Source organism: Hordeum vulgare, chromosome 4H, assembly GCF_904849725.1.
Source record: "Hordeum vulgare subsp. vulgare chromosome 4H, MorexV3_pseudomolecules_assembly, whole genome shotgun sequence".
Lineage (NCBI taxonomy): Eukaryota > Viridiplantae > Streptophyta > Magnoliopsida > Poales > Poaceae > Hordeum > Hordeum vulgare.
Genome location: NC_058521.1, coordinates 36737280 through 36809048, shown reverse-complemented (window position 1 = coordinate 36809048; position 71769 = coordinate 36737280). Strand labels below are relative to the sequence as shown.

At 44.2% G+C, this 71769-nt stretch overlaps 3 protein-coding genes, 2 long non-coding RNA genes and 1 pseudogene across 7 annotated transcripts; 4 read left to right on the top strand and 2 right to left on the bottom strand.

Moving 5' to 3' along the window:
- Window positions 1-19201: 19201 nt before the first annotated feature.
- Window positions 19202-24944, top strand: LOC123447759 (probable inactive leucine-rich repeat receptor-like protein kinase At3g03770). 2 transcript variants are annotated; one of them, XM_045124411.1, is made up of 8 exons: window positions 19202-19531; window positions 20355-21940; window positions 22409-22542; window positions 22769-23009; window positions 23106-23317; window positions 23438-23484; window positions 23618-23723; window positions 24410-24944. In XM_045124411.1, exons 2-8 carry the CDS (start codon window positions 20602-20604, stop codon window positions 24644-24646), a joined length of 2316 nt encoding a protein of 771 aa, XP_044980346.1. In that variant the 5' UTR covers window positions 19202-19531; window positions 20355-20601; the 3' UTR covers window positions 24647-24944. The 2 variants fall into 2 exon arrangements, with proteins under 2 accessions (XP_044980346.1, XP_044980347.1); XM_045124412.1 differs by lacking the exon at window positions 19202-19531 and adding an exon at window positions 19603-20224.
- A 299-nt stretch (window positions 24945-25243) lies between these two features.
- LOC123447758 (protein ANTHESIS POMOTING FACTOR 1) lies at window positions 25244-29915 on the bottom strand. The gene is made up of 12 exons (XM_045124410.1): window positions 29535-29915; window positions 29339-29424; window positions 28075-28178; window positions 27394-27494; window positions 27257-27323; window positions 27070-27169; window positions 26535-26648; window positions 26327-26464; window positions 26158-26242; window positions 26007-26056; window positions 25751-25907; window positions 25244-25663 (listed from the first exon to the last, which is right to left on the bottom strand). Exons 1-11 carry the CDS (start codon window positions 29539-29541, stop codon window positions 25764-25766), a joined length of 996 nt encoding a protein of 331 aa, XP_044980345.1. The 5' UTR covers window positions 29542-29915; the 3' UTR covers window positions 25244-25663; window positions 25751-25763.
- Window positions 29916-31143: 1228 nt separating this feature from the next.
- On the top strand, window positions 31144-33284 carry LOC123450233 (annotated as a pseudogene).
- A 7592-nt stretch (window positions 33285-40876) lies between these two features.
- On the top strand, window positions 40877-50605 carry LOC123451125. Its single transcript, XR_006632101.1, has 2 exons — window positions 40877-41036; window positions 50120-50605. It is a non-coding gene; the product is annotated as an uncharacterized LOC123451125 (long non-coding RNA).
- A 17163-nt stretch (window positions 50606-67768) lies between these two features.
- LOC123447756 lies at window positions 67769-70410 on the top strand. The gene is made up of 3 exons (XM_045124409.1): window positions 67769-68411; window positions 69090-69195; window positions 69866-70410. The coding sequence occupies exons 2-3, from the start codon at window positions 69136-69138 to the stop codon at window positions 70307-70309; spliced, it is 504 nt and encodes a 167-aa protein (XP_044980344.1). The 5' UTR covers window positions 67769-68411; window positions 69090-69135; the 3' UTR covers window positions 70310-70410.
- On the bottom strand, window positions 68418-71157 carry LOC123447757. Of its 2 annotated transcripts, none has more exons than XR_006631532.1 (3): window positions 70801-71157; window positions 70635-70695; window positions 68418-68665 (listed from the first exon to the last, which is right to left on the bottom strand). It is a non-coding gene; the product is annotated as an uncharacterized LOC123447757 (long non-coding RNA). The 2 variants fall into 2 exon arrangements; XR_006631533.1 differs by having other exon boundaries at window positions 70931-71157.
- Between the last annotated feature and the right edge of the window lie 612 nt (window positions 71158-71769).

Genomic DNA, 71769 nt, shown 5'->3' with positions numbered 1-71769 from the left:
CCATGACTCCCTCAGAGCTCTATAGCATTTTTAATATTATATTTGGATGACATATTGCTGATTGGAACCAATATAGAACTTTTGGAAAGCATGAAGATATATTTGAGCAAGAGTTTTTCGATGAGGGACCTTGGTGAAGCTAGTTACATATTAGGCATCAAGATCTATAGAGATAGATCGGGACGCTTAATTGGACTTTCATAAAGCACATACCTTGATAAGGTATTGAAGAAGTTCAAAGTGGATCAGTCCAAGAAGGGGTTCTTGCGTGTCCTACAAGGTGTAAAGTTGAGTAAGACTAAATGCCCAACGACTATAGAGTATAGACAGAAGATGAGTGTCATCCCCTGTGCTTCATCCATAGGCTCTATTATGTATGTGATGTTGTGCACAAGACAAGATGTCAGCCTTGCCATAAGTATGGGCATAAGGTTCCAAAGTGATCCAGGAGTGGAACACTGGACAGTGGTCAAGAATATCCTTAAGTACCTCAAAAGGACTACGGATATGTTTCTCGTTTATGGAGGTGATCAAGAGCTCATCGTAAAGGGTTACGTCGATGCTATATTTGACACAGATCCGGATGACTCTAAGTCTCAAACTAGATACGTATTTATTCTAAATGATGGAGCGGTAAGCTGGTGCAGTTCTAAGAAAAGTGTGGTAGCTGATTCTACATGTGAAGCGGAGTACATAGCTGCTTCAGAAGCAGCAAAGGAAGGTGTCTGGATGAAGCAGTTCAAGACGGATCTTGGAGTTGTTCTCAGTGCACTGGATCCAATGACCCTGTTTTGTGACAACACTAGTGTCATTGCTCTAGCCAAGGAACCAAGGTTTCCCAAAAGGACCAGACACATAAAGTGCCGCTTCAATTCCATCCGTGATTATATCAAGGAGGAGGACATAAACATTTGCAAAGTACATGTCGATCTGAATGATACAGGTCCATTGACTAAACCTCTTCGACGAGCAAAACATGATCAACACCAGAACTCTATGGGTGTTAGATTCATTACCATGAAATACTAGATTATTGACTCTAGTGCAGGTGGGATACTGTTGGAAATATGCCCTAGAGGCAATAATAAAGTAGTTACTATCATATTTCTTTGTTCATGATAATCGTTTATTATCATGCTATGATTGTATTGATTGGAAACTCAAATACATGTGCTGGTACATAGACAACAAACTGCCCCTAGTATGCCTCTACTGGACTATCTCATTGATCAAATATGGCTAAGGTTTTCCAGCTATAGACATGAGTTGTCATTTGATAACGGGATCACATCATTAGGAGAATGATGTGATGGACAAGACCCAAACCGTAAGCATAGTGTTTGATCATATCAAGTTTACTGCTATTGCTTTATCCATGTTAATATATCTGTTCCTATGAGCATGAGATCATGCAACTCACTAACACTGGAGGAATGCATTGTGGGTATCACACATCACAATGGAACTGGATGACTATAAAGATGCTCTACAGGTATCTCCGAGGGTGTCCGTGGAGTTGGCATGGATCAAGACTGGGATTTGTCACTTCGTATGACGAAGAGGTATCTCAGGGCTAACTCGGTAATACAACATCACAATAAGCTTGCGAGATATGTGGTTAAGGAGTTAGTCACGGGATCTTGTATTATGGAATGAGTAAATAGACTTGTCGGTAAATATATTGAACTAGGTATGGAGATACCGACGATCGAATCTTGGGCAAGTAACATACCGATGGACAAAGGGAACGACATACGGGATTACCTGAATCCTTGACATCGTTAGTTTGACCGATAAAGATCTTCGTAGAATATGTAGGAAACAATATGAGCATCCAGGTCCCACTATTAGTTATTGATCGTAGAGGTGTCTCGGTCATGTCTACATAGTTCTCGAACTCGCAGGGTCTGCACACTTAACGTTCGCTGATGATGTAGATGTAGTTGAGTTATTGTGTTGGTGACCGAAGGTTGTTCGGAGTCCCGGGTAAGATCTCGGACATGACTAGGAGCTTCAGAATGGTCCGTAGGTAAAGATTGATATATGGGAAGTTGGTATTCGAGTTCGAGAAAAGTTCCGGATGGTTAGCGTGTAGGATGGAAAGTATGTCTAGAAGGGGGGGTGATTAGACTACTTGACAAGATAAAAACTTAGCCTTTTCCACATTTTAAGTGTAGGTCAGTTTTAGAAATTATGACTAGTCAAGTACACCCTACACATGCACATCTAAGAGTATAGCAGCGGAAAGTAAAACATGCAAGTGTAAATTAGAGGGTAAGATAGGGAGGTTAAATGCAAAGGTTGACACGATGTTTTTTTGAACGGTTCCAATAGGTGGCGTACGTCCATGTTAGTGGAGACTTCAACCCACGAAGGGTAATGGATGTCAGAGTCCACAGAGGGCTCCACCCACAAGGGGTCCACAAAGAAGCAGCCTTGTCTATTTCACCACGGCTTCCGTCTATACATGACTAGCCTCACTCACGATAGATCTTCGCGAAGTAGGCGATCTCCTTGCCTTACAAATATTTTGGTTCAACTCCACAACACGAAGTAGGAGGCTCCCAAGCGACACCTAACCAATCTAGGAGGCACCACCCTCCAAAAGGTAATAGATGTGGTAGAACGATGAACTCCTTGCTATTGTGCTTCTAAAGATAGTCTCCTCAACACTCAATCACTCTCTCTCAGATTTGGCAGGGGTAGGAGAGATTGATCTTGTGAAAGCAACTTGGGGAGGCTAGAAATCAAGGTTCAAATGGTTGGAATGGAATCTCTTGATCTCAACACATGAGTAGGTGGCTCTCTCTCAAAAAACTGGATCTGGCAAGTGTAAGTGTGTTCTGAGTGCATTCTCTACGAATGAGAGGTAGGTGGAGGGGTATATATAGGCACCCCCCAAAATCCAACCGTTACAACATTATTGCCCAACTCGGTGACACCAAAATGAATCTCGGTGGTACCGAGTTGCAATAAATGTGGCGACTTTTGAATTCTCGATGAGACCGATATAGGAATCTTGGTGGTACGATACAATGACCTAGACCAGTTTCCAAATCTCGATGAGACCGATTTCAAACTTAGAAATTCTGATTCTTTAAATCTTCTCAAAAGAAAGTTGGTCACTCAATCTCGATGGCACCGATAGGAATGTTGGTGGTACCGATATGGTAGGGTTTGGCATAGGTTCTATCAAGTGTAAAATCGGTAGGGCCGAATGGAAATAGTTGGTGGCACCGATTTTGTAGGTTTAGCTTTGGACAAATATATTTTGTGGGAGAATGGCTGAGTATTTTTGGTGGCTACCTCTAAGCACTTGAGAAACCAATTCATCATAACACCTCACCCCTTTTAATAGTATTGGCCTTCATATGGACTCAAAGTGATTTCTCACAAGTGTAAAATGTAGAATCTTCTTGCTTGAAGCTTGAGCCAATCATATTCCTTCCTTGCATCAAGGGGCGTATCCTCACAATCCTATAGCCAAAGCATCTTTGAACTTTTCTTAAATGTACTTGAATAAACTCATTAGTCCAATGATGCATATGTTGTGATTAATTACCAAAACAAGCTTAGGGGCAATTGTGCTTTCAATCTCCCCCTTTTTGGTAATTGATGACAACATATAGATCAAAGCTTCGACAAAATATATAATCAATGATTAGCATCGACACTTTGAGAAGTATGTGAATTATTTATCATTTGCATTTGAATGCAAATGCAGAATTGATTAGGATCATGGGTTACTCTTCCATGTCACATACAACTTGGTGATGCACATAAATGATATGAACGAATAGTAATGCACATAACACCAAACAAGAACGTGAATGATCATCAGTAGATAGCTCAAAGGTAATAACGTGGTAGCATCAAACAACCATTGCATATGATCAAACACACCTCTAAACAGGTAAAGTCATCCAAAAGACCAAAAGTATTGAAAACCCAAAAGAGAGGAAATAAAATGCAAAGCTCTCCCTCTCGAAGCCCTATTTGATGTACACACTTATTCCCCTTTGGCAACAAGTTACCAAAAAGTTCAAAGGTCTAGAACTAAGCATCTCTGTGGGCACGATCTCCTCCGTAGCTGAAGATGGAGTGGACAAGATAGCATCAACGAAGGCTTCTACAGATGTCGCTGGAGCTCGAGGTGTAGACATAGGAGGAGCAGGAGCACGAGCTGAAGCTTGAGCTGATGAAGATGGTCTTGCTTCTGGAACTGGCAAAGTCACTGACCTAGTCTGGGTCCTGAACTGGGTGGTAGTAGGAAGAGGTGACTCGTCATCATCATCACTACTAGAGAGTACAATCTTCACTGAGTCAACTTCATGCAGAAGTTGCTGAACAGTGGTGGTCAACTTCATCACCTTAACATCCAGGTCATGGAATTTTGTCTCCACGATCCTCTCAAGGCTCTTCTGGTTCAGCAAAATCTTAGAAACTTTCTTCTCCATCCCTTGGATGGTGCTGACCAAGAAGGACATCTGCTAATCTCTGGTTTTGAGCTGTGGGGGTTGAGCTGGAGCATTGCTAGCAGCCTCTGCAATTGCTTCCTCTACTACCTCTCTAGTAGTAGCTGAGTTGGGATGGGTATCATCCATCACAACTTCATTGTCTTCAAAATCAGGCTGAAGTGGCTGGTGGGGACGATCAAGTAGATATGCATGCTTGCCAATCTTGGCATTGATGAGCTTGTGAATGTATGGAGCATATCCACAAGATCTCTTCTGATCTGCAAAAGTCCTCTTGACAGTCTCAACTATCAAGCCCATCACTCGGAACCGGGTGTGGGTGTTTAGATGATGCAGCATGTTGATGGAATAACCTCTAATCATCTTGTCATCACCTAACTTGGGCATCAGGGTGTGTCTCATGATGGTGTTTGTAGTGGGTATTCTTGCTTGCACAAAGTAGACAGAGCCAAATTTGCGAGACGACAGAAACTCAATGGGCACAACCTTGTACATGTTGGCCATGGAGTTGTGATTCATTTTGAGCTGTGAATACACATCCAAGTCTTCTTCTCGTGCTTTAGGAGCACCAATGATAGTGTCTCATTCGTCAACAGTGGCTTCATACCGGTGACCCACAATCATCCAAATAGTTCTTCCATCAGAATAGAAATGAGCGGTGGAATAGAATTTCATGACATATCATCATTCCATGCAGTCATCTCCTTGCCAACAAAATCTTCAATATCAACCATCCTGAAATTTTCTCTCACATGAGGAAAATAGTCTTCATTGGCTTTGATGTATTCCCAATCGACATATCTCATTTCGCTGACTGCAGGACTCTTGTCAAGGAGGATTGTCTCATAGAAATCTTGTTGTTCCCTTGTGTGAAACCGGGGATCAACAACAGTTCTCCTTCTCACAACATATGGATCAATAGATCTCCACTTCCTGAGACCTGTATCTCTCCTCTTCTTCATGTCCTCAGTAGCTGGGTGAGAAGCATCATGGGTTGGCATATGAGCTCTCAGCTTCATAAGCACTTTGGAATCCTCATCTTTCTCTGCAGCAAAATCCATGGATGCACAGCCTTTGTTTTTCTCACCTGCGGGAATATCCTTCGTAGTCCTCTTAGGAACTACAAGCTTCTTATGAGCAGAAGACTTCTTCGGAGCAGAAAGCTTCTTTGTCATAGCATCAACCATCAACTTTGACTTCTTTGCAGGAGGAACCTCAGCTAGAATTTCTTCCTCGTCATTAGCATCAGCAGTTTCTGTTGGATATTCATACATAGAGGTTTGCCTTCCAATAACATGGATAGTTTTCTTCCAGGCTCTCTTCACACCTGGATTCTTTGCAAGCCTTGCTTCTAGAGCTCTACTGTCAGAATGTTTAGCATACTCCTTCCTCACGATCTTCCTCACTATGGTCTTCTCCTTCTGCTTCTGGGGAGCAGATTCTTCACGGATGAAGTCAGCATCTTCTTCATCAGAATTTAGCTTCCTTCTGGACCTGGCAGCTGCCTTGGGCATGCCATGGGAGTTGGGAGTACCTGGGTCAGAAGGGGTGCTCTCAGGACTAGTTCCTGAATCACTTTCAACATGGGGCTCACTGAAGTTGTTTTGATTATCCTCTGAACCTGACATCTTGCAAGACCAAGTAGACAAGCAGATTGGCAGATGCTACGGCGACAGAGATCTTCTATCGTCTCTTGAGCTTGCGCTGGTTTTTCCCTTGAAGAGGAAAGGGCGATGCAGCACAGGAGCAGTAAGTATTTCCCTCAGTTTGAGAACCAAGGTATCAATCCAGTAGGAGAATCTCCTCAAGTCCAGAGTACCTGCACAAACACAAAAGAGCTTGCACCCAACACTATAAAGGGGTTGTCAATCCCTTCAAGATTGATTGCAAAGTGAGATCTTAAGGCGGAAAATGAAACGAAGTAAAAGAGTAAGGCTGAAAATATAGTGTGGAGTAGAGCCGGGGGCCATAGTGTTCACTAGAGGCTTCTCTCAAAATAGCAAATATCACGGTGGGTGAACAAATTGCTGTCGAGCAATTGATAGAACCGCGCAAAGTCATGACGATATCTAAGGCAATGATCATACATATAGGCATCACGTCCGAGACAAGTAGACCGATACTTTCTGCATCTACTACTATTACTCCACACATTGACCGCTATCCAGCATGCATCTAGTGTATTGAGTTCATGACGAACAGAGTAACGCCTTAAGAAAGATGACATGATGTAGAGGGATAATCTCAAACAAATGATGAAAACCCCATCTTTTTACCCTTGATGGCAACAACATGATGCGTGCCTCGCTACCCCTTCTGTCACTAGGTGAGGTCACCTCACGGTATGAACCCAAAACCAAGCACTTCTCCCATTGCAAGAATCATAGATCTAGTTGGCCAAACAAAACCCACAACTCGAAGAGAATTACAAGGATATGAAATCATTCATAAGAGAGATCAGAAGAAACTCAAATAAGATTCATAGATAATCTGATCATAAATCCACAATTCATCGGATCTCGACAAACACACCACAAAAGAAGATTACATCGGATAGATCTCCATGAAGATCATGGAGAACTTTGTATTCAAGATCCAAGAGAGAGAAGAAGCCATCTAGCTACTAGCTATGGACAAGTAGGTCTATGGTGAACTACTCACGCATCATCGGAGAGGTCATGGTGTTGATGAAGAAGCCCTCCGTATCTGAATCCCCCCCTCCGGCAGGGCACCAGAACGTGCCCCAGATGGGATCTTGCGGAGACAGAAGCTTGCAGCGGCGGAAAAGTACTTTCGATGATCTCCTAATTTTTTCTGGGATTTTAGGGAATTTATAGGCGGAAAACCTAGGGCAGAGGTGGCCCAGGGAGCCCACAAGCCTGGGAGGCGCGGGCCCCCCTGGCCGCGGCTAGGGGGCTTGTGGGGTCCCTGCAGGCCCCCTGCCCTAATTCTCAGGCTTCCCGATCTTTTTCTGTTTCGGAAAAAATCTTTTTGGCAGTTTCGTTCCGTTTGGACTCCATTTAAAATCCTCCTCTGAAAGGGGTCAAAAACATGGAAAAAACAGGAACTGGCACTTGGCACTGAGTTAATAAGTTAGTCCCAAAAAATATATATAAGGCATGCAAAACATCCAAAGTTTGACAAGATAATAGCATGAAACCATCAAAAATTATAGATACGTTGGAGACGTATCAGCAAACTAGCACACAAGCTAACCGTGTGAAAAGATATAGAAGAGTTGGAAAGGATAAGCATCACAAAATTGCAGAAGTTTTGTCAAATTTGAACTCTGAAAAAAATTGTTTTAACTTTCAGCAAAATAGGATCTCGGTTCCATCGAGTCAAAAAAATTGGAGCCACCGAGACACAGGTTCTCTTTAACAGAAACTTGGCACCCTTTTCGGTTTCACCAAAAAAGAGAACTCGGTTCCTCCGGGAACATTCTTACTAACCCTAAAACCAAAATCAGTAAGACCGATTTTTGCAACTCGGTGACACCGAGATTCAATCTCGCGGACTACTAACCCTAAAAAAAATTGTTCTCTACACTAATAGAGTTCTCTGTTTGATTGAACTTGTAGCAATAGTGGACAGATAATGGCAGTGCCTAGCGCACAAAGAATCAGATTGGAGTGCAAAAGGAAATTGAATCCTTACCCTAACTTGGCATGGATTCACTACAGCAGCGACGGCGGTGAAGAATTCATCAGCGACGAGGACGCGTGGCGAAGGCGCACGGGAGAAACAAGCAGATGTCCAAGGGACTAGGGCGCGACAACAAAGGGGTGCGATTGTTCAGCGTTTGAAGGAATTTCTCAACCGTCGGGTACCGCTGGTATATATATCCCTTCGCTATCGGTGACATCTTGATGAGATTTTCGGTGCCACCGAGTTCCACAACTGTCAGCTGACAGTGAAACCCGATGAGGCCGAAAAGTAAAACTCAATTGCACCGAGATAATAAAAGTTGATCAACCCTAGGCTTTGGTGAGACCGAGATTTTTAGGTTGGTCACACCGAGATGCACTTTGGGATGTTTTGGAATTCAACCCTTGTCAAGATGGGTCTCCGAGTGCTCCTCACACAGAGTGTCCCTAAAGTGCTTGATCAAATTTTGTGATGTAGCATGAATATAATTTGAGCTGAGAAATCATACATAGCTAGAGAAAGGTACTTAGGCATTCTTGTATATCCAATTGGCCAATAAAAATAGAAAGCCAAACAACAACAATTGGATATCCTTGAATGAGCAAAATATGCATACCAACATGCTCACGCAATAATATGTCAAATAAAACATGGTGAACATGCACAACCATTCTAGCATGTATCAAGTACTTTGGCGGTGATGAAGTCATCTATATAAGAGTATATTGACTTAGGAGCCAAGTAAGAATACTTGATCATAGGTCATACTCATCGATCAGGCACAAGTGGGGTTATCACTTTTACATAATGCATTAATGTGTTCACATCGTTTAGTAGACACTTATACTCAAGTCTTAGAGTAAAGCTCCCCCTAGATGTGACATCCCCCTAAGAGGGATAAACTAACCTTGGGTTTTGTTGTAGAAGACTTCAAGTAGGTGTAGTAGGGTGGATTCTCATTGTTGATGAAGATCATCTTGAGTTAGGAGCAATCCTTGTTGTTTCTTACTCTTCTCACCTACATGGGTTAGTCCCGAAGCAAAAGGAACAAATGCAAGGATATCTATGGACATGGGGTGAAATACATGGGAAGTGATGTCCAAAGATGCATTAATTACATTGTCCCTTGCTCACCTTTGAGGGGATGTGTGACTCCTTGAACTAATGCATATGGTTGGATTTGATTGCATATAGTTCTTGCCAAAATGAATAAGAGTGAATTTCCTTGGCGAAGTCACCCCTCAAGAACTTTCTAGTTCTTCCTCTTGGGGACCCACATCACCTTGATGGGGATCCTTGGAGTTGTTGTAGCAGTAGATGAGGTAGTACTAGAAGTGTCTTTGGGAACCCACTCGACCTTGGCTTGGGGTTCTTCCTCAAATGAGTCAATCTCCTCTTGAAGCTTTAGCTTGCCCTTGTGGTCTTGTGGTAGAAGGCCATCTTGAGAGCTTGTTCCCTTGCGAGGAGTAGGATCATACTTCTCCTCTTGAGGAACAAACTTGGGAATGGAAATGGACCTTCTTCCCAAACATCTCCGTTGACGTTGAAGTAGCAAACACCTTGATTCTTCCGATGTCCTCCTTGCTTGCGCACAATTTACTTGAATTGCTTACTTCCAGCAAGACTCTTGAAGACACCTCTCTCTACAATCTCTTTCAATAAATCGTTTTCTTGCTCAAGTGTAACTTGGATAAGAGAATCATTAGTGGAATCAAGAGAGCTACTAGCAACAACATCATTTGATCTAGCTTTAGCATTGTTGTTACTAGATGAAGAAACTTTCTTGCCTTTGTTACTAGTATTTTTAGCTTTAACTTATGGAATACAAGTAGACACGAGCAAACGTTTGGGTAGATAAGAAGAAATCTTCTTTCGAAGATCATCATTGATTGCTTTTAGAAACTCATGCTCTTGCTCTAAATTTAGCTTCTCAAAGCGTAGCTTCTCATGAGTTCTCGCAAGCTCTCTATGATCTTCTAGAGTAGTTTCATGAGCTAACTTAAGAGTGTTTAATTCTTTAGTTAGTCGTTCAATCTCTTTCTTATCATCATCATTTGATTTTTCTTAGCTAGCATGAATATTTTCAAGTTCATTTTCAATGTTATCACTAGTCTTATTAGAGAGCAAGTTATGTTCTCCTAAGAAGTCATCCTCATCACTATCAATGTCAAAGTACTCGGGGTGTGATACCTTGGGGCCTTTTGCCATGAAGCAGTTTCCAATCCCTTCATTTGGTGAATCAAAGTCGTAGGAGTTGGAGCAAACGAGTGCAATGCCGGCAACACCTTCATCTTGACTGTAGTCGCGGAGTTGGAGTGATAGCTTCTCTGGGATTGGTTGTCAGACTCGAAGCCAGAAACCCATTCACCAACGTGAGCTTGATGTTTTCTTATTGAACCGCTCTTGGTGTACTTGTCCTTCTTCTCCAATTCTTTTCCTCTTTGGGAGTGTCTTCATTCATAATGATCTTCTCTATTCATTCTCTCTTTGCGAGGTGAATCATCTCTTGAGCTTCCTCTTCTAGGTGACTCTTCTCTTTGTTTGTGGGGAGCCGAGCACTCATTGGAAAAGTGTCCTGGCTTTCCACAGTTGTAGCAGTTTCGGTCATGAGTAGACGAACGCTTCTCATCATATCTTGATCTTGAGTTTCTTTCTTTGCCTCTACTCTTGTAGTACTTGTTGAATTTTTTTACCATGAGGCTTATCTCTTCATTTGTAACAAGGTTGTCACTTGAATTAGCAGGAGCATCGATTGAAGCTTTGTAAGCACCGCTTGACTTGTTGTGTAACTCATCTTTGTCCTCAAGAGACATTTCATGAGAAAAAAATCCTTCCAATGGCTTCAGTTGGCTTGAGATCCTTGTAGTTTGGCATCATTTGGATTAATGTGCACATGGTGTCGTATGTTCCATCCAAGGCTCTAACTATCTTCTTGATGATGAATTTGTCGGACATCTCTTCACTTCCTAAGCCTACAATCTCATTTATGATGAGAGCTAGCGTCGAGTACCTCTCAGCGACTCCTTCACCATCCTTTATCTTGAACTTGTAAAGCTAACTTTGAAGCACATCCAACTTAGATTCCCTGACAAAATCAGTACCTTCATGCATATCAATCAAAGTATCCCAAATTTCCTTTGCATTCTCCAGGCAACTGGTTTTGTTGAATTCTTTTGGACACAAGCACTTGAACAGAATATCACAGGCTTGAGCATTGAATTGCAGCATCTTCAATTCTTCCGTTGCCGCGTCATGATCTAGTTCTTTACATTCTCCAAAGAAATCACCTTGCACACCAACACGAACAACATCCCAAACGGTAGGATTATGACCAAGAATATGCAGTTTCATCTTATGCTTCCAACTAGCGAAATTAGTACCATTGAAATATGGACCTCTATGGTGATAATTTCCCTCACTAGACTCCATAATCTCCTAGGTTGTGAAACCAATGCAATGGAGACCAAAGCTCTCATACCACTTGTAGGATCAAAAGTATGTCTAGAGGGGGTGATTAGACTACTTGATAAGATAAAAACTTAGCCTTTCCCTAATTTTAAGTGTAGGCTAGTTTTAACAATTATGACTAGTCAAATACACCCTACACATGCACATATAAGAGTATAGCTGCAGCAAGTAAAACATGCAAGTGTAAAGTAGAGGGTAAGGTAGGGAGATCAAACGCAAAGGTTGACACAGAGATTTTTGGCATGGTTCCGATAGGTGGCGCTATCGTACATCCATGTTAGTGGAGACTTCAAACCATAGAGGGTAACGACTGTCAGAGTCCATGGAGGGCTCCACCCACAAGGGGTCCACAAAGAAGCGGCCTTGTCTATTCCACCACGGCTTCCATCCACACAAGACTAGTCTCACTCATGGTAGATCTTCACGAAGTAGGCGATATCCTTTCCATTACAAACATCTTGGTTCAACTCCGCAACACGAAGTAGGAGGCTCCCAAGCGACACCTAACCCATCTAGAAGGTACCACCCTCCAAAAGGTAATAGATGTGGTAGAGCGATGAACTCCTTGCTCTTGTGCTTCTAAAGATAGTCTCCTCAACACTCAATCACTCTCTCTCGGATTTGGCAGGGGCACGACAGATTGATCTTGTGGAAAGCAACTTGGGGAGGCTAGAAATCAAGGTTCAAATGGTTGGAATGGAATCTCTTGATCTCAACACATGAGTAGGTGGCTGATACGTCTCGAACGTATCTATAATTTTTGATGGTTTCACGCTGTTATCTTGTCATCCTTGGATGTTTTATGTACCTTTTATATCTTTTTTGGGACTAACTTATTAATTTAGTGCCAAGTGCCAGTTCCTGTTTTTTCTGTGTTTTTGACTCTTTTCAGATTTGATTTTGGAACGGAGTCCAAACGGAATAAAAACCCCGAAATGATTTTTTTCCGAATGGAAGAAGATTAGGGGGCCTCTGGGCCAAGACAGGTGGGATCCAGGGATCCCACAAGCTCCCACTCCGCCACCAGGGGGAGGCGGCGGTGTCAGGGCTTGTGGCCTCCCTGGCCGCCCCCTGACCTAGATCCTTGGCCTATATATTCCCAAATATTCAGCAAAAAATCAGGGGAGCCTCGAAAATACTTTTCCACCGCTGCAAGCTTCCGTTTCCGTGAGCTCTCATCTAGAGACCCTTCCCGGCACCCTGCTGGAGGGGACTTTGGAGTTGGAGGGCTTCTTCATCATCATCATCGCCCCTCCAATGACTCGTGAGTAGTTCACTTCAGACCTACGGGTCCGTAGTTAGTATCTAGATGGCTTCTTCTCTCTCTTGGATCTTCAATACAAAGTTCTCCATGATCTTCATGGAGATCTATCCGATGTAATCTTCTTTGGCGGTGTGTTTGTCGAGATCCGATGAATTGTGGATTTGTGATCAGATTATCTATGATATATATTTGAGTCTTTGCTGATTTCTTATATGCATGATTTGATATCCTTGTAAGTCTCTCCGAGTCTTGGGTTTTGTTTGGCCAACTAGATCTATGATTCTTGCAATGGGAGAAGTGCTTGGTTTTGGGTTCTACCATGTGGTGACTTTTCCCAGTGACGGTAGGGGCAGCAAGGCACACATCAAGTAGTTGCCATCAAGGGTAAAAAGATGGGGTTTTTATCATTGGTTTGAGATTATCCCTCTACATCATGTCATCTTGCTTAAGGCGTTACTCTGTTCTTATGGACTTAATACACTAGATGCATGCTGGATAGCGGTCGACGTGTGGAGTAATAGTAGTAGATGCAGAAAGTGTCGGTCTACTTGTTTTGGACATGATGCCTATAGATATAAACATTGCATAGATATCGTCACGACTTTGCGCGGTTCTATCAATTGCTCGACAGTAATTTTTTCACCCACCGTCTACTTGCTTTCATGAGAGAAGCCACTAGTAAACACTACGGCCCCCGGGTCTATTCACATCCATCGTTTACACCTCCGCTTTTACTTTGCTTTGTTACTTTGTTGCTTTCAGTTCTCACTTGGCAAACAATCTATAAGGGATTGACAACCCCTTCATAGCGTTGGGAGCAAGCTTTTGTGTTTGTGCAGGATCTTGAGATACTCCTCCACTGGATTGATACCTTGGTTCTCAAACTGAGGGAAATACTTACCACCGCTACGCTACATCACCCTTTCCGCTTCGAGGGAGCACCAACGCAAGGCTCCAAGGCCACGGAGGAAATCCTTTGCATACTTGCCCAGGAAGTCCCTTAAGGCGTAGCCGCAGCTGAAGGATCAAGCCAAGTATTCTCCCGTCGACGTGCCTATTTCTAGCGCCATTGGAAGGTCTTTTGTTGCAGTAGCAGTGGCCCTCTCTCAGAAAATGGACCTCGCAAGTCTAAGTGTGTTCTGAGTGCTTCCTGTACGAATGAGAGGTAAATGAAACTCGATAGTGACGAGTTGCACCAAATGTGACAACTTTTGAATTCTTGGCGAGACCGATGTAGGAATCTCGGTGGTACTGATACGATGACCTAGACCAGTTTCCAAATCTCGGTGAGACTGGTTTCAAACTCGAAAATTCTAATTCTTGAAATCTTCTCAACAGAAAGTTGGTTGGTCACTGAATCTCAGTGGCACCGAGAGGAATGTTGGTGGTACCGAGATGGTAGGGTTTGGCATAGGTTCTGTCAAGTGTAAAATTGGTAGGGCCGAACGGAAATAGTTGGTGGCACCGATTTTGCAGGTTTAGCTTTGGACAGAGATATTTTGTGGGAGAATGGCTGAATATTTTTGGTGGCTACCTCTAAGCACTTCAGCAACCAATTCATCATAATACCTCACCCTCTTGTGATAGTATTGGCTTTCCTATGGACTCAAAGTGATTTCTCACAAATGTAAAATGTAGAGTCTTCTTGCGTGAAGCTTGAGCCAATCCTATTCCTTCCTGGGCATCTCCTCATAATCCTATATCCAAAGCATCTTTGAACTTTTCTGAAATATACATGAATAAACTCATTAGTCCAATGATGCATATGTTGGGATTAATTACCAAAACCACCTTAGGGAGCAATTGTGCTTTCATACCGGTTTTGGGACAGAGGTTCCGAAAGAGTTCCGCGGGTCCATTGGGAGGGTCCACTTGTCCCGTAGGGCCCCATGGGTTGTGAGAGATGGTCCACGAGCCCCTGGTGGGCTGGCCGCACCTCCCACATAAGGCCCATGCATCCAAGGAGGTGGGTTGGCCGAGAGGTGTCCGTCGCCCCTCCTTCCTTGAGGGCCAAGGCAGCCCCTTGGTGATCGTCGCCCCACCCTAGCAGAAACCCTAGGGCGTCGGCCTCCCCTACTCTCCCTCCTATATATACTGGAGGAGAGGGAGGGTACCTGCACCTGAAAAGGCCATGGCGCAGCCCTCCTCTGTGTCTCGTAGTTCTTCTCCACCGTCGTGATCGCGATAGTGCTTGGCGAATCCCTACATAAATCACACCACCACCGCCACCACCACGTTGTCATGCTGCCGGAGAACTTAGCTGCTACTTCACCCACGCTCGCTGGATCGAGGTGGTGAAGGCGTCATCGAGCTGCACATGTGCTGAACACAGAGGTGTCGTCCATTCGGCACTTGATCCGGACTTTCGTGATTGGATCACGGGACGGATCGTGACTGGATCGCGAATACATTCGGCTACATCAACCACGTTTCTCAATGTTTCCGCTTAGCGATATACAAGGGTATGTAGATGCACTCCCCCTCTTGTAGTTGTTGATCTCCATAGATTGTTCTTGGTGAGGATAGGAATTTTTTTTGTTTCCCATGCAACGTTCCTCAACAATCGCACCCTCCGCTCCTCGACGACCAGATGAACCAGGTGGTCCAATTGTTGCGTCGGGCGAGGCCAGCCATGGAGGACCTCTACATCACCCTCTGGCCCGTCGAACCATTACCAAGAAGTCTCTTCAGCTTGGTTCACCAACTCCAAGGTGCCAGCCCCCAAGTCCACGACTGGAAGCATGCCGCTTGCCTGGAGGGTACTCGCCTGGCGTATGAGGTGAGGGAACTGGTCCACCATAGGCAGGAGGAGATGCAACCATGCCTTAAGTGCCCTACCCATTCTTTCCTTGAGAGTAACTTGGCTTTAGGCTATTATCCATCTCCTTGACAGATTTGACATCCGCTTCCAAGGAAGTAGGATCAATTACTTCCTTGGGAGCGATGGTAGGTTTTATACCCTCAAGGAATTTAGTTAGCATGTCCTTGACCTCGTCCACCATAGTTGATTTAAGTGAGCCATTGCCTCATCTAAATCACCCTAGGTGACCACAGTTAGGTCCACGGTCGTGAGGATATCCTCCTCCCTCATCCTGTAGTCAACCATATTCTTTAGGCGGTAAACCCCTTGATAAAGAGATGTATCTTTGATACCAACTGAAAGGATCGATATGGTCGACTAGAGGGGGGTGTAAATAGGCGACTTACAACTTTTAACTTATTTTAACAAATTAGGCTTAACAACAAAATAGGTTGTGTAGGTATGCAACTAGGTGGACAACCTAAATGATGAGCACAACAACAACGACAATTGAAATCACAAGATAGAAACACAATATAAGCTTGCACAAAGTAAACATAAGATTTAACTACAAGTAGAGTCGATGGAGATGAGAATGTGTTATGAAAGTTCGTTCCTTTTGGGGGAGGTACGTCCCCATTGGAGCGGCGTGGACGCATTATGCTCCCCAAGAATCCACTAGGACCACTGTATTCTCTTCACACCCTCACATAATGCAAGATGTCGTGATTCCATTAGCGGTGCACTTGAAGGTAACAACCAGACCTTTACAAACAAGGTTGGGGCTCTCTCCACAACTTAATTGGAGGCTCCCAACACACCCACAAAGCTTGAACACAATGGATTGTGGCTCCATGATGACCTCTTCTATCTAGGGTGACCAAACACTCAAGAGTAACAAGTTGATGATGATGCAGAAGCCAGGGAACGCAAAAAAAGTTTGGTGGAAGTGTAGGTCGGGTGAACCACCTCTTATACCCAAAGTATTGTGGAGTTTAGGTCAATGAGAAAGGAGATCTCAAGGTTTTGGAGGTTTGGAAATGATGGACCAAAGCTTCGGCAAAGGTGTGGGTTAGGAGGAAGAAGAATGGTGGGTATTTATACCCCCAAGGGAAATAGGGCCATTGCTCAGCTGCCACCCTGGGCACCCACAAAAGGGTCCGAGAACCTAGACAAAACCGAAAAACATATCATACCCATGGAGAGGACCGGGCACCGGACCCCGTCCACCCGGGCTTGGATAAACCACCTTGCCAACATTTTGGTGACCCCAAGCACCTGGTCTAGGTCGAACTAACATGATAGCGTGCGGGTGACCCCACGCACCCGGACCAGGTCGAACCTAGTTGTCCATTCACTCATGACTCTGGACACCTAGACTACAAGAAACACTGAATTTTCAGAGACATTTTTTACCGATGAAACCTAACACATATAGCAAGAAAAGTGTATGGAAGACTATTGAGTCCCCAACTTCAAAATCACAGCAACCCCTCTTAATGGTACATAACTTTTCGAGTCGCAGAAGAACATCGTATTTTCCCTCTGTGAATTGATGGGGTTACCAACGTACGTAGACAGAATAGAGAAGCCAATGTCCTGAGATAAACTTGACAACCGACATTAGTCCTCGCAAATAATATTGTGATCAACCACCAAAATCGTAATTGAGTGACAATTGCACTTTCACCATCTTACGAAGCCGATCACTAGATAATCAAAATAACAATGCTACCGAAAGATAACACATGACGATCGGAAAACAACGTCACATTAATCCCTAATACACCTAAGCTCCATGACAATGCCCTCAGGAGGGATAACGATGCAGAGCGTCACCGCTTCCGTGTCCACAACAGACAAAGGTCTTCACCTGGAACCCAAACATGGATAGGAGCGCCACAACGACGTCTTCAAGAAGAGAGCGCGCCTGCGAGCGTCGCTATCAACGGTGCCAAAGCGCAGGGCTTTCACCGGTAGCTTCCTCTGTCACCACGAGGTCTCCAGGAGAAACACAACTAGTTTAGATTCCAAACCCAAATCGAGGCACTGTCCTAGTCAGAGACAAAAGAGTGTGTTCCAGCCACCCACCGCTTTGCCTCTCGCCGTCCACAAGACCTAGAGGAACAAACATCACCACCGCCATATAGCCCGTCGGAGAGCCAACCATGCGGACCACCTTCCAGGGTCGCCGTCCTGTCATCCAAACTACGAGACATCGCCACTCGCCCACTCCACAATGTAAAAAATGCGGCAGAAAAAGCCCGATATCGGCCCTAGAGCCTGGGTCGACGCCACCACCGTAGGGGTGCCTAAGCCTGCGATCCTCTCCCTTCTTGGTGGACCGAGGGGAGATATGATCATGTGGTTGCCGACGACCGTCATAGAGTCATCAACTCACATGATGCCACATTCGCGAGCTTTAACACCGATCCAACGCCCGGCCATCGCTATCCCAACCACCACCGTCACGATCCTTCACTGACGCCATAACGTGTAGATCCCCCCCCCCAATCGACCAGCAAGCTCCTGCCTTGGCCTGACCTCGTGCAAGGAGCAACTGATCACGGACGGATGACCATGTTAAACTCCTACACCGTCGACCAATCCACGACCCTAGCCCACTACCAGGCATCGCACCGGCGGGAGGCGGGCGCCGCCCCATCATATCTAGACAACCCAGATCCCGACGGGGGCGGTCAGGCAGCCGGCAACTCCCGTCACCGAACAACAACACCCGTGCCCGCCCCGCCCCATCCGACTCCTCGCGCAACACCCTGCCAAGGGCTCCATGCCATGCGCACATCCCCGCAACCCCCATGCTCGAGAGAGGACCCAATGGCCACCGACGTCGCCAGCAGCCGAGAGGCATCATCCCCCGTCTAGGCTTTGCCCAGCGGCGCGCTCCGACGACAACGAGGAGATTAGAGGCGGCGACGGCGACGATGACTACTTCTAGGGTTAAGGGGGGAGGGGTGGCATGAGTCTGGGCGCTCTAAATGCTAATGTTGGCTTTCCAATTCCACAAAGCCTCTTGGTTGGTCGAAGGATGGTGTGCATAGAACAACACAGATTTTCATTTGAACCAAGAATGGACACCCTTCTTTTATGCATCTACTACTAGCGTGAAAAATACAAGGACAAACTCCTTGGTAGCGTCCAACCAAAACCGTGGACCATAGGCAACGATCAGATCACACACACAGATCAACCCATCTGCCAAGACTTACGGCAAAATTCCACTGCTTCGGCAGAGCGCAGACGATCCCAGACGAGACGGCTGCCTGCCTTCACTCCCCCCGCACCCGCAGCCACCGCTCCCAGAGGCGCAGTCGGCAGTCAAAAAAGACATTAAAAGCGGGTTACTCTGCTGCCCCAACCACTCCGCCTCCGGCTCGTGCTTTCATTGCTCGCTCGGCCCCGTCTCCCGAGTAAGTAAAACCAGTAACAATGGAGGATGGCTGCTGCTCGATTCATCTCTCCCCTTGGTGAGGTGAGGTGTAGCGGTAGGCAGCAGCTGGGCAGGAGTAGCGTTGGCTCGGCTGTGCGAGCGTCTGTCACCCCGCCGACGGGCCATTAATCGCTTGCAGGTGGAGGCCCGTCGCCGGCTCTCGACTCGCTTGCTGGGGGAGGCGGGTGAGAGATCCCCATGTGCTGCGCATTGGGGCGCTCTCGCCACCTGCGTTTCTCTCCCTGAGGCAAGCAAGCAGCAGCAGCAGCAGCCATCGTCTCTCGCGCCGCGGGCAGCCGCGCGTCTCACCTGCCCCGCCTCTCCCTCCCTCCATTCTTGCCCGCTCCTGACCTTGGGTGTGAGCAAGGAGGAGGGGAAGCTTCTGCGGCGGTGGTTCTTGGGAACCCCCGGCGGCCGGCATTCAGGTCAGAGGTTCTCTGCGGTGCTTCCGTTCTTGTTACTCCTGTTTCTGTTTGTGTGTGTGTGTGTGTGTGTGATTCTGCCATGTTTCTGTGTGTGATTTGAGTGAAGTCTATGCATTTTCCATTTCCCCCTGTAATGCTTCCATTTTGAAGAAAAAAAATTGTGTGTGTAAATAATACTGTGGAAGAGAACATCCAAAGCTGAAAGATGCACACAACGAGATTATTACAATTTTCCTTTCCCTACCGCAAATTTGTTTTGCCTTCAAGTTTGCTTCCTTCGTTGCCTGTTTCTTCTTCTTCAAGTTTTTGCTTGCAAGCTCAGATTCGTACAGTATCTTACGTGTTCGTCATTTTCCCCCCTTCTGGTTTTTGCTTGCAAGGGGAGTCTTAACATTCCTCCAAAAATTAACCAAAGAGTTTGAGATATCTGCATTTGAAGTAGGATATGTTCAATTTACTGTAGTTGCTGCTGTGCAATTATTGAAAATCAATGCTCCCCCCTGTAGTTGTCACAGCATGTCATTTTCTTTGTCGGGTCCAAACAGTTTTAAAGGCCTGCACCTTCAAATATATTTTTACTGCTAACGAGTAAAAATTATCCACCCTGCTTTTCTTGTTCAAATTCAAACTGGACTACACTTTGTTTGAGATTTGCTGCGTCCCGCCGCCAAAATAGTTTGAGGTGTTTTCACGGTGAGCGATATCATGCCAATCAGCTTCTGTGACAGATTTGCTATCCTTCTCTTAGGATAAGACACATTTGCTTTTGGCCTTCATTATTTCATCCTCACCAACTTACTGAAAATTGTTAATTTTCGCGCAGGAAGCTGTACTGTGAGATCAATAAAAGCAAAGTTCTTTCAACGAGCAATTTTGCTGCTGCAATTCTCCATCCTGCCTTTCAACGAGCAATTTTGCTGCTGCGATTCTCCATCCTGCCTTTCAGTACCAAAGTCCTGGCTGAAACTCTGAAACTCCTGGCTGAGAAATTGGAAAGCGCACAACTTGCCAAGATACACAGGCAGACAGTTGAAGTAAGATACAGTCTTGGGCACAAAGCTTTGGCTCCAATGGCTTGGCAGTTAAGTGCCCTTGTGATGGCCATAACCTGTTTGATGTTATCCCGAACAAGTGAGCAGTCCTCAGAAAGTGAGCTGCTGCAGCAGCTCAGGAAGCAGCTGGAGTACCCTAGGCAGCTGGACGTCTGGAATAACCCAAGTGGTAACCCCTGCTACACTCAGCCCACTTCGGTGGTCACCGTAACATGCGAGGGGGATGCCGTTACCGAGCTCAAGATAGTCGGTGATAGGATCACTAAGCCACCAAAGTTCAGTGGCTATCCTCTTCCAAATGTCAGCCTCTCTGAAGCCTTTGTTATCGATTCATTTGTCACTACGCTGACAAGGTTAACTACCTTGCGGGTTGTGATCTTGGTGTCTTTGGGCTTATGGGGCCCTCTCCCCGACAAGATTCACCGGTTGTCTTCGCTTCAAGTGCTTGATCTGAGCTCAAATTTTCTGTACGGCTCGATCCCTCCGAAGCTGTCGGCCATGTCGAGGCTTCAGACCCTGACACTGGATGGTAACTACTTCAACGGAACTCTGCCAGACTGGTTTGGTTCGCTCTCAAACCTTACGGTCCTTCGTATTCAGCGTAACCGGTTGAAAGGGTCAATACCAGCAGCAGTTGGTAAAGCTACAATGCTTACCGAGCTAGCTCTTGCCGGCAACAATATCTCAGGCGAGGTTCCAGGTTTGGGTAGTTTGGTAAAACTTGAGATGTTGGATTTGAGGGACAACGAGTTATACGGAGAGCTTCCAGACATGCCTACAGCATTGGTAACAGTCTTGCTTAGCAAGAACTCATTCAAGGGTGTTATTCCGGAAAAGTTTGGTCAACTGAAAAGGCTTCAACACCTCGATCTTTCATTCAACTTTCTTGAGGGCAGTCCTCCTCAAGAACTCTTTGATCTCCCAAACATCAGTTATTTGAACCTGGCAGCAAACATGCTCAGTGGATCATTTCCGAGTAGTTTAACATGCAGCAGCACCCTGGGCTTTGTTGATTTGTCTACTAACCGAATCACAGGTGACCTGCCTGCTTGTCTAAGTGCCAACTTGAATAACAGGGTTGTTAAGTTCGACGGGAATTGCTTTAGTGCTGACCCTGAACACCAGCATGAAGCTAACTATTGTCAACAACCTCATAAGGGGAGAAGATCAAGCAAGGATGTTGGACTTGTGGTTACTATTGTCGGTATAGTGCTGATTGTGCTTGTTCTTTCTCTTCTATTAATGGCATCAAACAAAAGAAACTGTCAGAGAGTTACAGCAGAACAACAGTTACTGCAAAAGCAAATGCAAGATAATTCGACTTCAGGAATGTCTTCTGAACTGCTAGAAAGTGCAAGTAAGACTTGTTCCCAGTAATATTGCATTTATACACCCCCCCCCCCCCCCCCCCCCCCTCTTAAGGTCTTACTGGACGTTCACATGTGTCATGTATGAATCACATAGTTTCCTTATTTTTTTACAAAAATGTGTGGAGTTAGCCGGCCCATTTCTTTCTTATTTAGATGAAGCAAATGTGATATTTTACGAGTTCAGATGCTTTATACAGAGAATGTTAATCAACAGACTTTTACATGTTAACTATCCTGCCTTTGTTCCTATCTTATACGTACTCTCCACTATCCTATACCTTGTAACTGTATCCAAATGTGCTTCAGCTGAATGGCATAATGATGGTGGTACTTCCATGTTTTGAAGAAATTCTGATATCGTATTTGCAAATACCTCCCTGAATGAGCAAAAAGAGAAAGTTTCACTTCTTTATTTGGTGTCACTTTGAATCATTTTCTAGCTCTCTTCATTGCAGGGTACATATCTCAGGCTGTGAAGTTTGGGTCGCAAATAATGCCCACACACCGTGCATTTTCTTTAGAAGAGCTCAAAGAAGCAACCAAATGTTTTGAACGATCAGCATTTTTAGGCGAGGGATCCATTGGAAAGGTTTGCTGATTTGTTCATAGATTCACCAATTTCAATTCGAATTTACATCAGATATTAGATGCATAATAAATGTACTTTCTAAAAATGTTAAGAACATAATTACTCAACTTCCTAGTGATACAAATTGGAAAATTTCCTAGCATTGAAGTTCCTATAGCCATACTACTTTTGTGTTGCATTTGTTACAGCTTGGTTGTCATACACTTCTTTTTTCCTTGATCTTCAGCTATACAAGGGAAAACTAGAGAATGGGACCGTGATTGCAATAAGATGTTTGGCATTGCACCACAGATATTCAATAAGAAATCTAAAGCTTCGTTTAGATCTACTTGCGAAGCTTCGCCACCCAAATTTAGTTTGCCTCTTGGGGCACTGTATTGACAATGCAGTTGATGAATCAAGTGTAAAAAGGGTTTTTCTTGTTTATGAATATGTACCTAATGCGACACTCTCTTCTTATCTTTCTGGTAAGGAACTACACCTAAATATGGCAATTAATGTTATATGAATTGATAACCATTCAACTATCTAATTTCTTTATTTGTGCATGCCCTTCTTGGCAGGCTCTACTCCTGAGAAAACACTGAAATGGTGTGATAGACTGCATGTGCTGATTGGCATTGCAAGGGCTGTTCATTTCTTACATACAGGAATAATTCCTGGTTCCTTGTATAATCGGTTGAAAACTTCTAATATTTTGCTTGATGAACACCACATTGCAAAACTGAGCGACTACGGTTTGTCCATAATCACAGAGGAGATATACAAACATGAGGTTCGCTTGCCATTTAAACGAAATCATCATATCATGTTTGATCCCCTATTATTTAATATACACGTACATTAAGGATAGTCCATGCTTTTTTTTAATGCCAATAGTTCTTTGGGTTTACAGGCAATAGGAGAAGGGCAGAGATACATACAAAATAATGCTGAAGAATTGTAAGTCCCCGATTCATCTACCATTGCACCAATTTACTCAAATAGATAAGCAAATCTGGTTATAGAGTTGAAGCATTCTATAAACTGATGCTCAGCCATGTCGAAACTGTAACATCTATCGATGTTTTTGTAGGGAAACTTTGCAGGATGATGTATGTTCTTTTGGTTGCATTATACTTGAAGCACTTATGGGCTCAAAATTACATAGAAAAGGAGATCCTTTTATTTTAAGTGAACTGGTATGTTTCCCCCTCTTGCTTTGTAGTGAATATTTAGATGGATCCTGCCTCGTGCCTCATATTCATGTTTTATTTGGCTATGCAATACTCAGTATGCTTGTTTTCTGGGTTTTACATGACAATCATTTCACAAGCCTACAGTAAAAAATTGATTTCACAAGCCATGACTCCAATCCTATGTTCTTCCGTCCATGCTCTTGTAGAATCTGCGCTCCAAAGAGGCACGTACTACTGTTTTTATGCTTCATCTGATAACTAAAGAAAGCGGGGTTTCCTATGGTTTATCACTGTTAGTACTTAGTACACACATAGTATGTTTTTGCTAACATGGTTATAGCACAATTACTTGCCTACCCAGAAAGGGATTGTAGGGTTGGCTTAGATTTCTTAGAGATATATTGGAAAGATCTATGTAGTAGACATGTGTAGTAAACTAAAAGTGATATGTTTAATGCACGAACATTCTCAGTGATGCTGCTTACAGGGAAAATAATCGGCAATAATACAGAATCCAGTTAGCATGCATTTACTAAAAGTGAACTGCTTAATGCATGAATGATCAAGTATTTCGGCTAATGGGCCCCACATCTGTCTGAAACCAGCATGAATACGTTTTGATTGTACAAACGCTTACTGCCGAAAAACTAATAATTCACTGTCTGAGAAATATTTGCCTGTATCTGCAGGTTCTGTCTTTATCATGCCAGGAAGAGCGTGAGCGCGTTCTGGACCCGGTCGTGCTTGGGACCTCATCGCAGGATTCACTCTCGATGGTGGTCTCCATCACGATCAAATGCCTATCCGTTGAATCTTCGACCCGGCCCTCCATCGAAGAGGTTCTCTGGAACCTGCAGTACGCTGCGCAGATCCAGGCGACGGCCGATGGTGATCTGAGATCAGAAGTTTCGTCGCAAGCCTGTTAGCACATCTGAGCAGCATGGCAGCATGGAAACCATGACCTGCAGAAACGAAGGGAAGATGGCGAGCAAGGGCCGTTTGCTCAGCAGACCAGGAAATGGAAAATGGAAATGACTAGGCTAACTTTTCACATTGCGCATTTTCTCAGCAGCATTTGTATATCAGTACAGGTTGATTAGCATGGCAAATTTCTGCTTGTTTTTGCATTGTATGTTACTAGTGTTTTTTACTCTTGATAGTATAGCGGTTCTTGCACTTCTTGTGAGTTACAGAGGTGTTCTAGCATTAAGCTTCTTCTGAGCATTGGCGCTTTTTTTCAGTATAAATCTGGCTAATCTGACGCCCTCAACATTGGATCCCGATCGAACGCATGGCATTCACTTGCTGAAGCATGGCAATTTCTCTGACAATTTTTTATATAACATGATGATTTTCACTTTAGAACATGACAAATCTTACAACATGACAAATTTATCTGTTTTCGCATGGCAAATCTGGACATTTGCTGCCAAACGCTAAAAATCACAGATTTTTAACATTTGCCTTTTTTTATCAAGAGACATCCTTCAAAATGTGTACGGAGACCGAAGAGAGCCCATGTCTAACTGATGCATGGTTCAAATATTAATATCACTATTTCACCTCGTTACAAAAGGCAAGCTCACACTTGGAAACAGTAATGTCAGCTACTGACATCATACTGAGTGCAGTGCTACATGATACTATAATAAAACACGATAAATCGCAAAATCCTGTTCACACAGCTCATAGTTTCAATTCAATGTCACATCTGTGCGCAATGAGGAGCTTACTTTACAGTTATACATACACTCTACCAAGGCAAACAGTGTCGCAGAAAACCTAACGACACATGAGAGATGAGAGGCCAACATCTAGACATACAATGTGCTACAGCTTATTCTTCCTCATATTCACAGCTGAATGCCTGTGGAAAGTTGATCATCCTTGCTACATAGATATGCATACTTGATAAGCCACATTGATCCGTCAAATGTCAGTATCTACAGAAAACAACAAGTTCTCTTCTTAACATGGGAAAATCAAATTACTCTTATGCAGATGAATAAAAGTAATGTATGCAAACTTACAAGAACAATCAATTTACTTAGTAGCGGCAAACGATCCCAGCTTTGATAGGTCCGGGACCCAGCAGGATAGTTCTGAAGATCCAGTCAAGAACATCAGCGATCCTGGAGCCCACCTAACCAGTGGTGGCTCGTTATCTGTGCTCCCCCAGCGCGCAACCTGCAGGAGACCATCATTGTATATCGCTTACACAACTAAAACATATAAATAGTACTGTGTAATTTAACTATAAAGGTTACATGCCAGGTTCTTCCATACCTTCTTTCCACTTCTAACACTCCAAGCAAAAACACTACCATCACCGGAGCCTGCAAGAACCAAAAAATAAATAAAAAATGAATAGGTTTACTGATTTAGAAAAAGAGAATGGAGTGATGATAGGAAAGGGTGATAGGGAAAGGTTTCTAACCAGATATGATATGGTTTCCATCAGGGCTGAATGATGCCTCCAATGGCGAATTGGTTACAGCTGGCTTAACATTGTAAGTTGCTAGCTGCAAAAAAAGAGGTCGTATGAGTGTTTTCTAAGTCCCTTAGCCTGCGTTATTTAAAGTACAGTCGGTAGCTCAAATGCTTACATTGTTGCCATGAAATGAATCTAGCACATGAATACACCCTGCTTTGGTGGTTAAAAGAAGCCGCCTTCCATCACTGCTGAACTTTATCATATTGGCTTCTGATTCATCATTACCAACGGAGAAAATATCAAAAGGCCCCTATAGGGATGTAAGATGGTTAAAATGTATCGAACAATTCAAGTCAAACAACACAGTCAACCACCACTACCTTCTCAAATTTTCGAGCATCAAACATCCTTACATAACCACCGTAAGCAACTGCAAAAACTAAACCCTGATCATCATATGAAACTGCAGGCCTCCCTTGCACACGTAGCAAGCCCTACAAAATCCAAAGGGAACAATTTACTAGTCAGAAATCATCGAATATTCACCTATGGCTCCACCATATGTGTTTAGATGTTAAGAAATCCAGATAAACTAAATTGACCATATTCAATACACCTTGTGCCTTTAAAATAGGAATACAGAATCCAATAATGATCATCCTGGAACAAAAAAATATTGAGAACCACAGGGATGCTAAGGATTCGGTCCCAACTGTAGTACTTGGTATACTTAGCTTCAGGATAATCATCTGAAGGAGACTAAGATAGTTTAACAGAGAAAAGAAAAGGTAGAAACAAATCCATAATAGCTCTGTTAACTGTAATTGCAGCTTGTTAAGTGAAATGGCCGAGAGATCAATCGGAAAGAGGTTTTATTAGATAGTATTTTCTAGTTTACAGTATCAATAGCTGTACCTGTGCTTTGTCAGCCCTCAGATCCCATAGGAGAACAGTTCGATCAAGTGAACCAGAGAGAAAACTGTCTTTCTCGTAACATAATGACATAGCAACAACCCTGGAAAAGGCAGACAGCGTAAGGATTTTCTGTTCGCGTTAGATTAACTGAAATATGCTGCCATAATTTGTCTTGCGTACAACGGACCTGTCAAGATGGCCTTTGAAATATCTTACAAAACGGTTATCATTCAGAGAGAGTAGACGCAGAGATTCTGCAAAAGTGCATTCTTTTCAGTATAGGTCTAAAATCACTCTTAAGCGAATAGAAGGTACATTACATACCATCCCAGCCATTTTTCGAGGAGTACAAGACAAGAGTTGGGTTTGTAGTGAAGCACACCAGTTCAACCCCATACTTTTTGCTATTAATGGTCTTCAAACATCTGAAATTTCTAACTTCGTTAGAAATCAAATACATATAACGGACTAATACATTACTGACTACATAAAAAAATTTAAAATTGCTACAATAGTATATATGCATCGAGCCAATTCCATACTAGGAAATTTCCTAACTACTATTAAAATAAATACAATAGTCATGTGGGGCCCAGGCATTAGGCATATAGAGAATGCCAGGCCGGACCCATTGGAGAGGCCGCCTCAGGAGAGGTGACAGCTGACTTGGAGTGGCGTCATGTGTATTCCCGGTCAGATATATATCAAATTATATCTCTGATTAGTTATTAGACTGCTTTCAAATATTGGTTCTACCACATATAGTTGTCGAACAAATCATTTTCAAAAGCCAAGTGTAGTATAAGCCTAACCCAAACCATTGCATATTAAACAAATCTAACAATAACATAATGTATTATATAGTTAACTGAACAACTAGCAAACCAAATATCAACACTAGATCTTAGGAAATTGTGTCTTGTGCCTAATAATATCTAATCAAGCCCTTTACATGATAATACAACATGAAATACAGAAGAAAATTAAGTAATGATTTGTACTCACACAGCATTTTGAATGTCATATAGGCGTATTGATTCATCATCACTGGCTGTCACAAGATAGTTTGTGGACTTGCTGTGGAAATCCATAGAACTAATTCTGCCAATCTGCCATAAAATTATTGTATAGCACAATATCAAGTTACTACAGGTAAAGTGAAATATGTCATGATCTGGAAAAGATGCAATGTAAAGTGAAATTAAGTTACTATATGTAAGCTAAAAAATAATACTCCCTCCACTTGGAAATTATAGTGCCTAATGATGCCAATCTGCCATAAAATTAAGTTACTATATCTAGACGTACTTCAGTGCTAGATACATCCGTTTGAGCGACAACTAATATGGATCGGAGGGAGTATAAACATTCATCATATGCAAGCTTCTTTGAAAGAAGAGACTTCTCAAATACAAAATTAGGAGCTCACTTCTAAGAGGTGGCTGTTGTTATGTTCAAGCTCAGCAACTTGTTCTTAGTTAGTTTAAAACAATGTTTGTAACTCGATATTATGGTATCTAATTAATGTTAAAAAAAAGGACTACTAAAACAAACTCATTAGGCACTGTACTGTCTAATGTACATTTCAAACTCTGTGTATTTGTATCCTTGCAGTAAACAAAGAGAGAATCCATTTGTGTGCAGTAATCTAAACTAAATCCATAAGCATCTCTACACCTTTGGAATTTGGATTAGCTAAGTCCTTACTGGAAGCACTATTTCAATCCATCTTCTGATCAATGAAAAAAAAACACTACTTTTTTCTTTTACAAAACCTAATAACACTATTAGGCCCTGCTTGGGATGCCATTTTTGTGCCGAATACACTTGTAAAACAAACACACACCTCCACCCACCGGTTTAGTTTTCACCTGGTTTTATACTTATGACCGGTATAATACCTCTGTAAACTATTACACCTGTAAAAACAAAACGAGTTTCCAAGCGAGGCCTTACAAACCCCTCTTCGGACCAATGTAAGTTGCTCCAGTACTAAGGGAGTGTTTGGTTTGTGATTTAGGTTGAGGTTTTGCTTGCCCATAAGTTGGCCAAAATCGGCTAGAAAAATGAACTAGATTGCCAAAGGAGCAATGGCATGCCAAAAAGTTGGCAATGAGCAAAATATGGTAGGGCAGACATTGGTGGCAACCCAAACATACCCTAAGACAATCAGCTGCCCCCATGAGCTTCTTGCTTTTCGAGAAAGGATAAAGCAAAAAGGGATAGTTCATAATTCCAGCAGGTAAGAGAAACGGATTGCAGCCCTTACATAGTCCCGGAAGGCCAAGCCGACCTCCATGGTCTTGAGCATCTCGTCGGTGACCTCCATGGTCACCCGCTCCTCCTTCTCCCCGGCTACAAAATTAACAAGAAGAGAACAACAATAAATCAGCCTGGCTGCCTGGGAAACAAGGGACACGAACCGCGCCGTATATTTGGGCCGGACTGAGGGTCCGAATTCGTACCGGGCATCTTGGTATGCACTCGGCGGCCGGGGTAGCACCAGGAGAGCCCTTGTACACGGAGCCGACCGCCGGGAGAGGGCAGGCGGCGGCGGCGGTCGCGCGGCACAGACTGGGAGCGCAAGGAAGGACGGGGAATATTTTTCCTTTTTAGGGGAAGGAGCGCAGCAGCCAGGTAATAGGGACTAGGGCGGAGGAGGGCGGGGGAGGGTGGAGAGTGGCGGCGGCTCGCCGTCGCGGAGGGGCAAAAGTTCTTATTTTTCTGGAGGAAGGGGGACGAATTGAGGTGAACGAAGGAAGAAGAAGTGCGAGCGAATTGGGCTGGTCGGAGCGTGGCCCGCTGGACTGCTAAGTAAGGCGGCTGCTACAAATCCGTAAGCCCCCGTCCCATGCGTCGAGCCCCCTCGTCGGATTAAGTTCCGACACCGCCCCACCTGAGCAGCCGCGCGTCGACACACCTCGCAGCATTTTGCTTGCTGCATTGAAACGTATATCCCGACACCGCCCCACCTGAATCCCCACGGATCGCGGGCGGTGACGCGATTGGCGACCTGCGGCGACTCCGCTCTCCCCACCCACCCTCCTGCCCGTCACCCTCTGTCGCCGTTCCATCCCCCCACACCCCATCGCCGACCGGCGACCTGCGGCAGATCTCGCTCGCCTGCACCTAATTGTAATGCCACAGCCGCCAAACGACTCCGCCCTCCCCACCCACTGTTTGGACCACCATGACGCAACACATCTACATAGACATGGCTGCTTCAACTTTTGCTCGAAGCTCAGATGCATCCAGCTACATAAATCCAACCGTATTATTCTCAGAAAATCAGACGTATGGTTCCACAGCAGATGTGGTGAGTTACTCTGTAAAAAAAACATTTATGTTGCAATGTTACTATGCTAAAAAAAGTCATGATGTCAAAATATGAAGCAATGCTTGTGATTCTATGGTTTTTTGAGTTGAGCATGGTAGTCTTTGCCCGGTTAAAAAATCAGTATGGTTGCTGTAAAAATACAATCATACAGTATTCAGAAAAGATATGAAGTATAATGCTTGTGTTGAATATGGTAGTCAAATGTTCAGAAATATATGTATCCCCAAAAATATGAAGTAATGTCCATTTAAGTATGTTAGTCAATGCTTGTGTTGCAATGCCAGTATGCTAAAAAGACTCCTGCTGTCAAACTCAATATGATTGTTGTGCAAAAGAAATGTTGTATCCTTGTCCAACAATGTTTAAAAAAATGTGTGTTCAAAAAGTAGTAAAAAGTCATGGTACATAACTAGTAATGTTGTAAACTTCTGTGAACTGGAAATGTGTATAAATGCCCTGATCAGAAATATGTTGTTATGAACTACTCTGAAGAAATGTTAAATCCTTGTATCCATGTCCTGCAAAAAAAAATCTTTTACAACAATTACTGCGCTGCAAATTTCATGCATACTTGGCGATCTATTGATGTTAAAAAAGAACTGATGTATGGATGTATTTTTCATGTTTTTTTGTAGGATGCTCATGATGCAACAGCAGCTCAACATAGCTATACGGCGCATGATTTTGTAACAAATACAAGAACGAATTCACATGCTGGACTCAACTCAACTGCTACAATGTATGATTGTGATGATGAGGAAGAAGAAATTTCATCGCAGCCACTCTTACCATTTGTTGGCATGCAATTTGACACTATCGATGATGCTAGAATATTCTACAATGAATATGCCTTCAAGACTGGATTTGGAATACACATAGGCGCTTCTCGAAACAACCAAAAGAAAGGTCCTACGACACTTATCAAGAGGGTTTTTGAGTGTGTCCACACAGGCAAGCCAGGAAGCAAAGCTTATAGTAGCACTGCTTCAGAGGGTCTATCAGTTGGTGCAGCCTCATCTAGCAAAGATAGCTGCTTCGAAATGGATGTTATGAACAAACGTCAAAAGAATAGGTTGCTGCGACATGATTGCAAAGCTAAGATGATAGTTGGAATCAAGGGAAACAAGTGTGTTGTATCACATTTTGTTGCGTAGCACACACACCCCCTGATGCCACAGCTAGAGCTTGTACGATACTACCGCTCACACCGCAACATTCCGGAAGAAGATATGGATCTCATAATGACCATGCATGATGTAAACTTCTCAACTTCATCGTGCATGGGGATGCTCTCAAGGGTGCGCGGCAGAGACCGCAAGATACTACCATACGTGAAGAGGGATGTTTCAAATGTCCGGTCAAAGCTGCGCCGAAACCTAAACCTCCGAGACATGGATTTGACAGTTGAGTATTTTAAGAGGCGGGTAGCTGAGAATCCTCAGTTCTACTATGAAAAAATTGTTTATAAGGACACCAACTCAGTTACAGGGCTCTTTTGGGTGGATGGCAGGACAAGGGCATTGTACCCTAAGTACAAAGACTGTGTTTTTTTTTATACAACATTTTATACAAATAGATACAACATGCCATTTGCTCCGATTGTCGGAGTGAACAACCATTTGCAAACGGTGCTGCTCGGTTGTGCGTTGCTACCAAATGAACAGATTGAAAGTTTCAAGTGGGTCTTCGAGAACATTCTGCTTGCAATGAACAATGAACACCCATTGAACATTATGACAGACCAGGACAAGGCCATGGAAACTTTCATATCTCAAGTCTTCCCCAACACGGTGCACAGATACTGGAAATGGCATGTCCAGAGAAAAGCTCATGAGAAGCTTGGCAGGATAATGAGCAGAGATGAGGTTTTTGAGCATGCTTTCTACAAGTGCATCAACGATTCTAACACGGTTGATGAATTTGAGGAGAACTGGCAGCATATGATACATTGCTTCGAATTAGTTGAGAATAGACATCTTTGCAACATGTGGCGCACCCGTTACACGTGGGTCCCAACGTTCTTTCGGAAGTGCTTCTTCCCCTTCACAAGCACTACTGGGAGGTCAGAGGGGCTAAACTCCTACTTCAAGACACTTGTGCACCCTCAAGATTCGGTGGGGAGGTTTGTGCAACAATATGAGATGCTACAGGAGACTATGCTAGACCGTGAGGACAATCAAGCTTTCATTGGTGCAGCAACCACAGCCCCGCTTTACTCTAGGTACAACATTGAACGTCGGGCAGTTGGTTTCTACACTCGGAGCGTGTTTTCCAAGTTTCAAGCAGAAGTGGATGCATCAACAAGCTTTGTTCTGAACCAAGTTCCTTATGTTGACATTAGAGGTGTGAAATTTGAGATCTTTTCAAATTACTATGAAGACCCCAAGATATTTACAGTAAATGTTGAGATGGAACAAGAGATATTTGAGTGCAGCTGCAATTGTTTCGAAATGAATGGCATCGTATGTGCGCATATCATTAGAGTCATGGTCCACCTCAATGTGCAAGCTATACCACAACGCTACTTGCTAGAACGTTGGTCGGAACAAGCAACTACACCAACCGGCAATAGTGCTCATCTACCGGATTTTGCGCTCCCTTCGAACAATACACTCAAGTACAACTCATTGTGCAGGAAGTTCACATGGTTAGCCTCTCAAGCTTGTAGCAATGATGTTGCCTACAAAATACTAAATGATGCAGCTCATACACTTGAGCCCATTATTGCTGCAGCAAAAAAGGGGGATTGCAAGAACAACGGGAATCACAACAGCAGCAACAGACCCCACAACAAAACACAACACAACATGAGCAGCAGCCACCAACAATGCAGCAGCAGCACGTGTCGCGTCAGCCAAAGAAACAACAGACAAAATAGCCAAGACAGCAGCCCCCAAAACCCACAATCCAACAACCAGATGCACCCAACCCGCTGGTTGAACAAGATACCGGGGAGAGTGTCATGCTTGAAAACCCAACGTGTGTCCCAAGAAAGGTCGACCATCGGAAAAATCAAGAAGGAGAAAGACTTTGCTTGAGCAAAGAGAGGATGCAGCAAAGAAGAAGGCAAAAACAGAGGAGAAGAAGAAAGAAACAAAACCCAGAGGAAAACTTGGACCAAAGAAGAAAAAAAGACATATGCTCATACTGCAAAGAAGATGGTCACAGCGCCCAAGATTGCGAGCAGTTGAAACTTGCGATGGCTGTCTAGAAATGCAACTATTGCACCGAGGATGGTAATGCTGCGAATACATGTCCCTACCTGAGAGCTGCAATATCAGTGGATGCAAATGTCGCTAGAGCAACAAAACTTACTACTTAGGCTTTGAGAAAGAAAAAAGACATGAACAGCTCATTCGCTTGCTGCATACAAAAAAGTGAAATGGAGGGGCTGCTATGTCACCGTAAATTTTCTCCTTTCTAGTTTTTGGTCACATGAGAAAGTCTCCTTAAAAAATGTAAAGAGCTAATTAATGTAGCAGCAAAAACATTGTTACATTTGTGTGATGGACAATAGTGAAGGTATCTATTTAGTATAAATTTTCAGTGTCTACAAAGTGTGTGTTGGACAAAAAACTGGTGATGTTTGATTCTGCTCACAGCGTTCTTACAATTATGCTCCATTTTTGAGACAAAAGCCAACTATAAAAAAGATATATGGTAAAAAACTAGCTTATAGCTTCTGAGCATAAAATTTCAAAAATCAGTATGGTTAAAAAACATCTATGCATCACCTTACATTTTCGGATATAAAACAGCTTGTGGTGATAAGCATCAAGCAAAAAGAAACTAAAATGTGTAGGATGTCTCCTGACAGCATTTCAAAGAAAAAATGCAAAAATGGGGACCCTGTATACATACTCTTAGGAGAACCTGACACTAAAATTCAAACAATGAAAGGTATATAAAATGGTAAAAACACAATTATCGTATATTCATCACACAGAAAAAAATGAGTTGCATTCATCTTCAACAAAAGAAAAAGGGGACTGATAACAATTTCCTTTGAACACTCTATATTACCATCCCAACAATAGTACCTCCACAAGTTGATTTAACAAAATAAACACTATCAATGCGTCAAAGTACCTCCAACACGGAGTTGCAACATTCCTAGACACTTATGAAAAAAGAAAGGTTACATCTTGGTTACATCAAAATGTAAACCACAAAATCCATCACTAAAAATCGCACGATTTAGTCGCCACGACGAAAACCAGTTCCATCTCCACCATTTATCTTTAATCAAACTTCCAGCAGCTTCCTCAGCTGCTCTGCAGGGTCCAAATTGTTGCTGGGATGCTTCAAAAGATTTGCTGCAATTCGTTTCCGGAGGTTGGGGATGTAAGTCTGACAACAAAAACAAAAAGAACCCAAAAGGGGTTAAATGGATAGAAAAGGGCCGTTAACTGAATTGAACAAAATCATGCACACCATTTTAGGCACAAAAATCATAAAACTGTAACAGGCAAGTATAATTCGGTACCTCATCAAAATGCATCATGACAACACCATTGTAGTTTTCCAAGTATAGAATTGCATAGAAGCCACAATTATAACTGAAAAAAACATTAAAAAGAAGATATAAGTATTTTCAAAAAAAGACTCTTGCGCAACATTGTCAATCCATACCATCCTTGTTGCACACAAGGAAAACAATTGATTTACAAAAATATTAGGCAAAAAGGTTGTTAAATTTAAGCACGAGTAGTTGGCACCACAACGTGGAGACTAAAATCTGGAAATAACATCTATATACCGACATACCAGCAGGTCAAACCCAGTTTCTTTGTTGGGTTTTTAAAAAAGTTTCACCATAGGTATAAGGAGTGAGTTGCATCACACCAAGAGGCTAACCCAGGCCCATGAACCCACTCACACCATTAATGAATGGAATGAAAAACTTATGTATCTAAGCAACAACATCCTGTCATATAAGGAAGTGCAACAACACCACCAGCATGCTTTCATTGTCATAGCGTCAGAAACTTGATGGATTGTATGAAATTAATACAAAAGTAAGGGGACAACATAAGTAGTTTCAACTTCTGATAAAGTACCATGCCAGGTGTCTAAACAGGCAACAGCTATACTAGTTGTCAACTAATTATCAATTAGAAAACTATCAATCAATCCCTTATCTACATCAGAAAAAAAACCTTATTGAGCAGCATTCACAAATCCTGCAGCCATATAGGGGAGAAAAACCACAAAACAGATGAAAACGGTTGCCTCATTCACAAGGATAAACATGGACAGGTCGAACTAAGCCACGAATCTAAACAAGTACAAGCCTACAAGGTACAAAGCCTTACTGTATTTCTTGTGTTGGGTAATCTAGGGTGATAATCTCAAAGCAATTGAGATCAAATTTGAACGCGGATTCGCAGTTTGCAACCTTCTTTATGTTGGTGATCTGATTGGATGCAACAAAAAACAATATTTTAAAAAAAGGTATTCTGGTGTTTGAATCATACTGATATTGAAACAAAAAGTGATCACTCTCAGAAAAAGACAGGTAATAAACTTCACTACCACATTGTTGGTTGCATTCGTGAGCAATGTAACATCCTCGGAATTCTTGATAGAGTCGAAGACATTGAATTGTTTATGCATCAAGTTAGCAACAACTACACCCCAATGTCTGTTCTGGACAACAACAATGAAAAGCTACGACGGAACAAAAACAAACTACAAGTATAAAAAACAGGCTTGATATAAAAATAAGATACACACAACAAATGGTGCAATATGAAACTTGGAACTTACTATATCAGATTTTGTAATCTGGTTATTTTCGCAAGCCCTTCGGAACTCTCTTTCGCAACTTCTGGGATTGAACAAGCCAGGATCCACTGCCAATTGAGACTGGGAAACAAGAAGGAATTGGATACTCATTACCACTAACTGTGTCTATTGTGTGCAAAAAAAAGTGAAGAAAAAGGAAAAAGCTATATGTGGGTAACACTAACCCCCATGAAGACAGAGAATTCAAACTTCTTTGGCTTCTTCCTGTTGTACATTTGCTCCAGGTTGAATGTTTTTAGATAGAGTGTCATTATATCGGAGTCAATCTCGGCTCGTGGCTTCAAGGAAGAATGGAAGTTCTCAAGTGATGTGTGAAAACCCTCTATTTCAATGAAATCAGGACTGCAAAAATTTAAAAACAAATTAGCACAGAAAACAGATGGAAAAAAATTACTACTTTCGACAATCCAACGACCACACCATATGTTACAATGAAAATGAAAAAACATACAAGCGATAAAAAGGAGACTCACATCGGTTTGCCGTGTTTTGTTTTTGGTATCTTGTACCTGCTCAAAACATACTGTTGGTACAATGCATCATCTTTTGGCTCGATCTTGATCTTCTTCATCCTTTGAGCACTAACAGAAGGCTGGGTTGTTCTCTTCTTTACTCCCTTCTTCACATGTTTGATTCGCCCGCTGCTATCACTAACAATCTTTGCAAGGCGATCATGCATCTCTGCATCAGTCTAACCTTGTTGCACTGGCACAAGGACTAAAACAAAAATATGAAGAGAGAGAAAACATAAGTAACTCCGAATAAACTACTTGATACATGGTATTCAAATAAAAGCTTCAAGCAGAATATATGGCCAAAAAAAGGGGCAAACTTGGAGCTACAAGTGGATCTGCAAATGCAATTGGAGATGATTGTCTCGGTATGTTAGTGGACCTTGGAAGCTTTGGTTCAGTGTCAAAGCAAGGACCGTCTCCATCGTTTTGCCCCGGAAGCTTTGTGTTGTTTCCCTGCGTTGCATGCTTTGGGGTTTTGTCATATGTAGGTCCTGCTGAAACATGGATGGGAGTTTCCATTCCCTTATTTGCTTCCTTATACTTCCTTGTTGTGTCATCATCCATATTGAGCCATTCGAAATCTTCAGTTCCCTCTTTGAACAGGCTCATTGATGGACCATCATCAAACTCCAAGGCAAGTCCTTGCAATGCAGCCATCGTGCCGTGTGACAGAATAACATTCTGACCCTCATCAGCAACATATGGATCTTTCAAAACATCTGCACCAACTTCAGTGCCTACTGACTTCTCGCGTTCTCCAAGAATAGGTCCTTGCTGCACATCTTCCATCCCTGGAAACCCGCAACTCTGCATTTTCTCCAAACCAATGTCCCGTTGTGCTTCATTCTGGTTGGTGTTGCTACAACATGCAACTTCCTTGTCTGCATCCACTTCTTGTGGTGTAGGACTTTTGTGAGCTTCAGGGCTAGTGTGGATGGGAGCCCTGGTGTGATCTACGTCTGGTGCATTGCCGTCTGGAGCATGAAATGTAACATCTTTGGGCATATGATCATTGTTTCTTGTTGCAGTGGCATTAGCTTCAACCAAAATAGATGCCAAACGCTTACAGAACATTGCTTCCAGAACCTGGCCAAATGATTTCAAAACCTTCTTAACTTCTGTTGCATGCAGCTTCTTGTGCTTTTCGTATACTGGTATCATGTGGCTTGGGATCTGTTTCAAAAGGAAAAGAACAAATGAAAAACAGAGGAAAAATTGTAGATTGCCCTCAACGAAGAAAAGCAGGCACACACAACAAAAATAATAAACAAAAAAATAAAGCATTGCAACAAGTTGTTGTTGCTGAAAAAAATGATGAGAACCTCATGAAAAAAGTGCTTACCTCCATTTCCTCACTTGAAGGCAGTGGATGCAACCACTCATCTAGAGAGCCACAGACATCACCGCCAAAGTCGCATCCATCAAAGGTTGAGTTGCTTGGTATATCAGGGATGTGTGCATCTGTCCGAACAAACTTGTTGTTCTGATGTCGAGTTTCACCGCAGCCGTCTAGCCGTACGCACGACGTCTCCGCCAAACGGCGAAGCTGTGAAAACCAGTGCATAAAAAGGTTTAAACCACAACCAAACAAAAAAGGATTGGAAAAAATGAAAAAAATAAAAGGATAATGTGCTCTTACATTTCGTTTTCCAAAATCAATCTTATCTAGGCTTAGCTTATTCCTATCAATTTCTTGTATCAACTTAAAGTCGTCGTTGCAAACGAAGCAAGACCTTGGGAGAGAGTAGTCAATTCTATGCTCAGAAGCTAGCAAACGAGGCACCTCAACAAAGTCCATGTAAATAATCTAAAACAAAACATAAAAATAACATTGTGAGACAACCTATCATAGATGGATGCTGCAGCGCAAAAAAAAGAAATGAAACAAAAAATATTGACACGCAACAAGCTCATGGGCCACACCGCGAACATTGGTAGACAGCCACCGATCCAGAAGGCAGTTTTCCCTTCATTCCTCTTCTTTTGATACTTCTTGACCTTATTCAACGCAACAACCAAGAAATGCTCATCCCAAGCAAACTCATTGATACTGTCCATGTCAACCAAGATCGCAAGATACTCTAAAGGAACCATGTTACCAGTACCAGGAGAAAGCACAAGAGCAATACACAACAGTACCCATGCCCTCTTTATAGTAACAACATCAAGAACATTTGCAACTTCAAGCACTTCGATAGTGCGCCTTGTTGGGGCCCTCGACCCAACTCGATATGGTTCACGCAACACATGTGGTTCATTCCTCCTCAACAACTCAACTGCCCTTGACCCAGAAGGTACATTGAAATTTTTTCGCACCATGTCTTTTGTATACAAAATGGACTTCTGTCTGTGACTGCAACAAGTAGAGTAAACAGTTGAGCCAATAAGAAACGAAACCTATTGCAAGAAAAAGATAGGAAAAATGATACTCAAGAGGAATATGCTTGAAAAATGCATACCTAAACAACGACTTATCTGGATTAATTTTCATGACTACCCAATCCAGCAGATCAGCGGGTACAGAAAAAGAGTTGATGTTCAAGAGGGAACCAAAGCTGCATAGGCATATAACATCCTTCTTACTTGTGGGCTGACAATCCGCAATCTGGCGCAAGCGACTGGCTGAGAAACGCGTTGAAAAAGACCCATCAGCAGCCGGGCATTCATCATCGTCCATTCTGCAAAAAAAAAACAGAAAAACGCGTTGGTCAGCATGTTCAAAATACATACTTCTGGCTGAGCATGAACTAAAAAATGTTAAATAGTTGCCTTGAACAAACAGGTGCCGCGCGTCTCAGACAACCTGATGATTTGCATGTTAACAAGTTACCAAGTAGCAATTTTACATGTTACCAAGTTACAGACACAAATCGACGAGCAAACACACATATGGTACTACAACAAACCAACAAACACTGCAAAAAAGTTGTCTGATACCCAAGGTCCTCACAACCCCCAACCTACACATACCCAAGGTCCTCCACCGTCCACCCATCTCGAAATGCTCAGAGTCCATTATGATTTTGTTTCTTCAGCTGATGGACTAATCAATACTCAAACTCGAAACTGTATCCCATGTCTGAAGAAAAGAACCCATGCTCCCTGCTTATATATACACACCCCTTTCTCTTATGAAAAACTAGGGCATACCGTTGCTTCGGAAGATGGCATGGGCTAGCTAACCAACATCCAGCTGAAGCCTCCCCTGCAGAAATAAGACACAGAGCAAGTGACATGAGCCGATCCCCATGTCAGCAGAACTGCTCTGTCTGAAAGCGATGCAAACTGGCCTCCATGGAGATATGTGAAGCAGATACCAGGCGAAATGCGCCCGGGAGCACGCACTAGTACACAACGCCTTGCACCGCCAGCTGCTGTAACATCCAACATCAAACTGGCCTGGGGATACTACGGTACTACTACATCTGATTGGTGCTAGCTACTGTACTAGGCAGAGGACAAGTTGATCGGTGAGAATGTACGGTGCTAGCTACTGTACTAGGCAGAGGACACAAGCAACTAGTACATCTGAGAGAGATCCCCCCAGCCCAGAACCACATCGCCGCCGCAGTGAAGCCACCCGCGAAGGGTAGGACGCCGACGATCCTAACACCAACCGCCGCAGCAACTCCTCCCTACCACCCCCAACCTACACCTACCAAGGTCCTCCACCGTCCATCCCTCTAGAAATGTTGTGATTCCTACCGCGCACATATGGGATCTAGAAAAAAACTGACCTCGGCTCTGGGTCATCGTCGGCCATGGAGCGCGAAGAAGATGCGCGAGTAGCCGCTCCCTCTCTGCCCGCCGGCACCACCGGTCCCTTGCCCAGCTGCCGCGCCGACCGTCGCATCCGGCATTTGTGGATCGAGCAAGAGAGAGGAAGAGGAGGAGGGAAAGTTGCAATCCTCAAGGGCGAGCTGCAATGTAGCGGGGTGGACTCTGGTGGACCAAAAAACACCTGGTTGGTGCGGCGCGTGCTGCAACCTGGTCGGAGACTCGACGCTGCCCATTGTCCGGACGGAACGACTTTGAACCGTACGATTACGTACGATCTAACGGCCCAGGAGCCGGTTTACGGACCGAACGGATCAGCCGGTTGATCTAGAGCGTTTTCCGCTAACTAAACCGTACCAATCAGAGCTTCTCGGCTTAAACGCCAAATGAGCTCGCGTTGGAGACCACGCCGAAATGCCACTCCGGCTGACGTTGCTACTTTGCCCCTCATCGAACCGACTGCACCCTGTTTCCGTTACGCTTGGCCGTTGGGTCTTCAAGTCAAGGCCTTGGATCCAGGCCAACCCCCCGTGAGATCTCATCCGATACCCCATAAATAAACCCACCATCCAGCGAAATCAAATCAGAGCAAACCGAAGCAGATGTGCATAGCATACTACTAGTTTCCGTCCATCCATCCTCATTGCTTGCTAGATCTTGATCTTGTTGTTGGAATTATGCCCTAGAGGCAATAATAAATATAGTTATTATTATGATTCCTGTATCAAGATAATCGTTTATTATCCATGCTATAATTGTATTGAATGAAGACTCATTTACATGTGTGGATACATAGACAAAACACTGTCCCTAGCAAGCCTCTAGTTGGCTAGCCAGTTGATCATAGATAGTCAGTGTCTTCTGATTATGAACAAGGTGTTGTTGCTTGATAACTGGATCACGTCATTAGGAGAATCACGTGATGGACTAGACCCAAACTAATAGACGTAGCATGTTGATCGTGTCATTTTGTTGCTACTGTTTTCTGCGTGTCAAGTATTTATTCCTATGACCATGAGATCATATAACTCACTGACACCGGAGGAATGCTTTGTGTGTATCAAACGTCGCAACGTAACTGGGTGACTCTAAAGATGCTCTACAGGTATCTCCGAAGGTGTTAGTTGAGTTAGTATGGATCAAGACTGGGATTTGTCACTCCGTGTGACGGAGAGGTATCTCGGGGCCCACTCGGTAATACAACATCACACACAAGCCTTGCAAGCAATGTGACTTAGTGTAAGTTGTGGGATCTTGTATTACGGAACGAGTAAAGAGACTTGCCGGTAAACGAGATTGAAATAGGTATACGGATACTGACGATCGAATCTCGGGCAAGTAACATACCGAAGGACAAAGGGAATGACATACGGGATTATATGAATCCTTGGCACTGAGGTTCAAAGGATAAGATCTTCGTAGAATATGTAGGATCCAATATGGGCATCCAGGTCCCGCTATTGGATATTGCCGAGGAGTCTCTCGGGTCATGTCTACATAGTTCTCGAACCCGCAGGGTCTGCACACTTAAGGTTCGACGTTGTTTTATGCGTATTAGAGTTATATGGTTGGTTACCGAATGTTGTTCAGAGTCCCGGATGAGATCACGGACGTCACGAGGGTTTCCGGAATGGTCCGGAAACGAAGATTGATATATAGGATGACCTCATTTGATTACCGGAAGGTTTTCGGAGTTACCGGGAATGTACCGGGAATGACGAATGGGTTCCGAGAGTTCACCGGGGGGGGGCAACCCACCCCGGGGAAGCCCATAGGCCTTTGGGGAGGCACACCAGCCCTTAGTGGGCTGGTGGGACAGCCCACAAGTGCCCTATGCGCCATAGAGATAAAAATCAAAGAGAAAGAAAAAAAAAAGGAAGGAGGTGGGAAGGAAGGGGGACTCCTCCCACCAAACCAAGTCCAACTCGGTTTGGGGGGGGAGTCCTCCCCCCTTGGACTCGGCCGACCCCCTTGGGGCTCCTTGAGCCCCAAGGCAAGGCCCCCTCCCTCCCACCTATATATACGGAGGTTTTAGGGCTGATTTGAGACGACTTTCCCACGGCAGCCCGACCACATACCTCCACGGTTTTTCCTCTAGATCGCGTTTCTGCGGAGCTCAGGCGGAGCCCTGCTGAGACAAGGTCATCACCAACCTCCGGAGCGCCGTCACGCTGCCGGAGAACTCTTCTACCTCTCCGTCTCTCTTGCTGGATCAAGAAGGCCGAGATCATCGTCGAGCTGTACGTGTGCTGAACGCGGAGGTGCCGTCCGTTCGGTACTAGATCGTGGGACTGATCGCGAGATTGTTCGCGGGGCGTATCGAGGGACGTGAGGACGTTCCACTACATCAACCGCGTTCTCTAACGCTTCTGCTGTATGATCTACAAGGGTACGTAGATCACTCATCCCCTCTCGTAGATGGACATTACCATGATAGGTCTTCGTGCGCGTAGGAAAATTTTTGTTTCCCATGCGACGTTCCCCAACGGTGGCATCATGAGCTAGGTTCATGCGTAGATGTCTTCTCGAGTAGAACACAAAAGTTTTTGTGGGCGGTGATGTGCGTTTTGCTGCCCTCCTTAGTCTTTTCTTGATTCCGCGGTATTGTTGGATTGAAGCGGCTTGGACCGACATTACTCGTACGCTTACGAGAGACTGGTTTCATCGTTACGAGTAACCCTCTTTGCTAAAAGATGAATGGCAAGTGTCGGTTTCTCCAACTTTAGTTGAATCGGATTTGACCGAGGAGGTCCTTGGATGAGGTTAAATAGCAACTCATATATCTCCGTTGTGGTGTTTGCGTAAGTAAGATGCGATCCTACTAGATACCCTTGGTCACCACGTAAAACATGCAACAACAAAATTAGAGGACGTCTAACTTGTTTTTGCAGGGTATGCTTGTGATGTGATATGGCCAACGATGTGATGTGATATATTGGATGTATGAGATGATCATGTTGTAATAGAAATATCGACTTGCACGTCGATGGTACGGCAACCGGCAGGAGCCATAGGGTTGTCTTTATACTAACGTTTGTGCTTGCAGATGCGTTTACTATTTTGCTAGGAGGTAGGTTTAGTAGTAATAGCATGAGTATCACGACAACCCCGATGGCAACACGTTGATGGATGATCATGGTGTGGCGCCGGTGACAAGAAGATCGTGCCAGGTCCTTTGGTGATGGAGATCAAGAAGCACGTGATGATGGCCATATCATGTCACTTATGAATTGCATGTGATGTTAATCCTTTTATGCACCTTATTTTGCTTAGAACGACGGTAGCATTATGAGGTGATCTCTCACTAAAATTTCAAGACGAAATTGTGTTCTCCCCGACTGTGCACCGTTGCTACAGTTCGTCGTTTCGAGACACCACGTGATGATCGGGTGTGATAGACTCAACGTTCACATACAACGGGTGCAAAACAGTTGCGCACGCGGAACACTCGGGTTAAGCTTGACGAGCCTAGCATGTGCAGACATGGCCTCAGAACACATGAGACCGAAAGGTCGATCATGAATCATATAGTTGATATGATTAGCATAGGGATGCTTACCACTGAAACTATAGTCAACTCACGTGATGATCGGACTTGAGCTAGTGTAAGTGGATCATGAACCACTCAAATGACTAGAGAGATGTACTTTTTGAGTGGGAGTTTAGCGTATAATTTGATTAAGTTAAACTCTAATTATCTTGAACATAGTCTAAAGTCCACTTTGAATATATTTGTGTTGTAGATCATGGCTCACGCGACAGTCATCCTGAATTTTAATACGTTCCTAGAGAAAGCTAAGTTGAAAGATGATGGAAGCAACTTTGTAGACTGGGCTCGTAATCTTAAGCTAATCTTACAAGCTGGGAAGAAGGATTATGTCCTTAATGCTGCGTTAGGAGATGAACCACCCGCTACGGCTGATCAGGATGTTAAGAACGCTTGGTTAGCGCGTAAGGAGGACTACTCAATAGTTCAATGTGCAGTCTTGTATGGCTTAGAACCGGGACTTCAACGTCGCTTTGAGCGTCATGGAGCATTTGAGATGTTCCAGGAGTTGGAGTTTATCTTTCAGAAGAACGCCCGGATCGAGAGGTATGAGACCTCCGATAAATTCTATGCTTGCAAGATGGAGGAAAACTCATCTGTAAGTGAACATGTGCTCAAAATGTCTGGGTACTCAAACCGTCTAGCTGAGCTGGGGATTGAACTCCCGCAAGAAGCTATCACTGACAGAATCCTTCAATCACTGCCGCCAAGCTATAAAGGCTTTGTGTTGAACTACAACATGCAAGGGATGAACAAGTCACCCGGCGAGTTGTTTGCGATGCTGAAAGTCGCAGAGTCTGAACTCCGTAAAGAGCATCAAGTGTTGATGGTGAATAAGACCACTAGTTTCAAGAGAAACGGCAAAGGCAAGAAGGGCAATTCGAAGAAGAGCGGCAAGCCTGTTGCCAATCCGACGAAGAGACCCAAAGCTGGACCTAAGCCGGAAACGGAGTGTTACTATTGCAAGGGTATGGGTCACTGGAAGCGCAATTGCCCCAAGTATCTGGCAGATAAGAAGGCGGGCAAAGAAAAAACAGGTATATTTGATATACATGTTATTGATGTGTACTTAACCGGCTCTCGTAGTAGTGCCTGGGTATTTGATACCGGTTCTGTTGCTCATATTTGCAACTCGAAACAGGAACTGCGGAATAGACGAAGGCTGGCGAAAGATGAAGTGACGATGCGCGTAGGAAATGGTTCCAAGGTTGATGCAATCGCCGTCGGCACAGTGTCACTTTAGCTACCGTCGGGATTAGTGATGAACTTAAATCATTGTTATTTAGTGCCTGCGTTGAGCATGAACATTATATCTGGATCTTGTTTATTGCGAGACGGTTACTCTTTTAATTTAGAGAATAATGGTTGTTCTATTTCTATGAGTAACATCTTTTATGGTCATGCACCGAATGTGAGAGGATTGTTCATATTGAATCTTGATAGCGATACGCATATACATAACATTGAGACCAAAAGAGTTAGAGTAAACAATGATAGCGCCATATTTTTGTGGCACTGCCGCTTAGGTCATATTGGTGTAAAGCGCATGAAGAAACTCCATGCTGATGGACTTTTGGAGTCACTTGACTTTGATTCACTTGACACGTGCGAACCATGCCTCATGGGCAAGATGACTAAGACTCCGTTCTCAGGAACAATGGAGCGTGTAAGTGACTTGTTGGAAATCATACATACCGATGTGTGTGGTCCGATGAGCGTGGAGGCACGCGGCGGATATCGTTATTTTCTCACCTTCACTGACGATTTAAGTAGATATGGTTATGTCTACTTGATGAAGCACAAGTCTGAAACATTTGAAAAGTTCAAGCAATTTCAGAGTGAAGTGGAAAATCATCGTAACAAGAAGATCAAGTTCCTACCGTCTGATCGTGGGGGTGAATATCTGAGTTTCGAGTTTGGTGCTCACTTAAGACAATGTGGAATTGTTTCACAGTTAACACCGCCTGGAACACCACAGCGTAATGGTGTGTCCGAACGTCGTAATCGTACTCTATTAGAGGTGGTGCGATCTATGATGTCTCTTACTGATTTGCCGTTATCGTTTTGGGGTTATGCATTAGAAACAGCTGCATTCACTTTAAATAGGGCACCATCAAAATCCGTTAAGACGACACCATACGAACTGTGGTATGGCAAAAGACCAAAGTTGTCGTTTCTTAAAGTTTGGGGATGTGATGCTTATGTCAAAAAGCTTCAGCCTGAAAAGCTGGAACCCAAAGCGGAAAAGTGCGTCTTCATAGGTTACCCAAAAGAGACAGTTGGGTACACCTTCTATCTCAAATCCGAGGGCAAAGTGTTTGTTGCTAAAAACGGAGCTTTACTCGAGAAGGAGTTTCTCTCGAGAGAATTGAGTGGGAGGAAGATAGAACTTGACGAGGTTGTCGAACCTCTCATCCCTCTGGATGGTGGCGCAGGGCAAGGGGAAACCTCTATCGTTGCGACGCCAGTTGAGGAGGAAGTTAATGATGATGATCATGAAACTCCAGTTCAAGTTTCTGTTGAACCACGCAGGTCGACGAGATCACGTGCTGCTCCAGAGTGGTACGGTAATCCCGTCTTATCAATCATGTTGTTAGACAACAATGAACCTGCAAATTATGAAGAAGCAATGGTGGGGCCAGATTCCAACAAATGGCTAGAAGCCATGAAATCCGAGATAGGATCCATGTATGAGAACAAAGTGTGGACTTTGGAGATACTACCTGAGGGCCGCAAGGCTATTAAGAACAAATGGATCTTTAAGAAGAAGACGGACGCTGACGGCAATGTGACCGTTTATAAAGCTCGACTTGTGGCAAAGGGTTTTTCACAAGTTCCAGGAGTTGACTACGATGAGACTTTCTCACCTGTAGCGATGCTTAAGTCCGTCAGAATCATGTTAGCAATAGCTGCATTTTTCGATTATGAAATCTGGCAGATGGATGTCAAAACGGCGTTCCTTAACGGTTTCCTTAAGGAAGAGTTGTATATGATACAACCCGAAGGTTTTGTCGATCCTAAGAATGCTAACAAGGTGTGCAAGCTCCAGCGATCCATTTATGGACTGGTGCAAGCATCTCGGAGTTGGAACAAACGCTTTGATGAGGTGATCAAAGCATTTGGGTTTATACAAGTGGTTGGAGAATCTTGTATTTACAAGAAAGTGAGTGGGAGCTCTGTGGCGTTTCTAATATTATATGTGGATGACATATTACTGATTGGAAACAACGTAGAGTTTTTGGAGAGCATAAAAGGTTACTTGAATAAAAGTTTCTCTATGAAGGACCTAGGAGAAGCTGCTTACATTCTAGGCATTAAGATCTATAGGGATAGATCAAAACGCCTGATAGGACTTTCACAAAGCACATACCTTGATAAAGTTTTGAAGAGGTTCAAAATGGAACAGTCCAAGAAAGGGTTCTTGCCAGTTCTACAAGGTACGAGATTGAGTAAGACTCAGTGCCCAGCAACTGATGAAGATAGAGAGCATATGCGCTCCGTCCCCTATGCTTCAGCCATAGGTTCTATCATGTATGCGATGTTGTGCACTAGACCGGATGTTAGCCTGGCCATAAGTATGGCAGGTAGGTTCCAGAGTAATCCAGGAGTGGATCACTGGACAGCGGTCAAGAATATCCTGATGTACCTGAAAAGGACTAAGGAGATGTTTCTTGTGTATGGAGGTGACGAAGAGCTCGCCGTAAAAGGTTACATTGATGCAAGCTTTGACACAGATCCGGACGACTCTAAGTCGCAAACCAGATACGTATTTATTCTTAATGGGGGTGCGGTAAGCTGGTGCAGCTCCAAGCAAAGCGTCGTAGCAGATTCTACATGTGAAGCGGAGTACATGGCTGCCTCAGAGGCGGCTAAGGAGGGTGTCTGGATGAAGCAGTTCATGACGGATCTTGGAGTGGTGCCAAGTGCACTGAATCCAATAACCTTGTTCTGTGACAACACTGGTGCCATTGCCTTAGCAAAGGAACCGCGGTTTCACAAGAAGACCAGACACATCAAACGACGCTTCAACCTCATCCGCGACTACGTCGAGGGAGAGGACGTGAATATATGCAAAGTGCACACGGATCTGAATGTAGCAGACCCGCTGACTAAACCTCTTCCACGGCCAAAACATGATCAACACCAGAACTGTATGGGTGTTAGATTTATTACAATGTAATTCACATGGTGATGTGAGGGCTAGATTATTGACTCTAGTGCAAGTGGGAGACTGTTGGAATTATGCCCTAGAGGCAATAATAAATATAGTTATTATTATGATTCCTGTATCAAGATAATCGTTTATTATCCATGCTATAATTTTATTGAATGAAGACTCATTTACATGTGTGGATACATAGACAAAACACTGTCCCTAGCAAGCCTCTAGTTGGCTAGCCAGTTGATCATAGATAGTCAGTGTCTTCTGATTATGAACAAGGTGTTGTTGCTTGATAACTGGATCACGTCATTAGGAGAATCACGTGATGGACTAGACCCAAACTAATAGACGTAGCATGTTGATCGTGTCATTTTGTTGCTACTGTTTTTCTGCGTGTCAAGTATTTATTCCTATGACCATGAGATCATATAACTCACTGACACCGGGGAATGTTTTGTGTGTATCAAACGTCGCAACGTAACTTGGTGACTATAAAGGTGCTCTACAGGTATCTCCGAAGGTGTTAGTTGAGTTAGTATGGATCAAGACTGGGATTTGTCACTCCGTGTGACGGAGAGGTATCTCGGGGCCCACTCGGTAATACAACATCACACGCAAGCCTTGCAAGCAATGTGACTTAGTATAAGTTGCGGGATCTTGTATTACGGAACGAGTAAAGAGACTTGCCGGTAAACGAGATTGAAATAGGTATACGGATACTGACGATCGAATCTCGGGCAAGTAACATACCGAAGGACAAAGGGAATGACATACGGGATTATATGAATCCTTGGCACTGAGGTTCAAACGATAAGATCTTCGTAGAATATGTAGGATCCAATATGGGCATCCAGGTCCCGCTATTGGATATTGACCGAGGAGTCTCTCGGGTCATGTCTACATAGTTCTCGAACCCGCAGGATCTGCACACTTAAGGTTCGACGTTGTTTTATGCGTATTAGAGTTATATGGTTGGTTACCGAATGTTGTTCGGAGTCCCGGATGAGATCACGGACGTCACGAGGGTTTTCGGAATGGTCCGGAAACGAAGATTGATATATAGGATGACCTCATTTGATTACCGGAAGGTTTTCGGAGTTACCGGGAATGTACCGGGAATGACGAATGGGTTCCGGGAGTTCACCGGGGGGGGGGCAACCCACCCCGGGGAAGCCCATAGGCCTTTGGGGAGGCACACCAGCCCTTAGTGGGCTGGTGGGACAGCCCACAAGTGCCCTATGCGCCATAGAGATAAAAATCAAAGAGAAAGAAAAAAAAGGAAGGAGGTGGGAAGGAAGGGGGACTCCTCCCACCAAACCAAGTCCAACTCGGTTTGGGGGGGAGTCCTCCCCCCTTGGACTCGGCCGACCCCCTTGGGGCTCCTTGAGCCCCAAGGCAAGGCCCCCTCCCTCCCACCTATATATACGGAGGTTTTAGGGCTGATTTGAGACGACTTTCCCACGGCAGCCCGACCACATACCTCCACGGTTTTTCCTCTAGATCGCGTTTCTGCGGAGCTCAGGCGGAGCCCTGCTGAGACAAGGTCATCACCAACCTCCGGAGCACCGTCACGCTACCGGAGAACTCTTCTACCTCTCCGTCTCTCTTGCTGGATCAAGAAGGCCGAGATCATAGTCGAGCTGTACGTGTGCTGAACGCGGAGGTGCCGTCCGTTCGGTACTAGATCGTGGGACTGATCGCGGGATTGTTCGCGGGGCGGATCGAGGGACGTGAGGACGTTCCACTACATCAACCGCGTTCTCTAACGCTTCTGCTGTACGATCTACAAGGGTACGTAGATCACTCATCCCCTCTCGTAGATGGACATCACCATGATAGGTCTTCGTGCGCGTAGGAAAATTTTTGTTTCCCATGCGACGTTCCCCAACACTTGTTTCTTGCAGAGCTAAAAAGGAAGGGAGGAGGAGACGGTTCGGTGATGAACGGCAGGAAGAAGCAGGGCCGGGACAACCACAAGGCATCGTAGGGCCGCAGCGACCGCAAGTCGGGGTCCGGGATGAGCGGCGATGCCAAGAAGGGCGGTCACGGCAGAAAGTTCACCTGGGAGGGCGTCGATGGCTACACGGACGAGGACCTCGACCTCGTCGCCAGCAAGGGCCCGGGGACCGATGCCCGTGCCTCCGGCAAGAACAAGTCCTAGGGAGAGGGTGATGCCCTGCCCCGCCCGCCCGTCGCCGTCCGATAGATAGCTTTAATTAGCGTTCTCAATCGTGTCAGCTCTTCAAATAATTATATAGATCGTGGTGTGGCGTGTTTGGCATGTAGATATGATCTGATCTAGTATTTCCAGTTGTGGGCTTCACTTGTCTTGTCTTGTGTTCTAGATCTCGCACTTAACTTGTGTTCAACCTTGTCTTTTGTTTCTGTCATCTTGGTTCTTCCTTCTGCGTTGATTTCTGCTCAATTTATTTACCGATCCATGCCAACCGCCATCAGTGCTCGCAGGAGTCGAGTCCTTTATCCATTCTTCGAACTGACAGCACCCTGTTCCCATTACGCTTGGTCGTTGGGTCTTCGAGTCGAGGCCTTGGATCTAGGCCAACTCTCGTCAGTGCCATTGGAAACGCCATGGTCCATGGCGTTTGCCGCCTGAGTAGCAACGCCAGGCCCCGTGGCGTTTCTATGTGGGCTGGAACGCGAGCTAGTTAAGCGTGTGAATGTGGAGCAGAAACGTCACGGTAGACTGGTGTTTCTATTTGCAGCAGCAACGCCACGAATTGTGGCATTTCTAAAAGGATCAGATCGTGAAATAGTTTCGTACAGAGTTTATTTTGTGTTGTAGTTTCAGAGTAAGGTCAGAACAGTGAAGAAGTCCGCCGTAAGCAAACACTTGCCAGCAAAGGATATGCAAGATTCTAAAAAAGAGGAAAGGATATGAATGCTAAAAAAGCAAATGATATGCTTACTGATGTTGCTCTTGAGAAAGTGCAAGGACTGGTATTTTTCTTCAAGGGGTATAGGGAAACTTTTAAGAATCATTAGAGATATCCAAAGGAATTACAACTCAGATGGATATTGGTACAACATTTCGTAAAAAACGAGAAACTAAAAGAAAAGAGACATTTTGATGAGAACCCAGATGATGCAAATGTTGCCACACAGTGTGCAGAGGAATCATTGAGAGTCAACTATTTCATACTTATTGTTAATCAAGCAATTAGCTCACTTACAAGCAGATTTGACCAATATCAGGGTTACCCAAAAAATATATTTGGTTTCTTCTTTACCTCCGAAACATTGTTGTCATTGGATAAGAAAGAGGTTGAAAACTTCTTGTGATAATCTTGAGGTTGCACTTAAAAAGGATGGAAAGTCTGACATTTATGCTAATGAACTTTATGTGGTCCTCAAAATTTCATTCCAAAAGTAAAAAAAGTAGATTTTTTAAAGCGTCATAATTTTTTCTCCAATTAAAGTATTGTATATGGAGTTTTTGAAAGGACGTAGATGTCGTCTAAAGGGGGATGAATAAGCACTTTAAACTAATTACAGTTTTAGGCTTGAACAAATGCAAAATAAAACTAGTGTTTAATTTATTGAGAACACAACCTAAAACAACTAGGCTCACCTATGTGCACCAATAACTTATGCTAAACAAGATAAATAACTAACCGATAGCAATATATATAACATGAAATAATATGACTATCACAAAGTAAAGTGTTAAGTAAATGGCTCGGATAAGAGATAACCAAGACACGCGGAGACAAGGTGTATCCCGAAATTCACACCTTTACGGATGCTAATCTCTGTTTGGAGCGGTGTGGAGGCACAATGCTCCCCAAGAAGCCACTAGGGTCATCGTACTATCTTCACGCCCCCGCGTAATGCAGGATGCCATGATTCCGTTAAGGAACCCTTGAGGATGGTCATCGAACACGTACAATTGGCAACCCTTGGGGGCGATCACTTACACATCTTCAACGTATCGATAATCCTCTATTCTAAAATAGCTACAACTCACTAGCTATTTTCTCTCTCCATGCAACAATGCCACATCATCAAGTCATGCATGGAGTCATAAGTTATTTTTTTAATTGATCTCTTCATGCAAAACATACCACCTCATGCATTGTTTTTTTCGAGGGAATTAATTCATGTAAGAAAGTTTTATATTTGTTTTTGTTTTAATTTTGGTCTTCTACCACTTATCCATACATTTTTAACAAGGTTCCCGCCGCAACGCACGGGACATCGTTTAGTTTATGAAGTATTCATGCCATATTTATCTATGTTTATAATATTTTTATATGATTTTGATGTACTTTATATGATTTAACTAGAACTAACTCGGACTGATAATGTTTTCAGCACATTTACCGTGGTGTTGTTTTCTATGTAAAAAATAATAGTTTTTGCAAACGCTCAAAACTTTTTGATGATTTTTTTCTAGAGCAAATAAGAAATACTAGATCGAAGAACCGCGTGATTTCAACGTGAAAAATCCTAAAAATCCTAAAACCCTCTGAAGTTAACCTAGAACTTCCGCTCCGCTGCCGCAAGCCTCTATACTAAAGAAAACTCATCAGGAGCCCTGTTCTAGTACCCTGCTGGATGGGGCAATCATCACCGGAGGCCATCTTCATCACCCCGATGGTCTCCATGACGAAAAGGGAGTAGTTCAACCTTGGGGCTCAGGGTATGTACCAGTAGCTATGTGTTTGATCTCTCTCTCCCTCCCTCCCTCCCTCCCTCGCGCTCTCTCTCCCTCTCTCTCTCTCCCCATCACCCTCTCCCTCTCCCCCTCTCTCCCCATCTCCCTCTCTTCCCTCTCTCTCTCTCTTCCCTCCCTCTCTCTCCTCTCTCCTCTCTCTCTCTCCTCTCCTCTCTCTCTCTCTTTCTCGCTCCCTCCCTCCCTCCCTCCTCTCTATCTCTCTCACTCACTCTCTCTCTCTCGCTCCCTCCCTCCCTCCCTCCTCTCTATCTCTCACTCTCTCTCTCTCTCTCTTTCTCTCTCTCTCCCTCCTCTCTCTCTCTCTCTCGTTCTTGAGATGCTATGATCTTGATGTATCACGGGCTTTGTTAATGTAATTGGATCATATGGTGTTTGTCCCTTGCTATCTTGATGTGATGAATTGAATCTTTCCCTTGAGATTTAGTTATGTCGAGTTGAATATTGGATTTGAGATCACTTGATGTATGTCTTGCATGTGGATACCCATGGTGACAATGGGGTGTTCTATTGATTCAGTTGATATATGTTTTGGTACTCCACTTGCGGATTCATGTGGTGACAATGGGGTAGTCTATGCATTTGGGTTGATACACGTTCTTCTCCTACTTTCTCGGATAAATATTTTGGGGTACTCTTTGAATTTTTTGTGTTGGATTGAATATGATGAATCTAATATTGTTTGATGCATGTCGAATAATTAACCCACGGATACTTGAGGTAACATTGGAGTACCTAGGTGATATTAGGGTTGATTGATGTATATCATAGGTGTTATTCTAGTACGAACTCTAGGGTTGTTTGTGACACTTATAGGAACATCTCAATAGATTGATATGAAAGAATAGTTTTGAGGTGGTTCTACTACCTACAACAATTTCATCTTATGTTCTCCGGTACTTATGAACTTTGAAGTGATTCTTTGTCACACGTTGAGGGATGATCATATGATTCTTTTATGTTAGTATTCTTGAGAGATTGCACAATTGAAAGTATGAACCCTAGGCCTTATTTCCAAGCATTGCAACCCTATTTATGCTCACTTTTACTACTTGTTACCTTGCTATTTTTATATTTTCAGAATACAACAACCTATATCTACTATCCATATTGCACTCGTATCATCATTTCTTCGTCGAACTAGTGCACCTATACAATTTGCCATTTGTATTGGGTGTGTTGGGGACACAAGAGATTTATTATATTTGATTGCAGTGTTGTTTGAGAGAGACCATATTCATCCTACACCTCCCACGGATTGGTAAACCTTAGGTCATACACTTGAGGGGAAATTTCTACTCTCCTACAAAGCTCTGCGCTTCGAGGCCCAACAGAGTCTACAAGAATAAATTTGTGTAGTAGACATCAAGCTCTTTGGTGTCATTGCCGGAGAGGTGGGTGGTTGAAGATATATCTTTATATCTTGTAATTAAACCTTTTAGTTTCTTGTTTTTCACTAGTTTGGTTTCATAAAATAACACTACAAAAAATAGAATTTAGGTTGCCTCAATTGCTTTGCCTTTATACTGTCTTTCGTGAAAGTGATGCTTCAGAAAATTATGCTCAGTTTTTAGAAGAAGAATTTATAAAAATAATTACTGTGAAATACTTAAATGATGAGTATGATAGCAATATTGTTAGTATGAATTATCTTAATATCCATGATGTTAATGATGATTGCACTGGTCATGATAAAAAGGTTTCCTATAAGCATGTCAATTTTTACGAAGCTAATAAAATTTGTGAAAACATGTCGTATATGGATGATAAATTTTGTAAGAAGCATAAACATGATAAAATAATTGGTGGCTTAAAGTTATAGATGAATTTGTCTTAAGATTATGCTCTCTTCATCCCATTACTTGTGAACTTTCCAATAGAGTTGGCCATCTTAATATCCAATGCATGCATTTTCATGATCGAACTGTTTCGAAGTATTGTGATAATTTGTTCTCCCGTGAACTCTATAATGAACTTTGTTTATTTTTTGGGTGTGAAGAATTATCACATAAAAATGATTGGTTTGATATATGATGACGATCTAGTCCTATCAAGGTCAAACATTTGCCTTGCGCATAGTCCACTTGAGCAAGATGATGACGATCTTGTCCTCCTCAAGATGGACCATCTTTCTTAATTGCGTAGGCTCGATGAGGACTAGTAGATTGCTCCCCCATACTTCACTATGGGCGAGCCTCTCTTCGGCACATCTTCATATGTCCATTATCGCCATAATGGACGACAAGATTCAAACATGTGATCTCTACGTGATGCTTCAACCACTTGATTTCATCCTCCATGGGTTGTATGGGATCTTGATTTTGATGCATGCCCATGGAAACATACCTAACCCCACAAAGAACACTCACAAAGATCATGTGTTAGTACACAAAGGGTAATGGACAATGCTTACCATACCATAGGATCACTTGATCCTACTTGGTACAACTTCTACACTTTGTGTGTTCATCAACTTGAATCAATCTTTGCCTTAGTCTTGATCAACCTTGTCTCTTATCTTCTCTCCTTATAAAGATGATGTTTTAAAGATAAACATGAATGTTCACACAATCATCTTCTTCAAGATATGCTTTCCTAACATGACCAATCTTTAAATAAATCCTCGAATAACGCCTTGGTCATCACATAAACTCATTGAAACCAACAAATGGATTTCAAGAAGTTTCTATGGACAAATCATTCGAATATAACTCAAGGCAACCATTAGTCCATAGAGAATGTCATCAATTACCAAAACCACACATGAGGGCACCATGCTCTTTCAATTTTGTTGACTATCCCTGTGACCATTGGATCCACGAAACATTGCTTTTCTAAATTAAAGTTGTTGAAGTCCTATATGCACACTACTATGACACAACAAAGACTCGCCGATTTGGCCACAATAGTATTGGAGAGTGATATATTGGAGAAGAGTGATTATGATTATATTATTGAAGATTCTATTACAAAGAACACTAAAAGAATGATATTTTTCATGTGAAGATTATACAACAAAGAATAGGTACGATTCTTGATATCTCCAATTGGTATGTAAGATATTATGATACTTATATTATTATAGTTCTATTTATGTAGTGGCTTTTAGTGAGATATTCATTGATTTTGTCAGCTTGGCCCTAGAAAAGACTAAAGAGCCCATATTGCTGCGTGTAAAATTTGAAGCCCCTCAAAACAGGGGGGGGGGGGGGTCTGTGCGGGCGCACAGACATGTACTCACGTAATGCTGTGTTTGGAATGGATGTAAACAGATACAGATACTTACGGGTGTAACTTATTGGTCAAGGACGATTTGCAGGCGGAAACAATACGAGCGGATGGTGGTCTGTATCTTTTATAATTAATAAAGGTATTTAAAGTAGGAACGACGTTCCATACAAAGCCTTAATCTGTTTTTGGGTTGCTACCGTTTTTTTGCGGGAAAGAGGATTTCAATCATCAAGTAATATGGTTACACTCAGATACAATGATGCTCGCTATCTCGTCGGGAGGGTTACATAGACAAACAGCGGTCCTCTGTTGAGTACGTCCCAAATGGGCGAGACTGTGGCTAACGAGATTTACATTATGCTTAGTCTTCCGTAACTGAATCCTTCTTTCTTGAGATAGCAGAGGTCTAATCTCCATGACTATGAGTGTGAGCTGACCGATCTTGTCCCATAGAAGAGATCAATTGTAGCGCACCCGCACAGTCGCTCTTCACCACAAGGTCCAATTCTGTACAACTGAGCGCCAATGTTATGACTTTGTGAATTGCAGCTAGTTCAGCCTCCACACAATTCACAAGGTCTTTGGTAACAACGAGCATCACAACCCCATTGTGACCACGAAGTATCATACCGGCACCTGCCATACCATCTATGGCCACGAATGACCCGTCGGCATTCAGCTTTGGTATATAACTAGAAGGACTGGGAACGCTTTGTGCGCTGTTAGATTAAAAAAATCTAATCATCATATTTTAAAATATAGTATATAGTGTGTGTTATTTTTTAAAAATGTCAAATCTTTTAAATTTGATTAAATTTGTAAATAAATATACGAAAATCTATAACATCAAATTGTTATGATTAGATTCATTGTCAAATGAATTTTCATATTTTTTATTAATATAGTGGATGTCGATATTTTTGCTCTCAACTTGTCCAAAGTTCAAGAATTTGGCTTTCCAAAAAATAATACCCCTTATATTTTGAAACTAATGGAGTATTTCTTTTCATATGTGGGGGATATGACATATTGAGTTTGAGTTTTATTTATAATTTGATAATTTGATTGACCTTTCGTGGTGTGATTCTATATTATATGCTAATCAACCTTATCTATGTGGAAAAATGTCTACGTCGACGACTGTATGGACGTGATTGATATGTTTTTATAGACCCGTTGATGTTGATTGATTTGAAAAAACTATTGGTTCGGTTAAAATCGTAAACCAAATCCATTAGGAAGCATAGTGTATTTGTCTAAAAGATTGAATGAGTGAGTTTTGAGAAATTGTTGACCCGGTCAAAATCGGGTGACCCAATTTTAATTGGAGTCTTGAAGAACTCAATTAAATGTGAACTCTTTATACTTAAGGAATGTAGTGTTATAGAGATATAAATAAAATAATAGAATGAAAGAGTTTTGAGAAATTGTTGACCAAGTCAAAATCGAGTGTCACAATATAAACTGAAACCTTAATTGAATGTGGGCTCTCCAATTCTAGGGTGCTTAGTGTTATGGTATATATTTGTAACAAGTTGACTTCTATTAAATTCAGAATATTATTTGTTGGAATATTTGATAAGCTTCGGTATTCTATTTCCAAAGTTGAAGCTGCAGTTGATGTACTACTCAAAGGAAGGAATCAAAAGCTAGGCGTGAAGCTACTTTGATGTCTTAGCCAGGAACATATGCTTTGGATCTTCAAAGGAAGCCCATATTCATTTTGTCGTGTTAGGCGTCGAACCAAGAGATCGACAAGTGTAGTAGACGGTGTGCTTGCATGTTTTCTCACACTGAAGAAGACACACAAAAAAGTCTCACTATGATCGTCGACTAGTGGTGTCCTGCCCACTATGATCCTCAGTTATAGTAGTCACACATCCACTTTGTCCTGTCCACTAGAAGCTTCAACTTTTAGTTTACCTTCAAAGAACCAACCAACCAAAGATGCATAGATAGTGATGAAGCCAACCCATCAGGATTTAAGTATCAGACTCATATTGTTTTTTTTTTTGAGTAAATTGCAACAAATCACACATTGAAGACTAGATTATCAGAAAAAATACATTACATTGATCGTACTTAGGCCAAATCTAGCGCACGACCCTATCCGGTTCGGCCCTGTCCGTTTGAGGCAAAACGGACAAACCCCACTGCGCACGCCATGGACCGGTACTCTTAAACGGACAAACGGACAAACGGACAAACCCCACTTACATTGATCACCGTCCTTCTTAAATGGGGAAGCCATGGACCGGTACTGCGCACGCGCCCACTCCACTGCCTCCTCGGGACCAACACCAAACCCTAGCTCTCCGGCCGCCGGCAACAATGGTGTGGTGGAGCACCGGCGGCAAGGGGAAGGGGCCGCACGACCACGAGGATGGGTGCTCGTCCGGCCGCCGCCGCGCCGTTCTTCTCCTCTGCGACGGCCTGCTCCGGCAGCCTTCTCCATTGCCCCTCCGGGCGCCCCGGCGTGCTCCCGGCAGTACGTCCATGTGGATGTGTGTCGTCGCTATTGGGAGACAAGGACGCCGCTCCCTTGGAGCGACGTCCACTTGCCGAACAACTGGCACCGCTCCGCCGATCGGGTATGGATCCCGCCGGTGCCAACGAGCGGTCGTGCCCGCCGCGACGAGACCCAACGCCACCGACGCCGCCTCCCCGACGAGCTCTACTACGACCCGAGGTACGCCGTGGATTCCCCTCTGTGGGACACTTGGTTCCGCGATGAGCACGACGTGCGGCACGCGTCCTACTTTGCCGGCGAACATAACAGCCCGCAGCGGGCATGTGCTGAGCGCCGGGTGCGCCCTGCGAGCCCTCCCCAGGTGCGAGGGCCTACGCGGGTGCGCGGCCTGACGCTGACCCCGTCACCGTAGCCCTCTCCGTCTCCACCACCACCTCCTCGCATGACCGAAGAGGAGGAGGCCCGACTCGTCCAATGTGTCATGGAAGATTCCATGAACACGTACGATGAGCGCCAGTGGGTGGGGCTGGAGGAGATGATGGCCCTCTCCACGGCCGGCGACGTGGCCATCTCGGAGGAGCAGCCCGTGGCGGTGAAGGAGGAGGTGCATGAGGAGCAGCCAGTGGCCGCGTTCCTCCCGGAGCTGGTGGGCCAGCGCTGGACGTGGTCGTGCGCGACCACGGAGATGTCTCAGGGAGTGGGGCCCGAGCCTTGGTGCCCCACGCCCGCGGTCACCGGAGCGCGAGTCATCGCCGCGTAGGGAGGTGGTGCAGGCGCCGCCAGCGTATTAATGTTTGCGTTTTATTTACATTTTTCTGGCATTTTTTGTTTATTCCATTTTTTTTAAATATCGGACGATTCGGGATGCGGCTGCGCATTGGGCACATCGACCCGGCCACGGACCGACCTGGACATGTGCAACCCCATTGTCGTCCCAAACGGACAGAATCCGACCCAAACGGACGTTCGGATCGGGTGGCGCCCTGAAGTTGACCTTATTTTGTTGTTGTAAATAACACTGTTTGGTGGATACGGGTCCCGGTCGTCACGAGGTGACTTGGCAAAAATCCGCTACCTTGACACTATACCTGGCCAAACGGGCTGGCCCGGCCCGGCACGGGCTGGCCCGGCCCGCCGTAATCGTGCCAGGCACGGCACGGCCCGCCTGTGCCCGATTAATATACGGGTCGTGCCATGCCGGCCCGCGTGCCGGCACGTGGCCTAATCGGGCCGGCCCGGCGGCACGCTAGGCCCACGGCACGCTGCCTATTTTAACTTAAAAATAAATAAAAAAAGGCAAAAAAAAATCAGCCCCAACCTCCCTTTCCCCTCCCGTGACCCCTTTCCCGCCCTCCCCTCCCTTTTTCGCGCGCCCCTCCCGCCCGCTGACTGCGCCCCCGCTCCTTTTTCGCACGGCTCCCGCCGAGTCGCTCGGCTGACCGCGCCCCCCGCTCCTTTTTCGCGCGCGCTTCGCGTCCTCGCCGCCAGATCTATAGGCCGCCAGCCTCGCTCGCTCCTAAACGTTGTCGTGCCGTGCCGGCACGCGTGCTGAGGGTCACGGTCCAGGCACGGCCCAGGGGTGGTCGTGTCGGGCCCGGGTACGATTAGCCCGTGCCGGGCCGGGCCCGAGTCATGCCTGGCACGCGGGCAACCGGGCCTCCACGCTCTTCAGCACAAGATTTTGAGTCTCACGCTACGGATCATTTGATTGGAATGAAATTTGGAACGGGTTGACAGCCCGGCCGGCACGGCCCGTATGGCCAGGTATACTTGACACTTTGACTAGTCAAAATGCCCCTCCATGTCCACCCACGCCGTCGCTGTTCATCTGCCCCCGCCGGCAACCAGCCATGATCCCAACAGTGATGCTCCTTGCTCCGTCCTCGATCTGGACCGAGCCTCCCCCTCCTCTTCTCCACCTCACGACGGCGGCAAACTTGGGCGGAGGGAGGGGGACGGACGGGCGCACGTACGGCATGCCGTCGAGGCTGGACGCTAGCAAGCTCTGCCCCGGTATCGGAGGCACGCCTTGTCGCCGACCGCGAGGTGGTCGCCGGAGTAAAGCAGCTCGTCCCCGTCACGTCCTATAATGTGCAGCTCGGGTACTTCGGGAGTAACCGTAGCCACGACACCAAGCAGTGGCCGTCACGCGTGTTCGTTGCCAAGGACGAGTGGTTCTCGCCATCGAGCGTCTCGTAGCAACTGTCGTCGGACCAGCAGACCGCCGATGCCAAGTTCTGCGGCGGGGATGACATCTCCAGCACCGGCGTCGTGCTCGACCCCGCACTAGCGCGCCGCATGTCGGCCGCGAGATCATATCGTTTTGGAGATGTTATTTTTTTTTAAACACAGTATACACGCATATGCTCATATATACATACATACTTTCTTGCTTCAAATTTTTTTTGTCTTAGATTTGTTTAGAAATGGATATATCTAAGTACTAAAACGTGATTAAATACATTTATATCTAAATAAATCTAAGAAAAGAATTTTAAGACGGAGGGAGTATATACATGGAAACCACTAGGGATCTGTTCCATCAGACCACCGCACCACCGTAGATGAGAATGCTTCTCCTTGTTGGATTAGTACGGAGGTGGGTCCCCTTTTGTAGGTAGTTTCCATGTGTTTTGCTTCATAAAATTAGTTGCACCCAAAAATCACGGTGGATTGATTAGCATTGAAAACGTGGGTCCACAGTTGTTTCCATATAATTTGTTTTGTCAAAGTAACAACATCAGAAAATCAAGCGAGAGGAAAACTGAATATCTATTTATTTCGTTCTTTCTACTTTGTATTCACATATTTCCTATTCAATGATTATTTTTCTACTGTTCCCAGAATTTGCTTATGGTGCATGTTGATTTTTCTTAGATCTAATTATCAATTTATTCTGCTATTAGTGAAAAAAAATGCTTCAATTTACTACTGTTTTTCTCTCATGGAACATATTTTATTTCTATTGTTACTCCGGTTGCTTCCGACACTACTCATATTTGCTTCCATTAAACAGAAACTATGCTTTCATGTATTTTTTCCCACATACTTCCATTAATCACGTAGCTTCCATATACTACCATCCTGTATGTATGTTTTCATACACGCATGATACTTCCTTCATTCTGTACTTATTTACGTCATGTGACAAATATGCTTCAAACACTACAAAACAATACTCCATGACTCGTAGTCGCTTCTTTGCCCAAATGATTTATTTTCTACTACTCCCTCCATTCCTAAATATATGTCTTTATAGAGATTGCACTATAGACTACATAAGGAGCAAATTGAATGAATATATATTCTCAAGTATGTCTATATACATCTGTATGTAGGTCATGGAGTATTTAGGAACGGAGGAAGTATGAAGCATGTGTGGTTGTATTTGAAGCACAATTTTATTATGGTTGAAGCACGGAAAATGTAGTATAGATGCATTGTGTGCGCTAGTGAGAATAGTTTGACAATTGCTGAAGCAGTAGCAAAAGAATTACCACGAAGCATTACCATTGTCAAACTAGGTTGTGTAAAGAACGAAGCAAACAAGCTAGAAACAAGCTATATATGATTCTGAAGCGTGAAGGTTAATACACAGAGCCAGCAACATTGTATTTGTGACAACAAAACAATGCATTCCCACTATCAGGTGCGGAGCAATTCACGTCGATGAATTGGGGGTGTCGACCGCTAGAAGCATCAGGGAAAACGACTTCTTGAACAAGGGGGCGAAGTCAAGATGCCATCGAGTCCACTATGAGCAGCATGGCCGGAGTGTTGATTAGGAGAAGCACAGATGCACTGGTGCAATAGGATAGGCCAACCAGCCGTCGAGATGATTGCGTCACCTTCCTGTTACATTCCTTCTCCGCGTCGTCCATTGATGTCGTCACCGTCGTCACCTCCACCCACACTAGCAACCTCCCCTAGCTAGGGTAGTGGAGGACAAGAGTCGTCGTTTGGCCTTGTGAGATGCCTTCACTCCAGAGAAGGGCCGGTGCATGACAATCTGCAATGGAAACCACATGCTAGACTGACTAGTAATACAAAGAAGCTTGAAAATATACATACCTAAAGCATTGGATGTTTAAGGATGGATACTTAGATGCATGGATTCTGAAGCATAAATTTGATGCTATCTCAAAATAAGCCATACCTAGTGGAAAGATAGAACTCTGAAATTAGAAATTAGTGGAAACATAGAACTCTGAAATTTGCATGTGCATCATTTTTGTGATCTGCAAACAAATTTTATCCAAATTGATTAGCACTGTTAATTTTCACGCAAAAATGAGGCAGGAATAATAAGAACATCGATCAAGTAAAATAAGTTACAATCAATCGGTGGTGAAATTGTACTTGAAAATAAAGAACAAAAAGGGGAGAATCGAAACCTTAGGTCAGATGCAGACGTGAGGCGCAACTTTCTGCAGTTGCTCGCGCGTGTTTCATCTCTGCCCAGATGGGCTGGCAGAGGAGGCGAGTTGCACCAGCAAGCTCCTCCACTTGTTTAGCCTCTCGGACTGCCTGGGTGAGCCTATTCCCAGCTGTGATGGGTACTGATGGTGCTGCTACCTGGTGGTGGAACAGGGAAAGGGGTGGGTCAGTTGAGGTGGGGATTGCGCAGGGGAGGTCACCGAGATGGCATGGTGGATCGGGCGAAGACGATGCCCTTGGGAGAACTGAACCGAGCAGAATCAGGGGAGATGCGTACCCAGATATTTTTTGCGTGAATAGCGGTTCGTTTGTATGAGGGGTGGTGGAAGCAGACCTCTCGCCCGAGCGATGAAAGAAAAAATAGATGGTGCAGCATCGGTCTGACGATTTGGAAGGATTAGTCGTATGATTGAAAGTGTTTCCCTATATACATACACACACTCATATTTTGAGAAGGTATCTATTCATCAAGTTAACTGGAGATAAATTGATAACCAGCTGCAACTGGTCCATGGGTTGATTACGGGATTTTTTCACTGTTTTGATCCATGGGATGAAAATATTGCACGGAATGAACTCTGATTGAAAACATTTCACGATCTGACCCTTTTTGAAACATCAGAGCCCGTGGCGTTGCAGACGCACGTAGAAACGCCAGTCCACTGTGGCGTTGCAGACCCACTCAAACGCCAGTCTACCTTACGTTTCAGTCCACATAGAAACGCCAGGGATACTGGCGTTGCTGGCCACGCGCGAAACGCCATGGTCCATGGCGTTTCAGCAGTACACATGTTGCTGGCAGCATGCCGTGGGCTGGCTGGATGTCGTCGCTGCGTTCCACAGTGGGTCTGCAACGCCAGCACTGTTGGCGTTTCACAATGGGTCTGCAACGCCACATTAGACTGGCGTTGCAAGAAAGAAAAAACGCCACGGCTGACAGGCGTGTCACAGTAGGGCACCAACGCCAGCACTGTTGGCGTTTCACAATGGGTCTGCAACGCCACATTAGACAGGCGTTGCAAGAAAGAAAAAACGCCACGGCTGACAGGCGTGTCACAGTAGGGCAGCAACGACAGCACTGTTGGCTTTCACAGTGGGTCTGCAACGCCACATTAGACTGACGTTGCAAGAAAGAAAAAACGCCACGGTAAACAAGCGTGTCACAGTAGGGAAGCAACGACATGGTAGACTGACGTTGCATAGTGGGGCAGCAACGCCACGACTTGTAGCGTTTCTAAAAGGGTCAGATCGTAAAATGTTTTCAAATCTGGTCATTTTGTGCTCATGTTTAAAAAAAAGTTAAAACAGTGAAAAAACCCTTGATTACGCTGGTTCCGCGCATACGAACAATCTGTAAAACGGCATGAATATCTGTACCTCGTTGGACTCTTCTTTTACGTGCACTCACGTGTCTCAGTAACCAATAGTTGCTCCACTTGTAGCAAGGAAAGATCCCAAATTCTCAGGGCCAAACCAAACCTATGAACAAACCAGTGACCCTGAAAACGACAAACTGAGGAAAAGGAAAAATTCTTCGAATCCGCATCCGAATGGCCAGTTGGTCAGGACAAGCAAACCTGTGAACAAACCGGGTGTGCTCCAGAGAGGATGAATCCTGACATGGAAACTGTCCCCTTGATTTTTGCACGGTGATTGAGAGATGCATGCACAGTGCAATGTATCGTGTGATATGCCGCCAAAGCTTTATTTATTCCCCTTTGGTGACGGTGATGTCTGCTCCGGCTGGCTACTTGACACTTGCCTAACCTCTGTCCGCCCACGGTCCAATCAGGGTCCTTGGGGAGTTTGGAAGTATCTTCTCTCCTCTCCCCGTCCTTTGCACGTGTGCTCATGGAGCCACCGAGAGCGAAAAGTGTGCCAACCATATCACGCCGCATGTATGGCAACAGGTGCACCCGCTGGTTGTTGGTCAATCGTTAATGCAAGCGATGATCTACTCCACCCACAACCTTTGCATAAGCTACTACTCCTATAATTTATCACCTCCGTTTCAAATTAGCTGTTTTAGATTTGTTCAAATACGGATTTATCTAGCACTAAATCGTGTCGAGTAGCTCTAAACGTAAATCCACTATCAACTTGTATGGTATTCCTTCCCTTGTCGGAAAACTTAATTAGACACATGATTATTAGATAATCATATGTACATAAAAGAGTCATCCTCACTAGTTTATTTCTCTCAGCATACAAGTATGTCGCTTCATCATACAATTATGAATAAGATAAGGTTCACTCCACATATGCAATCATGCATGAGAAAAGACCTATGCACTCAACCATGTGTTCCCTCACAAAGAGAAAATGCATTCAACCATGCATGGAAAAATTATTTTTATTTAATTATTCTACTTATATTGAATAAATATTATTACAACTATATATATAGTCAAATTATAATAAGTCACACCGTTTCAAAAAATATAATAAGTCATATGTATCTTTAATTTTGATTCTCATGTTATCGTCCCATTTTTTTATCAATGAATTCCCGCAACAACATGTGGGGTATCCTCTAGTTGTATTAAGCTGTTGATTGATCATTCAAAAAAAAAAGTTACAAATGCTATTGGAGGGGGAGAGGACAATTTATGTTTCTAACATTTTATTTGACGGACACCGAGTACAATGTAGACGTACAAATACCCCCTACCCCTGAAGGAACCGTGTCCGACAAATCTCGAGCTAGAAGTCCTAAGTTAGGCATCTAGGAATGATTGCAACAGAGACACATGATTTTATCAAGGTTCGGGCTCTCCGAGGAGATAATACCTAATATCATGCTTCTATTTATTATGTTGGGGGTGTAGTAAGGTATCTATCAAGAGATTGTAATGTGTATTCTACAAGCATGTCCCCTCGGTTTGTATAGGCACAGAGGTTCCTAGAGTTTACATGGATCTTAGTCGGCTACGTATGAGGATGCAGAGTTCTTCACAGACACGTCGTCCTGGAGTATACATCAAGTCTTCGGGGTATTCCTTATAATCGTCATGAGATGCTCGAAGTGGTTCATGACGCAATCGCCATGACAGTCCTCAGCCCGGCCCACCAGACCGAGAATCGTCATGGTGAGAGGCTCCCTAGCCAGGACACTATCAGTAGCCCCTTAACCAGTCTTCAAGTCCGGCCACACCTCGGCTCATCTAAGTTGTTCCTCGTCTTCAAAGCTGGTCTTGAAACTGGTTCAAAGCTAGCTGGTCTTGAAACTGGTTCAACGAAAGCACACCCCCCTCATCCGAGGTGTAGGCAACAAGTTGTATCTGAGACATTCAGCGTGCACTCGTTCTGATGAATATCACACAAATTCGATCGGGCTACACCTCAGAAATATTCCCGCACAACTGGCATGTGGGCGCAATATTCCCACGCTCCCGGGCTGATGGTCGTCTTGTTAGCTCTGACAACACAAACAGATCTTATCCGTGGATCCACCCAACCACGTGGCGTCCTTGCCCCTGATGGACAATGTGACACGCCAACGTGGTTTGGGCCCAACCAAGGTTACGTCCCATCAAGTGGGATCATGTGCATCAAAATGCCTAACAATTAGTCGGTTGCCTCTTCGATCCCCGTGCGTAATTAACCCATAAATATGGGGAAGGAAGATGATTTAATGCCACATGGCAATATTATCCTGCCGTCATTCCATTTCTACCCTGCTTATAAAAAGAGAGGAGAGAGCTGGGGATTTTTTTAAGCTTCCATTCCCCCGGCCATCTTCCTCCTTGCGTCTAGAGCTCTTGCCTCCTCCTAAGTACCTCGCCTAAAGACAACACTTTTAGCATGTAGCCACCTCTGACACCAAGGGCGGAGACGGGAAGCAACACAAGGGAGGGAAAGCAATAGTCGCCGAGAACAAACCCGTGGCGGAGCCCAAAGCTCCTTCCTTGACCAAGGGCAAGTAGAAGCCCTCCACCATGGACCAGGCCGAACTGGACCGACTGGCCGTAGCTGGCTACTTGTCAACATCGGACCGTGCCGTCGCATGCTCTTTGCTTGACAGCAGACGTGGTAGGCGTGTCCAAACACAATATGAGGGTTGCCAGTCAAACCGAGTGTTTGGGCTAAGTTTGGGGCGTCCGGTTGGGTGGCAATTTTGCGATCGGACAGTGACCGCGTAGCCTGCCTGAGCATTTGGGACGGGTATAGGGCTTTCGGTTGTAGATGCTCTAATAATATCATTGAAGCCAAATAATGTACTGATGTACAAGTCATAAACTTAATTATCCCGGGAAAAAGCATGACATGTTCTACACCAAATATAAATTAATTGCATGAGCTGTCGCCATCGTCCAGTAGCTTTATTTCCCATGCGAGGCTGATAGTTTGACTTGGGATGGCACTAACATAAGCAAACTATAATATGTTTAGGATCTGGACAACTGGAGTTGATAGTAGTAATCCGGTGCGCATGTGAATACAAGAGATCTAAACACACTGCATGTCGACTTGTCTGCTCAATGATTCTTGGGAGCGATTGATCCACAAAAATGATTGAGAACTCTAGTGCGCTACGGCACCCCTGTAAGTACATCAAAGGTTATCCTCCTTTCTAAAAGAAAAAACAAAGCACACACCCTCAACATATTTGGTAGTGTACCGGTATGATTTATGACGATTGCTAGAAATATTCTCATTTTTCGATAAAGATGGATTTTATTGAAGGATCAAGTGGATACAAACACAAAGCAAACACCCGGCCTTTGCTAGAAATATTGTCTTGGATGAAACCTTAATGATACCATTACATGAAAACCCAAATTGATATTACAAGAAAATCTGCAACCCCTAGCAGGCAATCCAAGTGCATGTGTATAGATAACATTATTATTAAAACCAAGGCGTTTCGGGTGTGTAGAGAGACCAGGGGACACATAGGCATTTGAGTTTAGAGGTTGTCCAAAAATATAATACTACCCAGCCGGAGCTGGAGCTTCTTATCTCATCATGCCTATCCTTTTCCTTGGCACTGGACGGAGAAGCATCTTTCACACATCAGGATACATGGAATGGAACCTCATTGGCCAAAGTGACTTGGATTCGTTCGGCATGCCTACAAAAGGCCCCACCAGTTGCTGCGCTGTGAAGCTCATGGCAGCCCGGAGAGAATCTTGTATCTCCTTCATCACCTCCCTCTCGACTTGGTGCCTCACCTCACGACATATCTATATCTACCATACACGCCGACCTGCTTGCTCCTTGCTTGCTTGCTTGCATCTCAGCACAAGCAAAGCTCTGGCCTGGTAAACAAACTGTAACTGTAAGAGAGGAAAGCTTCTCTCGGAGAGGCAGAGGGAGTACCTTCTTTGGGAGCGGAATTCAGCGGCTGGAAACCAAGACAGAGGTGGGCACAGCCTTCATCTGATCTCTTCTTCCTTGTCTTGTTTCTTCTTCTTCTTCTTCCATGGAACATGTGTGGCGTGCTTCAGAGCTCAGAGTACGCAGATCCTTGTGTTTTTCTCAAGTGCTCTAGCCTTGTGATATTCTGTATCTTGCGATGAATTTTGTCGGAAGGCCTAGTGGCATGCGCTGGTCTGAAAGGGAATTTGCCAGCTACTTCTTTCTCCGTCTCCCTCGTAGCTCCACCATTTTGCTACCCTGTCAAAGAAAGAGCAGTGTTACGGTTGTTGCCAGAAGCGTAACAGAATGCAGTTCACTTAGTTAGAGAAATACTACTCCCTCCTATCCATACTACTTGTGGCGGCTTTGGTACAACTTTGTACTAAAACTACGACAACTAATATGGATCGGAGGGACTATAAGATTTGACCGTTTGTACTAGGGTGTAAGCTATAAGTTCAACCGGAAAAAAAATAATGAAAATTGGTTTCTTCGCAAAAATGAAATTCAGGCGTTTTTCTTTTCTTCCTGAAGGACATAAGTACATAGGTTGTGATGAAAGCTACCGATTCATGGAACAAGGCACTACCAAGAAATAGTTCAGCGCTGAACATAGATCATATTATTGCCATTTACGCCAGAAATTGCATGCGGTACTCATTGTGATATTCCCATGAAGCAGATTGGAGGTAGTCACACAAAGACTTGCAACTAGCATTTTCCAAGAGATGGACAGAGAGGAGATGAAGATGGTTATCCTGAGGCAAGAACAAACATTCAGACAACAGGTAAGGCAACACACTCGTGTAAGCACTGTTCTAACTATGTGTGCATCTTCCAGTAGAATATGGCACACACCTTCAGAGTACAGCCAAGGATCAGGCATCATCACCAACTTTTCCCTGGGCAATTTCGTGAGTGTGTATGCAGCTCTCCATAGTCGGGGAATTAACCAGAACATGCAACGCCTTAACACATAAGTCAATTTCTCCAATGCATCAACAAATGTGAGCATACCCATGTTTTAAAAGTAATAGGCGTCTTCCCATCCAATATGGTCCTGACAGGTTGGACATAGGTTAAAACTATATATGTAGCCCACTGAGCTCACTAGTCTGAAAGAGGCTATATCCTGATGTCTCTCATTCCCAAAGTATAGTTCAAACCAGCCTCTGTAGCATGCAGTTTGGTGTCTCCTACCTTGCAAACAAGGGAAAGTCTTTGCACAGATTGTGAGTGTGACTTCCTAAGTAATGGTAGGTTGCACCATGCCCTCTCTGCGTCCTATTTTATATCCAGTTGATGGAGGTAAGAGTAGTGATAGGTGTGAGGAAATAGAGTACAAGCAAGTAGTTGAGACATTACAACTAGTTTCTAGGAAGCAGTACTGCATTAGTTGTGCACTTCAATATAGGTGAAAAAGCTTCTGACCAAATCTGCACATCTTTGCTGAACCAGGTTCATGAGATGCACCGAGTTTACCATGTTCAGAAACAGCTGATGAGGGAGACGCAGATAGCTGGGAAGAACCAGGCTCACGCTGAGACGAAACCTAAGCTCGAGATCTGGCGGGACGACAAAGCCGCCAACCGTCAGCAACTCTATAGCTTCTCAAACAACTGCACCCCTGCCTCTGCTGCAGAAAAATGCGACCTTGAGCTCACTCTGGCAACCGGGAGCAGCAGAAGCCACAAGGGAAAGCAAGTCGGCAAGTCTTCAAACTCAGACTCCGGGATGGCGGTGTCATCAACATCGACCGAATCCGATCTGGCTCAGTTCAAGGAGTTTGACGCAAGGGCGGTGAGGTTTCAGACTGAGAGCTGGAGGTTTACCGTTGCCGATGAGACGAATCAGTCTCCTCCTTGGCTGCACCAGCCTGCGATCCTGAGGGTGGCACGGTGACCGCTTTAGCTAGGATTTGGTGTCGTAGATTTCAGAGAATGAAGAAGAGATGTTGTCACATCATAGAGCTAATTTGCTTCAACAATTTGCAATAGACACGAGATGACCGCGTAACAGCCTCCATCTTTCGGAGGCATGTATGTACGTTTAATTTAGTTGTTTAGCAAAACCTCTGAACCAAGAACACATTTGATTCAGAATTTCAGCCACGTTCATAAGCAAGATAAGCATGCCGAAATGTTCGTATGCAAAAAAAACAAATCACTGGACTTTTACGGAATGAATGAAGCTATAACACAACAGAGATTTGGATTGTGTGAATTACCCCATGAATATTTGTAGGCGTTTGCTCAACCAACCCGTGATCCAACTTGCAGCAATAGCAACTACAGTAAGAACAAGATACAGTGAAGCTAAATCAACGGGGGATCAATTGCAAGGCTACAGCGGTGAGGGAGTTTGGCAAATAAATCCGCCCAGTGATAAATTACCTACGCAGTCAACACAGTCGCGCAGCTGCATCAATCACATTATCCCTCGGCAGCAGCAGCAGAACCCAAGAACAGACAACACAATACGCGAAAGAAAAAAGATGGATGGATGGATGGAAGGAGAGCTCACCGTTGCTGTCTGGCGGCAGCAGTCAGCGGCGTGGCTAGAGAAGGTGTGAAACTGGAACGCGTCGACGGCGGCGGGGCTCGCCAGATGGGGCGGAGGACTGCTCTTCCCATCGAGTTTGACCCGGAGCAGGGCCCCGTGGATTCGGCCCAAATTGTGTAGTGGACTGTTCCCGCTCTGCTCGCTCAGCCGAAATAACTGGAACTCGGAAATCCGAGAGCATAGGGCTCCTTCGGTCCTAACGAGCATTCCCACGCGCCCTTATTTGATGTGTTCTTAGCCGGCGTCACGTGTCGTACGTGAGCGTTTTATTTTAATTTCGTTTTTTCTTTTTTTGCACGTGTTTTTTTTTTGCTTTTTCTGGTGTTTCGATTTTTCACCAGCCTTTCTTTTTTCTTTTTAACAAAAAAAAGTTTTAAAAATTTTATACGTTTTCTGTTTTTTTCGTGAGAAACACGGTTATATTTTCGTGGGAGGTACGGTTTTGCCTTTTACAAAAGACACGGTCGTGTGTTCTGAAAACAAAGAAAAACGCGTTTTATGTGGGGTGTTTTTTTTGCGAGAGACACAGTTTTTGCTTCCGCGAAAGGCACGGTTTTGCCTTTGCGAGAGCCACAGCCGTGCCTCTCGAAAAGAGAAAAAAACGTGTTTTTTGTTTTTTTGCGAGAGGTACGATTTTGCTTTCGCGAGAGCCACAACTTTGCCTTTCAGAGAGCCACGCCCGTGCCTCTCCAAAAGGGGAAAACACGTTTTTTCCGCGAGAGGCATAGTTTTACTTTCGTGAGAGCCACGGAAAGGAAAAAGCTCAAAAAACGTGTTTTCTGTTTTTATTTCCTATCACG

Excerpts from the sequence above, each read along its gene's own strand:
- LOC123447758 (XM_045124410.1), bottom strand. Across the intron at positions 27,170-27,256 it reads TTCAAAGGCCATCTTGACAG|GGTTGTTGCTATGTCATTAT; the intron begins GTCCGTTGTACG and ends TGCCTTTTCCAG. Across the intron at positions 26,649-27,069 it reads TGAGGGCTGACAAAGCACAG|GGCTTGCTACGTGTGCAAGG; the intron begins GTACAGCTATTG and ends TGGATTTTGTAG.
- LOC123447759 (XM_045124411.1), top strand. The coding sequence starts at position 20,602 with ATGGCTTGGCAGTTAAGTGCCCTTGTGATGGCCATAACCTGTTTGATG. Across the intron at positions 23,010-23,105 it reads ACTCTCTTCTTATCTTTCTG|GCTCTACTCCTGAGAAAACA; the intron begins GTAAGGAACTAC and ends CCTTCTTGGCAG. Across the intron at positions 23,485-23,617 it reads CAAAATAATGCTGAAGAATT|GGAAACTTTGCAGGATGATG; the intron begins GTAAGTCCCCGA and ends ATGTTTTTGTAG.
- LOC123447756 (XM_045124409.1), top strand. The coding sequence starts at position 69,136 with ATGGACAGAGAGGAGATGAAGATGGTTATCCTGAGGCAAGAACAAACA. Across the intron at positions 69,196-69,865 it reads AACAAACATTCAGACAACAG|GTTCATGAGATGCACCGAGT; the intron begins GTAAGGCAACAC and ends TTGCTGAACCAG.